At 38.4% G+C, this 60,948-nt stretch overlaps 2 protein-coding genes across 2 annotated transcripts; both read left to right on the top strand.

Annotated features, from left to right (window-relative positions):
* Positions 1-757: 757 nt before the first annotated feature.
* On the top strand, positions 758-10,523 carry LOC115923234 (synaptonemal complex protein 2-like). Its single transcript, XM_030983626.1, has 10 exons — positions 758-781; positions 1,284-1,439; positions 2,332-2,464; positions 3,633-3,733; positions 6,076-6,186; positions 6,736-6,824; positions 7,866-8,043; positions 8,763-8,812; positions 9,737-9,782; positions 10,512-10,523. Exons 1-10 carry the CDS (start codon positions 758-760, stop codon positions 10,521-10,523), a joined length of 900 nt encoding a protein of 299 aa, XP_030839486.1.
* A 150-nt stretch (positions 10,524-10,673) lies between these two features.
* Positions 10,674-27,876, top strand: LOC100888652 (G patch domain-containing protein 8). Its single transcript, XM_030983625.1, has 10 exons — positions 10,674-10,783; positions 11,415-11,478; positions 12,090-12,265; positions 14,965-15,135; positions 15,280-15,436; positions 17,646-18,944; positions 23,032-23,137; positions 24,089-24,168; positions 24,741-26,761; positions 27,787-27,876. The coding sequence occupies exons 1-10, from the start codon at positions 10,748-10,750 to the stop codon at positions 27,874-27,876; spliced, it is 4,200 nt and encodes a 1,399-aa protein (XP_030839485.1). The 5' UTR covers positions 10,674-10,747.
* Positions 27,877-60,948: the final 33,072 nt, after the last annotated feature.

Below are 60,948 nucleotides of genomic sequence, written 5' to 3'. Positions count from 1 at the left end.
ACACCCTACTAACAGATTTTCATGCACTTACAGTACAGTATATAGGGGAGGGCTGGTGAAATGCTCTAGCTACCGATACTTCCCTGCTTTCCAAAGATAATTAAGGACCTATTATCATATCAGTTTATATTTTATTTGTATTTTTTTTACCACTTCATAGGTGCTGATATTTGCACAACCCATTTCTGACTCGCCACCTCACTTTTGTAGCTCGATATACTAGAGGGCTCTTCAAAATGCCAGTTAGCACTACTTCATACAAGGCTGGAACAATGGTAAGTGGTCTATGCAGTGTTGATTTTCAGACATGTAACCGTATACAGTACATGACATTGTACTCTTTAGATGTTATGATTTGGTACTTCACCATGTCAGATGATAATAAACTAAATAAAGGCCTCTATCATTTATACTGAAACATTACATCTGCAAATTGTTATCACATTATTTTTACATAATTTATAAACCATTTACATTGATTTCAAAATTAACAATTTTGATGAAGAAACAAACGTTGAATAATAGCATGTGGTTGAAGAAAAAAATCAAAGGAAATTTAGAAATTTGCAGATGTTGAGGAAAAATTTAGATTTGCTTGTCCACATATCCATAATAAAAATCATGGTAAAAGCACATAGAATAGATGAATTAAATAATGAATATTAAAGGAAATCACTCTTTTATTCCTCATGTAATGCGTCAAATACACAAGCCAGATAATGACAATTTTCATATCATTCCAAATTTTACACTGTCCATGATTGCTGATGGGACAGTTCTGGCCAGTTACCAACTTTCTCTGGGACTTTTTTGTTAAGGATGATTTTTTGAAAGTGCATTTTTATTATTATTTCCATATACATGTACATGTATATGTACATTAACAAAATAATTATCTATTGTATTATGATTTTACAAATGTTGAAAATATTTCAATTTTTCTAACATGATATTTTTATTCACCTAATTAGGTAGAACTCTGTTCTAACTAACATATTCTACTGGAACCTGTTTCTAGTTCATTGTCATCTAATCAAAATTCTGTAGGTTTTTGTATAACAGCACATGTTGTCACAGTAAAACTTCATTGATATAAAGTGTATTAATAATAATAATAGTTGTGGAGTCTTTTATAGCGCTCATATCTGCACATTGCCACTCCTGGCGCATCATTATTATTACCCTGGCTTTAGCATGGCTGCCATTACAGTGCACAAGCATTTTTTGAAGTTCTTTTTATTTGAAGTAATGATTGTCCATGCACCCCTCCATTTTCTCACTAGCTGGAGGCAGCTGTGCTCTGCGACCAGCATGGTCTCTCCTACTTCAAACGCATCGAGAGCACGCTACAAGATCTGAAAGGGAGCAGCCAAGATCAACCCAGTGAACAGACATGCAGTGTGGAAATGATGAGGAAACTGATCACCACCATACAAGAAGTATGTATAGTTTGGTGTTATGATGTGTATTATATTAAATCCCAAAGCATTGGTGATCTGCTTATCGCTCTGGGCATTGTTTCACGATACTGTCATAAGTACAAGTTTGCCAACAACCCATTCAAATGCGTTTGGTGACAATTGCTCTGGGCATTGTTTCACGATACTTGCCAACAGCCTATTCAAATGCGTGTAAAGCATAATACACATGTTCAATGGGATGACGGAGAGCTTGTACTTTAATATGAGGGTGTCGTGAAACGATGCCCTAGGCTTTATTTCATCACAGATAGGGTTAGGGTTAGAGTTGTGTTTTATCTTAATTTTAGGGTTAGGAGATTAAGGAAGGTATAGTGTTTGGTCCATGTTGCATTGATGATCGCTAAATTGTGCTTCTTTTTAGTTGTAGTAACTGCCTTGCCAATATTTCTGGCGTGTTCTGGTAACAGTTTATGAACAAAGATAGTTGTGCTGATGATTTGCTGAAGAACGCCAGGTTTTATCTCTTTCGTTGTAGGGCAGGTCCAAGCTATTTGGATTGTGACGTACGGGACATTCAGAGACTTTAAACAAGAAATAACAACAGATGAAATTATTTATATGGCTATCTTTTGGTATGAGTCTGTAGCTAGTATGGGCTAGTTCATTTGTGGAAAGTTTTAGTTCTGACTAATTTTTTAATTAATTTTTAATGTAATTAATGTGCTTAATTAATTTCATCTGTTGTTATTTCTTGTTTAAAGTCTCTGAATGTCCTGTATGTCACAATCCAAATAGCTTGGACCTGCCCTTTAGCAACCAGAGGTTGTGGCAGAAGTAAATTATCTCAGATGGCTTTTTGAATCCTCAACTCTTTCTGAATAATGCTTTTGTTGCTTTCTATTTGTTGTAGCAACTGCCATGCCAGAGGTTCTGGCAGGTTGAAATCATGGTGTTGGTCATCAAACACATCGCAGTTTCTACACAGGAAGGGGAGTCAGACAATCTCTCTGTGCTCTTGGACAACGGACTCACTGAAATGCTAGGTAAATGTACAGATAAAAAAAGGAGATGTCATCTGTTTAGAGCTAGTAAGGGGTTAAAGGGAGATGTAGTCAGTTTCCATGTGCAGTAGGTCACTAGACTTTGTGTAAATTAATGGGTGTACAAGTCACGCACACAGCAACCCGTGGTCCCGTCAAGAAATACCCCCTAGTCCCTCAGAGATTCTTCTTGTGAGGTAATGTAAGATAATGATTTGATATGGAGAGATCGGTGGAAAATGTAGAGCATTAGGCCTAAAATAAAAACTTGTTGTATTGCCCTTTGCGACCGACCCAAAAATCTGAAAATCTACGGTCGGCATTTTAAAAAAGTTTTTTTTTAATTTAACCGTTTTTTAGATTTTCTTTTATTAATGAATAAAACATTTGTATTTTGTTTGTTTAAATGGGATATAAATGCATAAAATCAAACTATTCCAAAATTCTCACTCGTGCAAACCATGGATAATTATGAGGTGAAAAAGATATCAACTTGGAATGATTAAAATCTGAGAAATATTAGCCCAAAAATTCAAATCTGAAAAATATCGGCCCAAAGAGGGCAAAAAAAATAAAAAATTCTGACCGACCGACCCATGTTTTGGCACCCAAAGGGAAATACAACAAGTTTTTTTTTTTAGGCCTTATACATAAATCTTGTTGGTCATAAAACTGAATGCTAATCCTGGTGATTGACAACACCCATTATTGGGTAAACACACAAATGGTGTTGAATTCTCCTTGAGAGGTACAGCTGAACACAGAATTAATGTTTTTCCGGCTCTCGAGTCTCAACAGACCACAGGAAAAAAGAAGAGAAAACTTCTAAATAATAAAAAAAATACTGACTGTGATTAGATTTCATGTGTACCATTGGAAAGGAAAACATTCAGATTACAAGATCAAACATTGTATATAAACTTTACTAGTAATAGCCTTGTCTTGATTTCTTGTTTTACTACAGGTAAATAAATTATCTTTACTTCTGGTAAATACATGTTTTATACTCCTAGTAGCTATTAAATGGCTAAGACTTTTGTGACTGTTTAAATGCCTATTTTCTAAATTTCATTTTAATAGTGAAGAAAATCGAACTGGCACTTTCATTCAAAATATCTACTATAACTCTTAAAAGTGCAAGTTATTTTACAATGCACTGTTTTGGTTTCAGTGTTTGTGTTTGAAGAGACCAAGAGACATGTTTCCCAGAATGGAAGAGAAGCTCGTCCCGAAGCCGATCATTTGATGGAAGTCTTGTTCGAAACTATCAATGTGAGTATATCACTGGGGGGGGGGGTGTTTTACAAAGATCCTAAGTTGAAATTATCTCTAAGTTGGACTTAACAATTATGGAAAGCTTTTAACATATATGAATTTTTTTTTAAAAGTTATTTTAAAAGGCATAAAATGTTGATTCAAATTATTCATGATTTCTATTATCAAGGAGATTCCACATTCGTTATGTGGAATCTATAAAAAGTCTGAAATATTTAAATTTTCACTATTGACTATATTTTATTTTTAGGCTACAAATGGCTCTCCACAATTTTGAAGTCTAATTCAGAGTTAAGTTTGACTTAGGATCTTTGTGAAACACCCCCCCCCCCCCTGATCTACAGAGTATACACAGAGGCTCAGCTTCTTGTTATCATTATTTCTTTACTGCAACCAAAACTTGGGGTTGGCTTTCAAATAAAAATAAAAATGCAAACAGATAGATACCAGTGGTAGAAATAATGTACACAGTCAAAAAAAAAAATCAGGTCTAGCAGACCTGCCAACCAGTACGATTTAGTCGTACTTTGTATGATTTTTAGAAACAAATACGACAGTACGATTTTCCTCAATAAAATACGATTTTCAAAACAAAACAAACAAACTTTAAAAAAAAAAATTTAAACTTTTTATTTTTTATATTTTTTTAAAATTTAAAATTTTCTGTGTGTGTGTGCCATTTTCAATGGCAAAATGCCCATTCTGTCCTGTAAAGTATCCTTCAAGCATCTCACATCTGCAATTTGGGGATGTTCATTGGTTTATCGAACCAACAGTCGTGACGAAATCATGCATATTCAACCAATGATCCACTAAAAAAATTCTTCCTGTATGTATAGGAACTGTAAGACGCATTGATCCGCGTAACAGTCCGTGTTTATTTTTAAGAATACAACTTTTTCCGTAAAATACAACTTTTGGGATTAAAGAATACAGTTTTTGAACTCCAGAGGTTGACAGGTCTGGTCTAGTTAAATAAATGTATGAATAACAATGTGCTACAATCAAATTATTACACATTTTAATATAAATTGAAGTAAGCTCATGAGTACAATATTTAATAATGATTGTAGGTAACTTCAGAATTAAAAGGGTATGTGTATCTAAAAAATTGACCAGTTTATAACAAAATTGACAATAATAATAATGAATATTTAAAATATAAAACAAGCTAATATACTTGTACAGGGTAAAAAGCCCTTCCGACTCTTAACAGATTAAATGATCTTTTGATGGTAGTTTTGTTTGAAACTATCAATGTCAGTACTTGTTTCAAACAGTTTTAATAACTTTGGAATCGAATGGTAATGTAGTAATCAGTGTGAGTAAATGCTTTGATAAAGTGAGCTTTTTCAAAAGGTCCTTTCATTTTTAAGCTCAAAATATATTTGTATTAAACCCATCATAAATGCATGTTTAAATGATCATCTGATTAAGCCATCGTGTACTTACATGCATTTTTGATCTAGTGAGTTTATTCCATATTTCATCGCCAAGGCAACAAATACATAATACATTTCTACATTGGGTAGAAATGTATTATGTGAATAATTAATGAGCACAGAAAGAAAAGGGTTTTTAACTAGTCATCTCCACCACTACATCTGGAACACTAGACCATATGTTTTCAGAGAATAGGCCTGGGTACTAACATACATGTATGGAAATTTATGGATTTTTCTTTCCCAGGGACCTAGTGACATATAATTCCATAATTAACCTGTTATAAATGAATGAACTACAACTTGAAATCAGTCTGCATAATTTATTTCTTGCTATATTGGGCAAGCCTCATTCAAGTTTTCAGATTGTCAATAACAACTTTTCTTTAAAAGTATGCATACAATTTAAATATGTTATTAAGCCAGTCTTATGAGCCTGTGAGTTTTGATTTGTTCCATGTTCCTCTGTCAAACAACCAATCTACTTTCCTTTTTAAACACCACAAACAGAATTTTCAGCTAGGGCAACTGTATTGCAATGACCAGTTCTCACTACTATAGATTTTCACTCTGAACAGCTTTAAAAAAAAAAAACCTTTGGAAAAGTATCTTAAATGGAAGTTTTATCTTTCTCCAATGGATTTTACAACAAAATAATGTGAAATGCAATCATAGTTTTTAGTGCTTTTACATAATTATGTCAACAACATTTCATCATAGATTACAGTTCTGAAATATTTGTGTATATATAGTGCAGTGGTCATGTGTATATTTATTTATGACTTTTGTGATTGAACAAACATCCTATAAAAACAAAACAATCCTGCATGTACATGTATTTACTTCAGTGATCATATAGTTAATGTCAGCCCTCCCATCTTCATTTTGTTTTTATAGGATGTTGCTGAATACAGTGGAGCAGCAAGAAAATTAAAAGTGGAAGCCTTTTGTGCAAGATTGATCAAGCTTGTTATCAACAGTAAAATAATTTTCCATACAAGAATGGAGGTAAAGATTTCAACTGTATCGACAATTCGTGATTAATGATGAAAACCTGATCATTCTTTATGAGTGAAAAACCAAAAACTTTATTTTATTTAATAGTTTTACATACTTCATTAAGTTAGTCCTCATATATTTCACAGAAACTTAGTTCAATTCATTAATGCTCTGTATTACAGGTATTAATGCACAATTAATAAACCATGACAACCCTTTTAACACCTATATAAATAAATCATGCCCGGAAAAAATTAAATAATCTTGAAACCTGTGGTATCTATCCCATGATGAATGCAATGTAGTACAGTGTAGGTTATTTTTGTGGCATTTGTTGAAGAAATATGAATAGAATAATTTGATACAGTGAAATCTGTATATAAAGACCACTCAAAGGAGACAAGAAAATCAGTCTTTATGAGCAGGTGGTCTTTAAATGTAGCTTCCTTTAGTACAGATTTCAATTAGAAACTCTGCTCAAGGGAAACCAAAAAAAGTGGTCTTTATAGACAGGTGGTCACTAAAGCAAGGTTAACTGGTATTGATTCATATTCTTAGGCGGAGAGGACCTTGAACCTGTTGCTAGAAGGATGTGAAGATGAAGACTTGACCTGGGTCGGTGAAGATCCCGTCATAGCAAAGCTTATGTAAGGAAATATGAAAGCCCGGCTTGATAAAACCTGATTTAAATCGGTTTCGCAATTTTTTTCTTCCTGATTTTTTCCTGATTTTTCTTTTTCTTCCCGCTTTTATCCTGATTTTCCCTATTTTCCCCTTATTTTCTCTATTCTTCCCTATTTTCCCCTATTATTCCCAATTTTTTTTACTCAAGGGGGGCATGGTTGAAGGAAAAAAACAACTTTAAAAAAAAATTAAGTGCTCACTAACACCCCTGGATAACTCACTGTGGCATCAACAATGTTACAAGCTCATTCAATTATCATATCTATATCATATTCCATATCTAGTCTCTATTCAGAATTATTAACATTTTTTCAGAGCTTCCCAAATTGTGGAAAGATCACTTATTTTGACGGGTTATATTTCTTTGAAATGCTATGATGTAAGGATGCGATATCTCATCACCATGGCATTGGCAATGTTGAATGTTCCAAAAGAACTTGCCAAAACCTAACGGCATATATGCGTCTGGACTGTGTATTCTTAAATCTGTCACTGTATTAATACTGTAGTTTTGGATATTACCAAACAGTAAACCAGGTAAGTCAATTTAAAGTATAAGCAACTTCTGTGTCATTAATAATCACTTTTACTTTACAGCTCATTTTATATCTTTCAAAAATTTGTGAGGAGACATGAAATACATGACTGTTTTAATAAAATGAAGTTTTCCAGAACTTTTGAAAAGTCAAATAAATTCAGGCTTACCCGCAACACAATGTATGCACATTTTCCACTCCCTGGGGAGCATTCCAGCCATTCACCATTTTACAAGCGCCACTTGCTAATCCAACCACATTAACTTTTGCATTCTACTGGGTCCCATTTAACACCTGGGTGGAGAGTGGAAAATGTAGATCAATGTCTTGCCAAAGGACATTAGTGCCGCGGCGAGACTTGAACCGCGGACCTTGTGATCCAGTCCGGTGAGATGTCCACTCGATCACAACATATCATTCTTTGCCTTTTTCGACAACTCTTCTATGTTTACATCTCACTGTATATAGGCAGCATCTAGCTGAATTTCTACCAGTAGCGGGTGACTTTGAGATGCAGATTGCAGTCACAGAATCCTTGGCGAGAATGGTGACGAAAAGTGAACGCAAGAGAAGGTCTCCTGCATGGTTTCCTTCAGGGACCATCAGTGAAGCTTTTTTAGCCATCGATGACCAGCAGTTTGATTCAGTAAGATTCATTATTATCAATAGGTTGTTTTATCATATCTTTGATTTGTATCTATGCAAACTTAATGTAGCTCCTTCCTTTGAGCATATAAAAAAGTGCATCTGATTCTGTGTTCGCAAGACATCTATGAAGCCATGATGTATCCATGGGTGAGCTTATCATCTTTTGCAAAGTAAGAAACAGCGTTTCTATACATACATATCGAATCCCACTATGGTATACGAAAGTGATTTGTGGGATGTCGCGTTTATCAACTCGTCACAATTAAAAATAAAGGCCTTGTCTCTGCGCAACTGCTTTGCGCCATTTGACCCGTGAAGCAGAGCGTTGCTCGGAAGTCAACTAGGCCACCGCACATGGCGTGCGCTATTTCTCTGAACCAGACATTAGCCTGGGAAGGTCTGATATGTATGTGTGTTTCAAAACAGCTTTGCGTTTATCATCTCTCATTAAACGTTATTGTGGCTCATTCTCACATTCAAAACACAATTTTTTTCAGCGTTTCAATATACCCATATCTAAAGACGTTTGAAAACAGGCTTGCGTTTATCACTATGCAAATTTGCCTGAAACATGTTTGAAAACGCTGATTTTAAGCCAGAAAACGGATGTTAAACGCACCAAATGATCAACCCTTAGTTTATCATATCGAGCTAAAGATCCCTTGATTTCTGTATTTGAACTGCTTGTGACAATATTTTGTTTTTATTGTTTTATAGGACTGCCGCATATTTCTGAACCTCTTGAATAAAAGTTGCCCAGGTAGAAGGTGAGATTACAAATCATTCATTTTAAATAAATATATTAATGTTACAAAAATTAAACATATCGTCGCTGTTTTCACGAAGTGACGGGAGTGAAAACAAATTGCATTCACTTTGCGTGACGATTTTCCTCACTACCGTCACTTCGTGAAAACAAGGACGATATATTAGGTTTCATTGTATTTTATTGTTATCTCAATTTATAGTGAAATTGAATCATCTCAATTTATGGAACCCTTAACCATATAATTTGTGTTGAGTAATGCATTCTAAAGCTCTCATAAAGAGCAGTTTTATTGTACTGAGCAGGGGCGTGTATTATGAAGTCTTTTGATTGATTGTAAGGTTAATATTGAGCTTTAAAAGTCTATGGGTGGTATTCTCATAAGTTAAGCCGGGACTAAGTCCAGACTAAACAAGAATTTTAGTTCACACTTCTATGGAATGCTAGGTTTCATCTTCCTCCTTCAATATTCATGACAAAGATAATCTACCAAAGACTTTGTTGAAATTCAGTTCATACTCATATTATCTTTTTCTTCCCATTTCATTGCAAAATTAATTTTTGGACACTTTTCATTGAAGGATTAAAATAATCTGTACAGGGTAAATTAGTTTGCAACAGGCACTCCATAAAAGTGTGAACTAACTAAGTACGCGCTAACTTAGTACGCGCTACCGGAATACCACCCTATGGCTCATCGTTTATTGATCAAACCTACACGACCCAGATCTGTATGATTAAGAATAATTTATGTTATAGAGGGGGGGGGGGGGGGGGGGGCAGAGGGAATTATATAGCAATGCCTATCTTTTTCTTCAAATTATATGACACTTTTCAAGGCCAACACGCTTGTACGAATCTTAAATATTTTTGTCCTTCTGTATAAATTATTTTTTCCTTTCTTCATCATCTTCTCATTTTACAGTGTTTATTCTTACTCATGTAAGAAAGCTTTCTTGGGAGATTATGAGGTGAGTGAACTTTGCTCTTAACTTTCCCCAGGGAAAAAATAACAGTACAGGGGGGTGTTTCACAGAGATCCTAAGTTGAACTTATCTCTAAGTTGGATTTAAAAATTATGTAAAGCCGTTAGCATCTATGAAATAGTTTTATAAAAGTTATTATAAAAGGCAGAAAATGTTGATTCAAATCATTCATATTTTCTATTATCAAGGAGATTTCATATTCTTGATGTGGAATTTAAATAAGAAGTCTAAAATACTCAAATTTGTGCTTTGAATATATAGTATTTTAAGGCTACAAATGGCTCTCCATAATGTTTAAGTCCGACTTCGAGTTAAGTTCGACCTAGGATCTTTGTAAAACACCCCCCAGGGCCCTGTTACATAACACTTAGCAGTGATGTTAACTTCCATGGAAACATTGACTTGATTGGCTGTTGAATGTTGTATGGTAGTTATTATCGATTACAAAGTTACCATCAAGACAATGGTAAGTTTGTTTTATGCAACAGGAGTGGGGGGGGGGGGGGGTGGGGGGGGGGGAAGGGGCTTGTATCTTATAGACCAGACAAACGGGGTTTTTTTTGGAGAAAATGGAATTACATTACATGTGAATTGACAGTTGGTGTAATTTGATAAGATCAATCGCACAACCCATTACAATGGTTAACAGCTAGTTGATTATAATTTGACTTTGCAATTGATTAGTTTTTTATTCATGACAGTTGCTTTTGACAGTTTGGTTGGTGAAGTTTATTACATGCAGGTACTTTAAATAGTTATAAGTGGCAAAGCCATTTATTAAGCAATGATGAAAAAGTCTATTCAACTGATTGAGTAGAGTGGTATTATTTAAGATTAGGGAAGTAAATTTGATACCTTTATTTTGTATTGTATGATAGTTAAGGAACCCCAATGAAGATAAACTGAGTGAGTTCTGGGTAGACTTCAATGCAGTCAGTCAGTCTATCACCATGTATGTAGCTGATGAAGACACAGGATCAGAAGAGGTATGGATAAACGAAACGCTGTGATTCGAACAATTTTTCTTTTAAGAATGTCTAATTACATAAAATAGCAAGAAATCTTTCTAGAATCACGATCAAAGTCAGAATGAAAAGTCTTTGTACATTTTAAGATAGCTTTCTCCATGTACTCACTGATAATGTCTTGCAGCTCTCCTTGCTTCATTCATTTCTTTTTTAACCTTTCACCAAAAAATGCATTTAGACATTATTCTAAGAGGTATATGGTGCTATAATGTTCTATAACTATTAGCATGTGATGTACATGTAGATGTAGATGGCTTTAGTAGAAAACTAAAACCACATCTAAAGACAAATTTAATCCTAAATACGTTTTGTTCTGTTTTATTGTAAGCCTTTTCAAAGTATATTTGTCATTACATTGAGCATCATCAGAGTGATTATGTTGCGTATTATAGATTTCTGCTTTGTAATCAGTATTTTTGTTGTTGTTGATGTTGTTATCATTGTCATTGTTTTATTCTTTGTCGTCGTCAATATCATCATCCTTATCACTACTATTACCTTCACCTTCAGTTATGTGACATAATTTGATTGATCCTCCGCAGCATTCTGTGGTTTTTGTATATTTGAAAATCATCTGTTTTCTCTGTAGGAGGGTGGTTTGTGGGAAACGGTGACCTTCTCCAAAGATAAAGTCAAGGAGTACCTCGTAAATGGTAAGTCCCTGGGGGCTGTGAATGATTGCCTAATTTATGCGCTTTTTCTCCAGGATGAAGAATGTTGGATGTAAAGCTCTATAGTCTGTTGAGATCCAAAATGTGTTAACTCATACACTTTTCTACAGAATTGATGTAGTTCATGCTCTCACTGAATACATTAGCATCTGTGAAATGGACCTGTTGACCATTTATAGCAGTTTAAACTGCCTATAGATCTGGTAAAAACTGGACAATTTTATTAAAATCCCAAACTTTATTTATTGAAGATAGCAAGAGAAAGCATGTAAGGAATTCAAGCCAAGGCTGCTGCCTCAATACACAAGACAGTACAAGACGGAAAAATAATGGTACTCTTAATTATACATGTTCAGAAGAAAATGAAAACAAAACAAGATAAACATTCAATGGAAAGAATAAGAATGAAAGGAAAGAAAAATATACAATTTGCGGGATTCATGTGGTTTCAGTTTGAACAAAGTCTGCTGAGAGTCAAAAGGGCATTAACTTATCATGCTCTCTTTGCTTTCTGCAGACAAAATGCTTTATATGCATGCTTTTGTCCTGCAGTAAAACTTAACCTCATGTCTTTGACAATGCTTTGCATGCAGAAGATGAGAAAGGTCACATGAACCTTGTCATCAACCTAACGGAGCCTCCTTCATCAATCCTCGCTTCCTGTGGTAAGGACAGCAGAACGGCTACGATCGTATTCAAGCCCAGGACAGACCTGGCAGACGCCCTGGCTACCTCCATCGGACTGGAGAAAAACGCTGCTCCAGTCGAGGTAATTAAATGCTCTTTTTGTGACCTGGGGATACTACCTGTAGGCCGACTGGAAAATAAAACTTAATGATCTTTGTACTGCTTTTTGATATCTGCCAAATTCTATGAATTAACAAGTAATTAGTTTTATGTTTGGGGATAGTCTTCAAGGACGTTCCTAAGGATCTTATGGTTCTTTATTAGGATCATTTAATGAAACATTACTTCTTTTTTCAACCGTTCCAGTGCATTTCTGCAGGAAACAAAGCACTCCTAAAAAAGAAGTGACCCTGTTTTGATGCTTACAGGTGGTTCTAGCTTACATTTATGTTTTGGCTTTTCCTGAAAAGGTAGTGAACATGGTAGATATCGTGGCGCAAGCGCAGAACTTTGGAATGATGTTGTCATGTCGCAGTTCACTATGTCAACGTGACAATCGAAAATCCCATTAATTTCTTCTATATTTTAAATAAAAGTTTACCTGTTTATTTTGTTTTATCCTCTGTGAAGTTCAAGATCATGTCATGTTTGCTTTTTAGTAAAGTACTAGCTATAATGCTCTTGCCTTTATGAACCCACTCTAACCTTAAATACGAACAACCTGTTTTTTTTCCTTTCAATTTAGTTACAGTCCATTAGATTTGATGGATATGAATGTTTTAATCTACAGGTTATGAACACTTGGGCAGTATTGATGCTGGTAGATGAGATGTGCTACGTACTTTCAAATGTAATCTGATTTTGAGGTTATGGACAGGCATATGCTGTAGCGATCAATTCCTGGCAGTTGTTCCTTTTATTCTGTAACTTTTCATTTGTTATAAGTGCATGCCGATTTGGATAATCGCTTGATTGCCACAGAACAATAGGCACAGGTTAAAGATACACTTGAGTTCTGGTAAAAAAAGAAAATGAATTCTCACAGAATCTAACGAAACTTACACTGAATGTTCAAGATTACAAATAAATGTCATGTGCCAAACAATTTTGGAAGAAAATGTATACTGGCTGAGTAATGAGCATAGAAAGATAAGGAAATCAGGGTAGTACTAGCCCCGACACCATGTGTGTTGTCCCATATACATCTTTCTGTGTAAGTGATTGTTACTTTACCAAGACTCTGCCAAATTTATGATGATTTTGATGACTCCAGAACCTTGCATTACACACCATTACTTACATGCTATATCGTCCCTGTTTTCACGAAGTGACGGTAGTGAGGAAAATCGTAACGCAAAGTGAATGCAATTATTTTTCACTACCGTCACTTCGTGAAAACAAGGAATTAGGACGATATGATCAACTTTTCTGATCCATTCCACACCTTTTCTTTCACAATGCAATCGCATTACCAGAACTCAAGTTTATCTTTAACAGAAGAATCGCTTTGTACGACACAATATCTCTTCTAAATTACTCATTTGCAGTCGTGATTAGCTATGTAGCAATTTCGTTAACACAGTCTGGGGGGTGTTTCACAAAGATCCTAAATTCGAACTTAACGCGAAGTTGGAATTAACAATTATGGAAAGCCTTTAGCATCTATGAAAGTATATTGTATAAGCTATTTTAATAGGCATAAAATTTTGATCAAAATCATTTATATTTTCTATTATCAAGAAGATTTTATGTTCTTGATTAAACGTCTTAAAATATTAGAATTTTCACTTTTTAATATATATTTTTTTAAGGCTACAAACGGTTCTCCATAATTTTAAAGCCCAACTTCGAGTTAAGTTCAACTTAGGATCTTTGTGAAACACCCCCCCCCCCTGAATAGATAAGTTTTAAGTTTTTGAATGATCGATGAATGATATGATGATAATTGCCCCTTTTGCACCTAGAGGGTTAACTTGCCATATGAGTTTGTTTAGAACAGCGATAGTATATGGTCCGATAGAAAGAACACAAGTGAGCTTTATGGAAAGGTTGGGTCTGGAAGAAACTGATGGAAGTGGTTTTAAGAGAAATGGATTGAGATGGATGGGTCATGTGTTGAGAAGGGAAGATGATGAACCTGTGAAAAGAGCGTGGGATCTAGAAGGAAAGGAAGACCAAAGTCATCATGGAAAGTTATGGTGAAGAAAGAAAGCACTGAGGTTGGTCTGTTTAAATGAGAAGGATGCTTGAGATAAGAAAAAGTGGAGGGATTGAGTGTCATCATGGTGCAAATGTCAGTAACCCCTCGTTTAAAAAGAGAAAATGCTGACTTTGATAAATGATGATGATGATAATGATAATGAAAATAGGGGATATTTGCCCTTTTGCACATAAATGGTCAACTTGTGCAACACATTAGATATGACTGTAATTTATCTTTACAAACTTCACCATCATAATCATCTTGTAAGAGCTCAATGAGTCATATATGATGGCTGTGTAGATCAAGGAGTCGATAGCTTAAACTGTGAAGACCTCTTTAAATTATACATCTTACCAACCGTATCCTAAATCTTTGTAAGGTTTGGTTTTGATTGACGCTGTCTCTTTTTCACAGACACCATCATCGTCTCGTAGGAGCTCGGTGAGTATAGATCAATGTGTTGGTGACCCATGCTGGAAAAAATACTAGCTTGGGGCTGAGTGATATGCCCCAGTCCTTGCACAATGACTATGTTGATGTTGGAGTCAGTGATGTAGATTGTTCTTCTCTTCCAATTGTAAATCTTTATTTACTTTTTCAAGGTTTTAGCTTCACTGCATGTTGTTTCTCTTCCACAGACACCATCATCATCTCGTAGGAGCTCTGTGAGTAAAATCAATGTGTTGGTGAACCGAGCTAGAAACACTAGCTGGGGGCTGAGTAACATGCCACAGTCCTTCAACGACGGCTACGTAGACGGTGGAGCCAATCATGAAGCGCAACCAGAGAAGGCTGCAAGACCATCTGGGGTAAGAAGTGAAATAGAAAAATAATGACTTGACTTACTTTGACTTAAGCCGTCCATACCATCACTGGGATGTAACCAAACATGAAAAAATATCTGAATAATCTTTGCTTGCTAGATAATTAAAACATGAATATTTATTGTTCAGGATTCACATGCCAATGAGGCTAAGGCCACTCCGGTCAGACGGAAGATATCAATACCTCTGGTTGCCATGATAACACCTACCAGGACATCCCTCCATTCTTCAACTTCTGGGGTCTCCTCTGTAGACAGGACTCCTCAGAGCAAAGCAACAAAGCAAGGTAGGTCTATTTTGAACAGATGACACCCACTCCTCCACCCCCTTCTCCCCTCCTCCGCCTTCCCCTTCTCCTCCTCCTCCCCCTCCTCCCCCATCTCCTCCCCCATCTCCTCCCCCTCCTCCCCCTCCTCCTCCTCCCCCATCTCCTCCCCCTCCGCCTCCCCCTCCTCCCCTTCGCCTCCCCCTCCTCTCCCTCCCCCTCCTCCTCCTCCCCTTCACCACCTCCCTCTCCTTCCTCCTCCCCTTCTCCCCCTCCTCTCCCTCCTCCTCTCCTCCCCCTCCTTCTCCTCCTCCCCCTCCTCATCCTCCTCCCCTCATCCACCCTCTTTTCCTTCCTCTTCCCCTCCTCTTCCCCTTCTCCTCCCCCTCCACTTCCCCTTCTCCTCCCCCTCCACTTCCCCTTCTCCTCCCCCTCCACCCTCTTTCACCTCCTCTTCCCCCTCCTCTTCCCCCTCCCCTTCTTCCTTCCCTCTTCCTCTTCCTCTCCCTCCTTCTCCCCCTCCTCCTCCCCCTCTTTCTCCTCCTCTTCCCCCTCCCCTTCTTCCTTCCCTCTTCCTCTTCCTCTCCCTCCTTCTCCCCCTCCTCCTCCCCCTCTTTCTCCTCCTCCTCTTCCCCCTCCTCCTCTTCCCCTTCCTCCCCTTCCTCCTTCCCACCTCCCCCTCCTCTTTCCTTTCCATCCCATCCCACCTCTTTACATTCCCCCATCCCTAACCCTCCTCTCCTCTCTCGCCTCACCTCCCCTCTCCACTCTCTCTCCCCCCTTCAGAAAAATTCGCCCATGCACTGTAGGTTGATCTTCATATGACCCTTTTATGTCAAATGCTCTGTCCATATACAAATCATTGATACTGAATCTACCAGCACAATCTCTGATCATGGTTCAACTATAGATTAGAACCATTAAATATATTTTTAGAGTTATTGAAATCTACTAAATCTAATATATTTATCTGATACTTAATAATCTATTGTTGTTTGTCACAAATCTAAAATGAACAAGACAAATTGGGAAATGAGGGGTGAGTAAAAATAGACAGGGCATTATTATTATTTTATCGTTACCAAGAAGTCGTACTTGGCCTCTCATTGAACATTTTGAACAATGGATGACTAGCTCGAACTTTCAGAGGATAGAAAACAAAAATAATTTAAAGACCTCCACATGCTTGTTTATTTTACTGAGAGTATTTCATATGAACTTTTCAAAATGGATAAATATTAATTTATTGAATTTAATAGACTGGAAAGAACGAAACACCGTAGATTAATTAAAAATAGAAGAGTATTGAACATGCAAACATTTAAGAACAAACTTTCTTGGTAACTACCTTCTTTCATATTTCCATAAGAAATCGAAATTCATGGTTTTGTTTACTCCAAGAATTTTTTTTTGTTGTAAATTGGATTGCTATTTGACTTAAAGGGATCGTTTAACAATGTTAAATCTGAGATACACGGCCCTACGTGTTATCGGTGTCTGTGATATGGTGTAATATTGAAGCCCTAAAAAAATTGCGCTTGAAAATGATCAAGAAGTGCCTCAAAAAAGTAAATATCTTTGAGTGACCGGTTTTACCATACTCGTTTTCCCCATTAAACTGTAGTGTTATGAAAACCGTCAGGCGAACGGTTTTCAAAATTTGTAATTCCAATCATAAATATCTTGATAATCAGACGGGCGATCGGCTTGTAAAAGGCATGGGGTTCCTGACTGACCTAAAGGTTTATAATTATCATTGCATCATGAGCTAAATCCAGAATTTTGTTTCAGAATCTGAGACAAAGTTACCGGATCCCTTTAAAGGAAATTTCAAAGTCACAAGCAATAAACCCTTGTGCTTGTTACTTGTTACATTATTTATTTTTAACTTATGCTACGGTCACAAAGGTTCGTATGAACGATAATTTTGTACGAATCTCCGTTTTTCCATTGTCTTCCTGAATTTCCATTGTCTGAAAATCATTCGTACGGCGTTCGTAGCAGTTCGTAATGGCATTTGTGACCGAGGCTCAAAAGAGAAGAGTAAAGTATTGCAAAAGAATTGTGTATCAAAAATATTAAGCTCAGCTCTGTTATGAAGGTTAGAGGTCAGATCCAAGCGCTACTCATAAGAAGGATAACAAATAAAAAGTTTGGCACTGATAGTAAGGCAAGGTCATTGAATCCAACCACAGCTCACTCTTAAAACTCTTGTTTTCATCATGTACAGGTTTTGCGCAGCATAGGACACCAACAGGCCACCATGGCAGCACTAAGAAGGTGAAGACTCCCCTTCAGGTAACAGTCGCCGACAAACCCAGCACCTCTGGCACAGACTGCAATGTAGAGCACCCTAGGCCCTTATCAACAACTCCTGCCAAGGTTTCTGTTACAAGGAGCATCGTCATCTGCAACTCACCAGTGGTTCAGCGTGAGGGAGAAGGGGAATCCCCAAGACCTGTGCCTGACTCTCAGGAAGGTGCCGGAGCCGTTTCCCTTGGGATACTACAAGAAGGTGCCGTGCAGAAGAAGATGAGAAGAGGTAAGAGTGGTGTCACGACCGGAGAAGGAGATAGAGACTTGGAGGATCAGTCAAAGATCAGCTCTGCTGCAAAATCATCCAAAGAGAAGAAAGGGTTACAAAATAAGGATCTAGAAAAGGCTTCAAAAAAAGATGGGAAGACAGCTCAAGCTCAGTCCACGAGAAGCAGTAGAGAAGATTCCTGTGAGACAGTTGCCGTAGCAGCTCAAGACATCGCTGACATTCCAGATACCCAGTCCCAGAGCCTTGACAGTGAAGCAAGTCTAGAGAGTCACCAGTCTAAAGGTAGAAAGAAGGGTCGCAAAGCAGCCACCAATCCACCAAGTGAGGGATCGAAGAGGACAACACGTAGCTCCAGAGCTAGCCAGGCACATGGTGCGGACAAGGCTAGTGGTTTGTCTCAGCCATTGCAACCTGAAAGTAAATCTAGGCGTGGGAAGAAGTTCAAGCTCTACTCAGAGACTTCCTTACTGATGGACAGTTCTGAGAGTGAGGACATGAATGGCGGAAGCAAGACGGGAGGGAAGGGGACGAAAGCCAAAAGAGGGAGTGATAAAGCATCTGACACAGTCAGAGAGACAGAAGAACATGCGGTTACAACTTCAAAAGGGAAAGGAGCGCGCAGCAAGAAAGGGAAGAAGAAAGAGGAGAAAGAAGATCTTCAGGTTACAGAAGATCAGCGCTACAAGTCTGACAAGGAAGTAGAAAGTACTCAGATGAGGCCAAAGGGTGCTTCCAAGAAGGGCAGAAATGACATCACCGGACCGCTCATGATAGAGGACAACCTGTCGCAGGACTTTATTGTGCCAAAAGCGACGGTGAAGGGGAAGCCTACTCGTGGGGTCATTGACCTTACAGAAGATAAGATGACCTCTGGTGACTCGATGTATAACCCTGACCCACTTGAAGAGGAAGAGCATTTGACAGCTTGCCTACCACAGATTGACGAGAGGGCTGCTGCTAAGGCATTAGCAGCTGAAAATGCAGGTAGATACAAGATATGCATTTTTCATTTATTAGGTCGAGTAGTTTGTGTATCTAGTGACCCAAGACTTGTTCCAGCAGCAACTTCTCTGGGCTTTATGTCAAAAGTATTGGGTGAGGTAAGGGTTAGGATTACGTATCGTGTTAGGTCCAGGGTTGAAGTCAGGAATTTGGGGGTAATGCAGGAAATTACTGCAGAGCAGTTGTCGCTGGAGCATGTGTTATACAACCCTGTTTCTAGACACTTCACAAAAATGTAGCTGTCGCGTTTAATAGCTGTATGGGTTTTACAAAGATATGTATCGAATTAACAATAAACTTAGTGAATATTTGATACCGGTATTCATAAAATTCTCAACAGCCTTTTTAACGTTTCATTACAAAACTTACATGTAAAATTGTTTGATTTCCTCTTTGAATTTGAGCTGTTCATGATGGATAATCCACATAATCCAGACTCTCCATATTCAGGAACACATCTTATTGTTAATTGGTCCTCTACCTGTTTAGATAGTAAAATTCATAATCATAATTCTCTACTTACATGTTGCACAAATCTGCCTGAAAGAGGTACCCATCAGGTACCATCAATTTCTCGGTTTTTCTTTTAAGTGCTTTCTGCCCTGGGGCACTTCTCAAAATATATAACGGATAGCATATTATTTTATATCTTCTGAAGAGAAAAGATCCTCCTGAGTCAAACATTTTTGACAAATTGAAAATTTTATGTAGCCAATTTGAAAAGCCCATACCTATAGTAATTACAACAACAACAAAAATCACAAATCTTACATTTTTTGTCTGATTATGTTCAAAATTCACCAGTCTACATATCTGATTATTCTGCTTTCCTCTAGAGTAGTTTGCTATCAGAGTTGGATTTCCATTTAAATATAGAATTCAGAATTTAAGATATGACTGTTGACTACTTGATAGTAGTACATGTATATCAGAATCTTAATGGATTGAAAAGGGGATGGTTGCTATAACAAAGTCATTTCAGTATGCCATCTTTTTTTCTACAATAATAGCAGTAATAGCTGGGGAAAAAAAGGAAGTTTGAGAAGAACCTGATAGTTTAAAGTAACCAACCGAATTCCATGCATGATAAAACTTATTTGAAAATTCACATAATATTGCATATTGATTAACATAATCAACTACCCGGTCTTTCATCATACTTTATTATCCAATTATAAGATATCATTCACTTATAAATGGCATAATATCGTCCCTGTTTTCACGAAGTGACGGTAGTGAGGAAAATCGTCACGCAAAGTGAATGCAATTTTTTTTTCACTACCGTCACTTCGTGAAAACAGCGACGATATGATACCCGTACTTTTAGTAAAACGTATTCAAACTTTGATGTCTACATGTAAGAGAATTACATATCAGCACTTTCACATATTAAGTTGCATAATCTGATACCTGTTTGAAATTCATTCTTTGATGTTTAATAGACATAGCAGACACTCGTTGCATGTTAAGTAGCATTATCCGATACCCAGTTATGCAGTTGTACTTTGGCATCTCATAGAGAAAGCGGGTACCTAACCCCATGTTCAGCGGCCCGATGATGAATTCCTCTTTTGCTGTTTAAAGGGATCGTTTAACAATGTTAAATCTAAGATGCACGGCCCTACGTATTATCAGTGTCTGTGATATGTTGTTATATTGAAGCCCTAAAAAAATTGCGCTTCAAAATATCAAAAAGTGCCTCTAAAAAGTAAAAACCTGTGAGTGAACGGTTTTTACCATACTCGTTTTCCACAATAGACTGTAGTGTTATGAAAACCATTTGGCAAACACAAAATTTAATTTAGATTTTCAATCATAAAAATCCTGTTAATCAGACAGGCGATCAGCTTGTAAAAGTCATGGGATTCTTGACTGGCCTAAAAGTTTATAATTATCATTGCAGCATGAGCTAAATCAAGGATAAAAAAAAGAGGATCTAATACAAAGTTACCGGATCCCTTTAAGAGGGAATTCATGCACTGAGCGTGTGTAATTGCATTATTTGATACTCGTTAATGAATTTCTACCTTGCTATTTAAAACTTGGCTTTTATTTGGTGGCATAATTGATATCTTCTCAAGGTCTTGTAATGTAATTTGAGAGAGATTAAGACAACCTTCCTTCTTTTTCTAGGTCTTTGCGTTTTATGACCTTGAAATCTTTTTTGCATGTCTCAAAATAATTCACCTAACAAAATTTTTTCGAAACAGCAGTGACATAAGAAGGTGTTATATACCTCTCTTTAGTATGTTGAATAAATCTACCGGTAGTCATGATAATATCGAATATTTAGAAGCGCTAAAAACAATAAGTACCATAGTGCTTACAAATACAAATACATGTATATGAAGAGAGGTACCTAACCCCATGTTCAGCGGCCCGATGATGAATTCCTCTTTTGCTGTTTAAAGGGATCGTTTAACAATGTTAAATCTAAGATGCACGGCCCTACGTATTATCAGTGTCTGTGATATGTTGTTATATTGAAGCCCTAAAAAAATTGCGCTTCAAAATATCAAAAAGTGCCTCTAAAAAGTAAAAACCTGTGAGTGAACGGTTTTTACCATACTCGTTTTCCACAATAGACTGTAGTGTTATGAAAACCATTTGGCAAACACAAAATTTGATTTAGATTTTCAATCATAAAAATCCTGATAATCAGACAGGCGATCAGCTTGTAAAAGTCATGGGATTCTTGACTGACCTAAAAGTTTATAATTATCATTGCAGCATGAGCTAAATCAAGGATAAAAAAAAAGGATCTAATACAAAGTTACCGGATCCCTTTAAGAGAGAATTCATGCACTGAGCGTGTGTAATTGCATTATTTGATACTCGTTAATGAATTCCTACCTTGCTATTTAAAACTTGGCTTTTATTTGGTGGCATAATTGATATCTTCTCAAGGTCTTTTAATGTAATTTGAGAGAGATTAAGACAACCTTCCTTCTTTTTCTAGGTCTTTGCGTTTTATGACCCTGAAATCTTTTTTGCATGTCTCAAAATAATTCACCTAACAAAATTTTTTCGAAACAGCAGTGACATAAGAAGGTGTTATATACCTCTCTTTAGTATGTTGAATAAATCTACCGGTAGTCATGATAATATCGAATATTTAGAAGCGCTAAAAACAATAAGTACCATAGTGCTTACAAATACAAATACATGTATATGAAGAGAGGACAAAAAATGTACAGTCTCACATGAAGTAGATCACGTAGATCACTGGGGAAAGAGGTAAGTTTTGAAGGATCTTTTGAAGGTGGCAAGACAGGTAATATGGAAAGAGGGATGCTGTTTCAAGTCTTTGATGCAGCTACTGCAAGAACGTTTTTCAGCTGTTGAAAGTCTAGATTTGGAAATGATAAGTCTACATGTGTCCGTTGCTCCTTAAGTACGGGTGAAGTATGAGTTCTAGACCCTAGGCCAAAGTTTCAAGTTTCCTTCTTTCTATAGCACACAAAACAGTTTATAGACAGACTTAGAGCTCGGACAGCATGGTGACATGTCTTAAAATCAATGAATCTACGAAATACTCCATAAATTGAGGAGATGATAATTACAATTACGGACTACATGGTTTACATGAGAGGTCAATTCGAACATAGTATCAATGCTACACCAAGATATGTAATTTTAGGGGAGACAGGAATTAATTGACCATTTTACATTAAGCCATACATCTGATATGTATTGCAGATGACGACCAGAAGAACAAAAGGCCAAGAACTCAGTTTTGGTACTATTCAGTCATCTGATTGGTCGAAATTGGAGTCGTGATTTGAGCCATGCCCGCCTAACGGTCAATAGTTAAGGAGAAAGATGCCCGCCCCGCCGCGCCTCAGGGTCGTATCAGGATGTACATTGTAAGGTCCCATTGAGCCAATAGAAACGGTCATGCCTCTCATAGCAGTCAATATATCTACATGTATACCGTGGTCTAGTGGAAGTGTTACTAGACTGTGGATCACATGGTTAGCGATTCAAGTCCTGCCGCTGCACTAATGTCCTTTGGCAAGACATCAATCTACATTTGCCACTCTCCACTTTTACTATTTGATTATTTCAGAGTACTGTGTCCCCAGCTCAGCTCCAGAAGAAAGATGTGCCTCTTCTCAAGACAGAGACGAGATTATACCAGACTCTCAGCCAAAGAAAAACTCCTTCAGAAGAAGGTATTTTTTAATCATTTAACCCCTTGAATACAACCTTAAGATAGAGTTTAGTATCAGGCCTTGACTTGTATACAATTTGCGATTAGCTGAAACGATTGTAAATTAAAATATATTACAACCCTGTACTCAAGGACTTGTGATCAGTTCAGATCAATAGCTGCTCTTTGTAAGACAGGGCCCAGGATTATGTGATTTCTTTATGAAGGAAAATACAAAGAAGATACCAGGAGGAGATTATACCAGACTCTCAGCCAAAGGAATAATACTTTAGAAGAAGGTATTTCTTTAAATTTATCCCTTGAATACAATTGTAAGGTAGAGTTTAGTACTGGGCCCTGTGCTGTAATGTTTGTGAGCAGCTCAAACGATTGGGAATTAAAATAAATTGCAACTCAGTATTCAAGAGTTAGGACTTTGCAAGTTTGATCTTGATTGGAGGACTTATGATCAATACAGATCAATTGCTGCCCTTCGTAAGACAGGACACGGCCCAGGATTGTATGATTGCATTGTGAAAGAAATTTAAAGGCTGTCTGTATTAGTTTGGCTAGGAGGGATAAGACTACCCAGGGTGGTCACTGACAGGTGGCTATCTCATCAACTCAGCTCTCAATTAACATAGAAAAAGAGGATCATGGGGGACCAATGGTCACCGATTAGGCATTGTTTTCTATATAGAGGAAGGAAGAAGCTAAAATTAGTACAGTGGGGCTTTAAAGAAGTTACCAGCAAAGGTTGATTATGTAGTATATTAGAATTGAAATATGTTTCAATGTTTTGGAATGTTTGTGATTAATCACAAACTGATTCAATATTGCTGAAATTACATGCAAGTTCTTGCATTCCTCTTTAAATTATACAGGTTAAATGAATGAAGAAGTGTTGTTTGTATGCCATCGGATGCCAGCATGCCTATTATATTCATGAGTCTGCATTATCTTTACTTTACAGTGGCAGATTCCCAAGTCCTTTGCTGAGTGATATCACAGAGGAAAGTACAATGAGTAAAGGTAGCAGTGGGCCCAAACTTGGTATGTACAGGAAGAGGGTTATCCATACTGTTGTGAGGGGGAGAGGGGTGGGGGTAATATAATCTAAAAATATGACCTAGCAACATAACAACAACAACAACAGCAATAGCAACACAACACAGTTACCTCATCTTCCGGGTGCATTTTGGTAGTACATTTGAAAGAGGAGGGGGAGGGTGCACATTTTTCTTTTGTGTATTTAATTATGCCACAGGTCAGTTGTGCCCCAATCTACCTGTCATACACAGTGAAACCGGATAAGCAACTACCTGTATAGAAAGACCTTCCTGTTGATAAAGACCCCATTTTCTGTTTCCCTTGAATAATTTGTTTCTCTGAAATGTGTTTGAAAGGAACCTGTAGATAAAGACAACCTGCTTTTTAGAAAGAACATGTTTCTCATCTGCCTTGACCAGATACACAGGTTTCTCTATGAAAGCACATCGAGGTTTTTATTTGACAATTCCATTAAAAACATGCTCTGGCACATCATGAAACATACTTGATAGTTTAATAAACGTTTATTGCATGCTAATCTTTTCTTGCTTTTATTTTTCCCTTTTGCAATACAGGAAAACGCTTTCAATCTCCTCACACTTCCAGTCAGTCAGAAGATGCCTCTGAGCCCATCGTCATAAAGAGTAGAACCAAGCCGGAGACTGCCAAAGCAGATTCTACCTCCATGAATCAAGACGAGAAAGACCCCTATGACTTTGTAGATTCCTCTACTGTCAGTAGTTTACCAGTTGCCTCGAGGAATACTCCTCCAAAGGGTGGTGGAGGTGATGCAGATAGTGCAAAAGCGGCGAAAAAGCAGGGTGGAAAGGCAGCTGGAGCCAAAAAGGGAAAAAGTGGACATCCTGTGACTGCTTGCCAAGATGTGGGAGTTGGAGAGAGCAGCCAGGATGATTTTGCGATCCACAGTCACACGTTTGGATTCAAGAACAAGGGGAACAGTAAGAGTCAAAGCAGGGATCAAGGTAAAAGCCAGCGATCCGCCAAGGGCCTGAAGACGTCACCAGAGTCGGACCATCGCCAGGAAACTACTGGGGCTGAGGATGATGATCTAATGGCACTTGAGAAACCTCGCCAGTCGTCCAGGAGAAAGATGAAAGGAAAACTGGACAGTGATGATGCGTACGTTCGGCGTGTTCAGAGAGAAACAAAGGAGCTTGCAGAGTTTGCTAGTCGGATGCAGGACCAGGAAGAGGAGTTTCCTGACATCGAGGTCGCAAGAGATGTAGCCCGTGTGACTGAAGCTTATGAGGACACCAATATCTCTACCTTTGTGAAGTCTGTCATGAAGAGCCTCCCTAAGCATAGGAAAAATAAGGATATCCTCAAAAATGCCACCCATGGAGAAGGAAAGATCTTTGACCGATTGGACAAGGGTCAGGATGGTGAGGTAGATGTAGAGGCAACCCATGCAGAAAAGGAAGATCTAGAGGATGCTGAAGAACACACTCATCATCGCAGCAGGCGAAGCTCCTCAGACTCTAGAAATAGAAGTTTGAAGTCCATGTCAAGAAGTCGGGATGCTGAAATAGGAGATGAACAGGAAACTTCAAAGCCTTTAAAGAAGAAAGTAACTTCTCATGCTAATGCCTCAAGAGGAGAAGTACTGAAAGTAGCCGAGGACAAGTCTTCAGGAAAGTCCACCAGAAGAGCTAGTAGGGAATCTATTAAAGGTGATGAGAGCCTTACTGAAGGAGAGATAAGCGTGGACGACATGGTCAGTGCACACATGGAAAGCATCTTAGGGAACAGGTCAGGTAGCGTAAAGGAGAGTGCTTCAAGAAAAGCTGATGGGGATAGAGTCAAAGAGAGAAGAATGGTTTCACATATGGACGAGCTTGAAGTGAATGATGAGGTTCTGAGGCGTGCAGAGGACAGCATCTCTAGACGGAGTAAGATGATTGTGGCATTAGAGCACAGCAGTGTTGACCTGAGTGACACTGAACAAGATAAGGAAGTAGAGAAGATACAGAGAAAGAGATCTGTAGAAAGGGAGGTGTCCCACACATCCGATGGTGCAGGCAAAAGGGCCAAGCGATCATCAATGTCTTCCATCCCAGGAGATCAGGCTCCTCGTGCTCCCACGACCAAGGTTCAGTCTTCGACAGGTCACAAAGAAAGGCAATCAAAAGACAATCAACCCAGATTGGACCAATCAGATGATGGAGACGTGTATGATTATGAACCTGACCTGGAAAGGATTCAAGCATCCAAAAAAAAGACCAGGCGAGATAAATCTGAACAGCAGAAGGACAGTTTCACCCAGAAAAGCAAGACCATGAAACCAAAGACCACTATTGATGATACCCCTATGTATTCTGCCAAGAACAGAAGAAGCATGAAGGACAGTGTAGACCTAGAAGAGGCACGGTCAGGAAGGGTCAAACCCAAGACAGTGATCACCGCACTTGACGAGACGAAAAGGTCAGCAGCGAAGGTGTCCAAGGACAGCAGGAGACACTTTGGATCTCAGATTGAGGAGTCGGATTCAGAAGAGATCATGGAAACGGAAACCACCACCTCTCCTGACGACACCTCTACCGTTGTATCAGTGGCGAGTTTCAGCAACATGTGCAAGGTTTGTGATCTTAATCTTTAATCATCAAATTTATGATCGTTTTGTCTATGTAAATCAAGATGTACATTAAACTTAATAGCGCACGTTTTTCCTTTCGCTTGATGCGTCTGTTTCAAGCTTGGAATCAAATTTGATCTGAAAAATGAGAATGAGTACATGATATTTAAGTATTTACACATGGACTGTTCTTCAGTGCATTTTACCCCTTTAAACTCTTGTAGCAAGTTTGTTTGTAGACAGAACCAGGGTTAGAATAAAAAAAATCCTCATAACTATCTTTAGTAGATGTGGAGTTAGCAAAAATACAATGTATGTATAGTATGTAGCTATTAATATTTTTATTGCACGATATGACAGAAACAATTTCATTTGATAAATTGGGACCTAATACATTTAGAGCAGTTTTTTAATACTCCCCATACACGTACATGCCGAACATTTAAAACAAAGTATACATGTGCCTTATGTAATTGTGTGGTTGAAACATAATATACGTTCTTGGTATTTCATTCATTATGCTTTTAATATTTATATCTGATGGACCATTTGTATTCAGACACTTCTTGTAAACAAATATTAATAAAATATGAAGATTTACTGCATGTTCTTTACATGAAAAGTCAAAAGATCTATTGTAGATGTGAACTTAGTACATACATGTACGTGTTACTTGTACTTGGAATTTTTGAATTTTTGTGCAATATTGACTTTGTTTGACCTGAAAGCTTGCCTTGGGCTTGGATGACTAGTAATAGCCTATTTTTTTTCCAGTGAATTTCATTCACAAATGTAGTTCACAGGATGCTAAAAAGTAATACAAAATTTTGATTAAATTTGATACATTGAAAAATGAGTTTATCAAAAGCGTAGTTTGTGTCATTTATATATAAATTATTATTATTATTATTATTATTTTTTTTTTTTTTTGGGGGGGGGGTTAAAGTTATGCATACAACTACATGTATATGTACAAAAAAAAGTTCGGAGAAAGAGACAGGAAATGTTTGTGTGATTCTTTTTTCCAGGACTTGTTAAAATCATCTGGCAAAGGGATTGCTGCAGGCCGTAAAAGGCGAAACGTACAGACAGTAGATTACAGAGAGTCAGAAGAGTGAGAAACTTTGCCTTTCTTTGAACCTTATTCTTACCTTCGCAAGTTGTTTACATCCATTGTATTTGTAAATATGGGGAATGATTAGCCAGCCCACACATTTACATATGCAATAAATTTGTCATTATTATTATTTCATGTATTTTCTTTGTTATTTTGTTGAAATATACTATGCATTGTTGAATTCACATCCATTCACATACATTCTCTTGTCTATTGTAGGAGATATTTTAAGGCGGAATTGATCGCATGTTCTTATGACAACAATAATGTTTTTTGTTAGTGATGTTAAGTTAAAGGTTTTAAGCCAAACCACAAAATGTGGAATTAGTGTCCTGAAAGGCTTATACTGTGTCTCGCCAGTAATAGTCCCTGTACTACTTGCTTCCCTTTCACCATTCATTTTGATAGCTCCTATAGTGGCTCTGACGATCGTCTTGACCTTCAAACACCTGGTAGATCTACAACAAAGACAGCATGTGAGGTATGTAGGTGCACATGTACATTGTGCAATTCAGTGAATAAGCAACAATTCGTAGATATGATCTGCACATGGGCAGACAAGCCAATTTTAATATTAGTATGCATATGATCCTTTGGGACCTTAGTGGGGTTAATATGGGTGTGTGATATTCTTTCAGAACTACTATAATGGCTACATTTATATTGCACAAATGTACATGTACCCTCCCAGGGGATGCTTAAGGTCCTTCCTGAAAATACTACCATTATGCTGGCTTTGGCCAAACTGTTACAAGCTACTAAAAATATACATGGAATAACTTCCTACCCACTTACTACCCCATGGTTGAGACAGGGAAATTTCGATTAAAATCTTGCCAAAGATCTAATAGCCATAGCTGAGCATGAGATAATTATATGATGTATATACTATCACTATACTATATACGTTTCGTAACAGGTTTTCAAATGACGGATTTAAAATTGTATTATTATTCTGCCACTTTTTGGTAATCTATGTATATATATTTTTTCAAGTCAATATATTAACATGTTAAAAAAAAATTTGTCATTATTTTGAGGGATCCACATTTTACAAGCCCTGCTTTTCAGTGGATCCCTCCATTTTCACAGGTTTATCTTAAAAAACTTTTTAAAAAACCCATTACACTGGATATTTATGAATACTTTCTACTTCATATTAAACTTTAAACCATGTAAAATGTATTATATCATTGAATGTTGAATTGTATATGTGATTTCTTGTCAAAATTACTGTTCTGTTGGAAAAATAAAAATAAAACTGAAGCAGAAACTGGAACTGAATATCTATCACACTGATTCATCTCAGAAACCAACTAGAGACATCTATGAGTACCGAGAGGAAACGAGCTCCTGCTGCACAGCATCCTTCATCGAAGATGCCATCAGTGAACGTAGCTGGCTGGCCGACAGACCCAAACAGAAGGTGTCCACCTACTCCAAGTCAAGGCGGGAAGTCTTCGGCCTCACCAAGCTCACACAGAACCTGGACACTGTGAAGAAACCCAGACAGAAGCCCCAAGTCAAGGTACTAGTAAACGGATATATGCCAGTCTTGTCAATAGCAATGAATGTTAAGCCATTGCCCGATAGAACCGGGCACCACTTCTATAGAGCCAAAGGGGAAAGGTAGTTCAAATCAATTTCATTCAACTTTAATTTATTGTCCAAAATTGGAAATTTGTTTTGCTTACATTTTACAAACGTACAATGTGAGGAAAACAAATTTCCAATATTGGACAATAAACTGTTCAGTATTCAACGGGCAAATTTCCATAAAGAGGGTGGCGGGGGTTGGGAGGAGATGGATTATTTGAAATATTACATATTGGGTCATAATTAGTGTAACTAGAACAAAGACAGATTAGACAAAGATCACAATTAACCTCCACACTTAATAAGCCTAGACACCAGAGCTAATTTTGTGTGTGTCTTATCCAATTAATCAAAATATGAGTTACAGTGGATGTAAGCACAGATGGAAAAACAAGATTGATCAATTGTAGTGGTACAAAATGTTATAGAGGAAACAATACATCTTGTTGGATGACCAGAAGCTAGAGGAATCTTGACTAAAAGGTTCGATGCCAGCCTATTTCTTGATGTCAACCTGGCCTTTGTGTTTTCCTGTTGATGATTTCAACATACTGTAATGCCAATGCTCCTAAGGAAAGAAAATCTCTTGAGCACTGTTGATAAGACATGGGACTGTTGTGACTTATAAAAAGAAATGGCCACTGTAATACTGTATTAAAAAGAGGATTGAGTCTGCATTTGGTTGGAGGACTTCTAATCAATCCAGATCAATCGCCAGTCTTTATAAGATATGGCCCTGGTCTGCATTTAAACGTGGCCTAAAGTCTTTGATTTATTGTTGATGAATGCCGCAGAATGCCAATGCTCCAAAGAAAAGGAAATCCGTGAGTTCTAAAGAGGCGGAAGAAGAGGAACTCCCTCTGTATTACTATGCAGAAGAGGAACAGGAGGCTAAGAAAGCAAAGAAACAGACCAAGAGAGGGACCCAAGGGAAAGAACATGATGACGTTGATAGAGTGCCTTCCCGCCATGAACCATTGTCCAAAAAGGTAATACAGAACATGGTCACTATGTAATACCTCTGTCACCCCATTGAGACCGACTGAATAAACACATTATTACATTACTCTAAATTACCATAAATTGATTAACTTGAAGTTGGCGTCGAACCTGTTTTGCGGTTAGGATGATGGGTTCTTGGGTAGCTCCTGTATATGCCTCTGTCGAATGCTCATGATGCTTGCTCTAAAATTGCATATTGTATTAAGGGAGTGATTTTATTAGGGATGCGTACGCCATATAATAACAAATCCATGTTTGTTTTTATGCCTCCGCCACCGAAGGTGGTGCCGGAGGCATCATGTTTTCGGGTTGTCCGTCCGTACGTCCGTCCCGTTTGACCGTTATCACAATATCTCAAGAACCATTTAAGATTTAAACTTAAGACTCGGGAATAGTATTTATCACCATAGGAAGACGATCTGATTAGATTTTGGAGTACGTAGGTCAAAGGTCACAGGTCACAGAGGTCAACTTATGAAATTCCTTGTATTGAGTTTGTTAGCGCGATTTCTCAAGAACCATTTGAGATTTAAACTTCAAACTTAAGGATAGTATGTATCACCATAGGAAGACGATCTGATTAGATTTTGGAGCACGTATGTCAAAGGTCAAGGGTCACAGAGGTCAACTTATGAAATTCCATACATTGAGATTGTTATCATGATATCTCAAGAACCACTGGAGATTTAAACTTCAAACTTAGTGATAGTGTGTATCACTATAGGAAAACAATCTAATTACATTTTGGAGCTCGTAGGTCAAAGGTCAAGGGTCATAGAGGTCAACTTATGAAATTCCATACATTGAGATTGTTATCATGATATCTCAAGAACCACTGGAGATGTAAAAACTTCAAACTTAAGGATAGTATGTATCACCATAGGAAGACGATCTGATTAGATTTTGGAGCACGTAGGTCAAAGGTCAAGGGTCACAGAGGTCAACTTATGAAATTCCATACATTGAGATTGTTATCATAATATCTCAAGAACCACTGGAGATTTAAACTTCAAACTTAATGATAGTGTGTATCACCATAGGAAGACAATCTGATTAGATTTTGGAGCACGTAGGTCAAAGGTCAAGGGTCACAGAGGTCAACTTATTAAATTCCATACATTGAGATCGTTATCGCGATATCTCAAGAACCACTGGAGAATTTTCACTTCAAACTTAATGATAGTATGTATCACCATATCATAATATCTCAAGAACCACTGGAGATTTAAACTTCAAACTTAATGATAGTGTGTATCACCATAGGAAGACAATCTGATTAGATTTTGGAGCACGTAGGTCAAAGGTCAAGGGTCACAGAGGTCAACTTATGAAATTCCATACATTGAGATTGTTATCATGGTATCTCAAGAACCACTGGAGATTTAAACTCCAAACTTGTTTAAATTGCTCTATGGTGGAGGCGTCATTTTCGACTGCGCGCAGTCAAAATTCCATCTAGTTTTTAGTAGGTTAGTTTCCCCACAATGAATGTCCATACATGCCATTAGATGGATCTTGACCCCGATATCCCTTTGAAAGGGGCGTAGGGGCTAATATTGTGATAATTTGAATAAACACCAATTTCAGGCCGAAATGGCAAGGGCCGGGGGGGTTCAGCATTTTGGAGGAAAATATATATTTTTTTTAATAGGTTAGTTTCCCCACAACGAATGTCCATACATGCCATTAGATGGATCCTGACCCCCATATCCCTTTGAAAGGGGCGTAGTGGCAAATATTGTAAAAATTTGAATTATCACAACTTTCGTGCCGAAATTGTAAGGGCCGGGGTGGTTCAGCATTTTGGAGGAAAATATTTTTCTTTTTAATAGGTTAGTTTCCCCACAACGAATGTCCATACATGCCATTAGATGGATCCTGACCCCCATATCCCTTTGAAAGGGGCGTAGGGGCAAATATTGTAAAAAATTGAATTATCACAACTTTCGTGCCGAAATTGTAAGGGCCGGGGTGGTTCAGCATTTTGGAGGAAAATATTATATTTTTTGAATAGGCTAGTTTCCCCACAATGAATGTACATACATGCCATTAGATGGATCCTGACCCCCATATCCCTTTCGAAGGGGCGTAGCGGCAAATATTGTAAACATTTGAATTATCACAACTTTCAGGTCGAAATTAGAAGGTCCGGGGTGGTTCAGCATTTTGGAGGAAAATATTTTTTTTTTTTAATAGGCTAGTTCCCCACAATGAATCTCCATACATGCCATTAGATGGATCCTGACCCCCATATCCCTTTGAAAGGGGCGAAGGGGCAAATATTGTAAAAATTTGAATTATCACAACTTTCGTGCCGAAATTGTAAGGGCCGGGGTGGTTCAGCATTTTGGAGGAAAAATATATTTTTTTTTTAATAGGCTAGTTTCCCCACAATGAATGTACATACATGCCATTAGATGGATCCTGACCCCCATATCCCTTTGGAAGGGGCGTAGGGGCAAATATTGTAAAAATTTGAATTATCACAACTTTCGGGTCGAAATTAGAAGGTCCGGGGTGGTTCAGCATTTTGGAGGAAAATATATATTTTTTTTAATAGGTTAGTTTCCCCACAATGAATGTACATACATGCCATTAGATGGATTCTGACCCCCATATCCCTTTGAAAGGGGCGTAGGGGCAAATATTGTAAAAATTTGAATTATCACAACTTTCGTGCCGAAATGGTAAGGGCCGGGGTGGTTCAGCATTTTGGAGGAAAATATTATATTTTTTGAATAGGCTAGTTTCCCCACAATGAATGAACAACCATGCCATTAGATGGATCCTGACCCCCATATCCCTTTGAAAGGGGCGTAGGGGCAAATATTGTGATAATTTGAATAAACACCAATTTCGTGCCGAAATTGTAAGGGCCGGAGTGGTTCAGCAATTTGAAGGAAAATATTTTTTTTTTTAATAGGCTAGTTTCCCCACAATGAATGTACATACATGCCATTACATGGATCCTGACCCCCATATCCCTTTGAAAGGGGCGTAGGGGCAAATATTGTAAAAATTTGAATTATCACAACTTTCGGGCCGAAATTAGAAGGTCCGGGTGGCTCAGCATTTTGGAGGAAAATATTTATATTTTTTAATAGGTTAGTTTTCCCACAATGAATGTCCATACATGCCATTAGATGGATCTTGACCCCGATATCCCTTTGAAAGGGGCGTAGGGGCAAATATTGTGATAATTTGAATAAACACCAATTTCAGGCCAAAATGGTAAGGGCCGGGGTGGTTCAGCATTTTCGAGGAAAATATTATATTTTTTGAATAGGCTAGTTTCCCCACAATGAATGTACATACATGCCATTAGATGGATCCTGACCCCCATATCCCTTTGGAAGGGGCGTAGGGGCAAATGTTGTAAAAATTTGAATTATCACAACTTTTGGGCCGAAATTAGAAGGTCCGGGGTGGTTCAGCATTTTGGAGGAAAATATATATTTTTTTTAATAGGTTATTTTCCCCACAACGAATGTCCATACATGCCATTAGATGGATCCTGACCCCCATATCCCTTTGAAAGGGGCGTAGTGGCAAATATTGTAAAAATTTGAATTATCACAACTTTCGGGCCGAAATTGTAAGGGCCGGGATGGTTCAGCATTTTGAAGGAAAAAATTATATTTTTTGATTAGGCTAGTTTCCCCACAATGAATGTACATACATGCCATTAAATGGATCCTGACCCCCATATCCCTTTGGAAGGGGCGTAGGGGCAAATATTGTGAAAATTTGAATTATCACAACTTTCGGGCCGAAATTAGAAGGGCCGGGGTGGTTCAGCATTTTGGAGGAAAATATTTTTCTTTTTTAATAGGTTAGTTTCCCCACAATCAATGTCCATACATGCCATTAGATGGATCCTGACCCCCACATCCCTTTGAAAGGGGCGTAGTGGCAAATATTGTAAAAATTTTAATTATCACAACTTTCAAGCCGAAATTATAAGGGCCGGGGTGGTTCAGCATTTTGAAGGAAAAAATTATCTTTTTTGATTAGGCTAGTTTCCCCACAATGAATGTACATACATGCCATTAGATGGATCCTGACCCCCATATCCCTTTGAAAGGGGCATAGGGGCAAATATTGTGATAATTTGAATAAACACCAATTTCAGGCCGAAATGGTAAGGGCCGGGGTGGTTCAGCATTTTGGAGGAAAATATTTTTTTTCTTTAATAGGCTAGTTTCCCCACAATGAATGCACATACATGCCATTAGATGGATCCTGACCCCCATATCCCTTTGAAAGGGGCGTAGGGGCAAATATTGTAAAAATTTGAATTATCACAACTTTCGGGCCGAAATTAGAAGGTCCGGGGTGGTTCAGCATTTTTGAGGAAAATATTTTTTTTTTTTTAATAGGTTAGTTTCCCCACAATGAATGCACATACAATACCGCCCAGAAGTTATTGGGCATGCCGGATCGTGTTTCACGATAGGAGGTTAGCGTGATTGTAGACGGGTTTTATCGTGTTTTTATCGTGAGAAACATCGTGATTTGTATTCATCTCTATCATGATTTTTTTCCTCAACTTGATCAAATCGCTAAATCCCCGATGCATATCGTGATATTTCCTTTATATCACGATAGAACTGCGCACAGCATGCTGTATTTATACGCTTGCTGAGCCTGCGCATCCTCAAACATACCGATGCGCGCTTGCCACTGACGTCACAATCACTTGATTATTACATCACAAAAGCGTGAATGAATGCTCTTTTCATTCCATGCATAAATACACGAGACAATGTGCTACGGGGAATGTTTGGGATTGCGCATGCGGAGAGAAAAGTTATCCGATGAGAGAAGTGCAGAAACCAAGAACCAGGTGTCTAATTGGCCTTTCCCACGATACGACATCTTTTTTTTATTTGAGGGGGGAGGAATGTTTGGGATAGCTCATATCATGGCAGAGGAGATCCGAGAGTATATCAAGAGTTAGACCGAAAGCTTCAGTCTCTAATATCGACGGCTATTCCGCTTATGTTTAATCCGAGAAAGACTTGTCGTTAACATTATTTGTTGTGCAGCCATCTTGATTTGAGTTAATGAATGCTCTTTTTTCCACGGACGTCCGATACCTACATGTGCGTACGAGTCAGCACGGCTTGACCCGGTGATATTTTGATATTCATAAACGCGTGATCTAATTCGCCTAAATTTCGCCATTGCAATTACTTGATTAAAATTGTAAGAATTTTAAGAAATATACATAGTTTCTTATGTCCGATTTATTGATCGGAAAATTAGATCTAAATAAGGAAAAACGGGAAGAAAAAAAAGGCTACCCCCCCCCCCCCCGTCGTGCGAGCCGTAAGGGTCACCGTCTGTGTATGATCATGAGGAATGTTGACAAATGTAAGATTTATCAAAGAGTAATGACCCATATCAGACGGTTATTTCTGTCTAATCGAGAGTATTCATCATTACATGTACATATCAGATCTAATATGTGGGTAGAATCTTAGAATTTATGGATAAATGCGGCTGTTATTTCTAGAAGAATTATGTGTATGTTGTGAGATTTTCAGGAAGGCGTAAATAATTAAGGGAAGAGGAGAGAAGAGGCGAGAAGAGGCGGAGGGGTACCGTTACCGTTAGCGTGACAGGGACAGAAAAGAAAGAGGGAAGGGAGTGAAGAGTGAAATATATCAGACAAAGATAATTAAGAGAGATAGAGAATTGAAAATTAACAGAATAAATAAAGGATCCGTAACTCCAAATAATAAAAAAAATATTATTATTTTATTCATTCATAATACCAATCGGTTGACCCTGTCCCTACACATTACAAATTTTGCCACAGACCGCAAACGCCATTTTCATAAACCAGTATTATCAAAAACAAAAGCAACGCGATCTCGATCAGCCAATGTACCTCGTGGTCCACAAAGTAGTTGAAATTTGAAATGTAGTGCGCGCGCTCAGGGATTCCCGGAATTGGAAAACCCCTCGATCTCGATCTCCATTTTATGACATTCAGTTTGCATGCAAGCTAAATACATGTACACATACCTGGGTTGGCAAGCTCCCGTAATCAAAATTGGAGTAATACATAAGGAAATAACAAAGAAATACACGAGGATTGAGGACAAAATATAAAATGATAGAAAGAAATCTAAGAAAAACATAAAGTATTAAAACACATTTACGAAGGAATAAACCAGAAGAATGATTAATAATGATAATAATAATAAATAATAACGGCTTAACAAAGATCTACATATGGTAAGAAATAAGGATAAACAACAAAAAAATGATTGATCGAATTGATAGCGAGAAAAACAAGGAATTAAACAAAGGGGGGGTGATTGTGCAAGGGGGTAATTCTCCTTGAACCGTAAGGAACAAGCGAAGGGAATACATACACATATTTATATTTCGAGAAAAGGTAAAACAAAGAAATAAAAAAACAGAAAAGATGATGTGGTAAAGATTTAAAAAAATGCACGCGCTTATAGTTTTCTCTCGAAGGTTCAATCATCACTACTATGATCACGTGATCTTACGGCGCGAACATGATCTGTTTATACTAACTTCTGAGATAACCACATGCTGCCAGACACCTTGACTCCAAACCCATTGTTTAGAAACACTTGAAACACAATATGAAATGTACGTAAGCTCTCTTGTCATTTAAACATTCAATTCATTGGCGAAAAAATTAGAATTTCCGATTGATGAAGTTCTCTGCTTGTTTCGTCTGTCTATTTGATTTGATTTTTAGATTTACTCTTCTTCCTTTTCCCCTCCTTCCTTTTCTTTTCTTTTCTTCTCCCCTCCACACCCCCCCCCCCCTGCGTCGCCAATGATACGAGTTTGCTTTTAAAATTATCATTTATTTTATATCCGATTGCGAAGCAGCAAACCATAAATGAATTGAATGCAACATCAGGCAAATTAATTATAAATATTATTAGCGCGAATAAACGTTAGAGGGACTAGAACAGGAGCTATTATTGTAAAAATGTCCACAAAAATAAAACACAACTTCGCGAATGATAGTGATACGGGTCTGCTTTTAAAAATAAAATCTATATCATATTCTAATGCGAAGCAGCAAACCATGAATGAATCTAAAAGGTTGAAAGGTTTGTTTTAATTCTTAATCTTAAATTGACTAACTATCTCTTAACAAATAATTGCGAATGTTAATCAAAGCCAAAGGCTGGACATACGAGAACATAATGAAATGCATCATCTTGTACTTTGAGATCACATATGGAACACAATTCTACAATTTCTAGAGGCTGACTTTAGTGACGGTCAGGTGCAGACGGCAGGGCAGCTTACTATTGCCACATCGATATTTATAAAGAGATGTTCTATCACTGAAATCCAACTTAAACATATATTCTTCCAAACCGATTTCCTGTTTAAAAATTCTGTAATTGAAACATGAACTTCATGAACTTCATGATCATCGTTCCAGTTTTGCAAATCAATGTCATTTAATCTACGATCCAACTTTTTTCTTCCTTTCCAACATCCTATTTTTTAACATCGCCATCGTACAAAGTAATTATAAATGATAAAAAGAAAAAGAGGTGTGAATGACCTAGTTTTCAATCTTCGGTTAAAAATGTCATTGAATGTTATCTTTGTTATTTACGATGTGTCAGCCGAGGGGAGCCAGCTCTCAACGCATGTGGCAGACATAATCCTACTGTTTATTTCTCAAAAGTAAATGTACGTAAATGTCTCCCTTAGTATGATTTCGCTAGCCTGCGCTCCCATCAAACATTTTTCTTTCTCTCTCTCTCTCTCTCTCTCTATTACGTGTAGTCCCCCCCCCCCCCTCGTGAAGATACTAGTGGGATTTCCTCTCGTCTCTCTTGCTCTCCAAATACGTAGGTCCATGCTCTCACCCTCTTCGTTGTCACATTTCTCCACCCATGAACGTTTTCGTCTAGTGTCGATGAATAAGGAGTGGAAGTAGAAAGGTGTACGGAAAATAGACTAACGTATTGGTGTCTTGCCTACTTATATTTAGTCAACCCTGTTAAGTAGATAATTATCCATTTTATTTGTTTTTTTCCCCATCCTGACCTCGATCATAACTCCTTTCCTTCTCGAATAATATCTTCATCTATATCCAGCTCAACACTACCTCCCTCTCAATTATCTCTCTCTCTCCTACATGTTTTCCTGTTAATTCAACTCTGGTCTAATCCACACTCCGAAGACAGTTACAGTAATTGATCCATGCCATTTTTACAGATTTTATTATTTATCAATCATCCAATGCCGTCGACTAAAAATGTTTATTTACGCGTGTTTTGGTAACCTTGGTTACTAGTCCACCTGGCAACTTTTATGCGTGACCAGTAGGCAAGAATGTCCATGATTGGACGTTTTCTTTTTTAGGGGTGGAGACCCTTCTTACGGCAGTCTTGTCAGTGATACTGATAGGGCAAATGAAAGAATCTGATCGCGTGCGTGTTTTCTGAAGCGACGATCTTGGGAATATTTTTATTTTATTTGGTGGAGGTTGAATTGAATTGAATTGAATTTATTCACCACTTTCATGGTTGTGGAATGAGATACGCATATCTGGAGTAGGCGAACAGAAAATATGGCAGTGAAAATGAAAGGTATTGTGCTCACAATTATAATTTCAATGAATGCAAATCATGCAAGTTTTTGCAACTTGAATATAGTTAGATCTACTCGTTGCTTCACCGCATCAGTACCCGATGCTTATCCGCGCCCAGTGTCAGTGATTTAGCGACGGCTTTTACTAGTATTTAACTGTGTGTAATGTTTACTCGTGAATACTTTCTATTGTGACGTAAACAAAGACACATACGGAACTGCGCGTACAAATTATCAAGACTTAGCGCGCGCGATGAGCAAGACATGCGCTTGCAGAGGACATGACTTGACTAGTTGCAAATACGCGCACCATGAAACACGATAGACTATCGGGGGATTAGGCGGGTTACGCGCATCCCCCGATAGAGGAAACCATTCACTAGTGTGCAAATTATCGTGATTTTTATCGTGATTCTATCAGTATTTCATCGATATTTTATCGTGATTTTATCGTGAAATACCCATCGGGGAAAACCCGCCCCGCAAAAACATGCCCAATAACTTCTGGGCGGTATTGTACATGCCATTAGATGGATCTTGACCCCCATATCCCTTTGAAAGGGGCGTAGGGGCAAATATTGTGATAAATTGAATAAACACCAATTTCAGGCTGAAATGGTAAGGGCCGGGGTGGTTCAGCATTTTGGAGGAAAATATTATATTTTTTGAATAGGCTAGTTTCCCCACAATGAATGTACATACATGCCATCAGATGGATCCTGACCCCCATATCCCTTTGAAAGGGGCGTAGGGGCAAATATTGTAAAAATTTGAATTATCACAACTTTCGGGCCGAAATTAGAAGGTCCGGGGTGGTTCAGCATTTTGGAGGAAAATATATATTTTTTGATGAGGCTAGTTTCCCCACAATGAATGTACATACATGCCATCAGATGGATCCTGACCCCCATATCCCTTTCGAAGGGGCGTAGGGGCAAATATTGTAAAAATTTGAATTATCACAACTTTCAGGCCGAAATTAGAAGGTCCGGGGTGGTTCAGCATTTTGGAGGAAAATATATATTTTTTTTAATAGGTTAGTTTCCCCACAATGAATGTACACATGCCATTAGATGGATTCTGACCCCCATATCCCTTTGAAAGGGGCGTAGGGGCAAATATTGTAAAAATTTGAATTATCACATTTTTCTTGCCGAAATGGTAAGGGCCGGGGTGGTTCAGCATTTTGGAGGAAAATATTATATTTTTTGAATAGGCTAGTTTCCCCACAATGAATGTACATACATGCCATTACATGGATCCTGACCCCCATATCCCTTTGAAAGGGGCGTAGGGGCAAATATTGTAAAAATTTGAATTATCACAACTTTCGGGCCGAAATTAGAAGGTCCGGGGTGGCTCAGCATTTTGGAGGAAAATATATATTTTTTTTAATAGGTTAGTTTTCCCACAATAATGTCCATACATGCCATTAGATGGATCTTGACCCCGATATCCCTTTGAAAGGGGCGTAGTGGCAAATATTGTAAAAATTTGAATTATCACAACTTTCGGGCCGAAATTGTAAGGGCCGGGATGGTTCAGCATTTTGAAGGAAAAAATTATATTTTTTGATTAGGCTAGTTTCCCCACAATGAATGTACATACATGCCATTAAATGGATCCTGACCCCCATATCCCTTTGGAAGGGGCGTAGGGGCAAATATTGTGAAAATTTGAATTATCACAACTTTCGGGCCGAAATTAGAAGGGCCGGGGTGGTTCAGCATTTTGGAGGAAAATATTTTTCTTTTTTAATAGGTTAGTTTCCCCACAATCAATGTCCATACATGCCATTAGATGGATCCTGACCCCCCATCCCTTTGAAAGGGGCGTAGTGGCAAATATTGTAAAAATTTTAATTATCACAACTTTCAAGCCGAAATTAAAGGGCCGGGGTGGTTCAGCATTTTGAAGGAAAAAATTATCTTTTTTGATTAGGCTAGTTTCCCCACAATGAATGTACATACATGCCATTAGATGGATCCTGACCCCCATATCCCTTTGAAAGGGGCATAGGGGCAAATATTGTGATAATTTGAATAAACACCAATTTCAGGCCGAAATGGTAAGGGCCGGGGTGGTTCAGCATTTTGGAGGAAAATATTTTTTTCTTTAATAGGCTAGTTTCCCCACAATGAATGCACATACATGCCATTAGATGGATCCTGACCCCCATATCCCTTTCGAAGGGGCGTAGGGGCAAATATTGTAAACATTTGAATTATCACAACTTTCAGGTCGAAATTAGAAGGTCCGGGGTGGTTCAGCATTTTGGAGGAAAATATATATTTTTTTTAATAGGCTAGTTTCCCCACAATGAATGTCCATACATGCCATTAGATGGATCCTGACCCCCATATCCCTTTGAAAGGGGCGAAGGGGCAAATATTGTAAAAATTTGAATTATCACAACTTTCGTGCCGAAATTGTAAGGGCCGGGGTGGTTCAGCATTTTGGAGGAAATATATATTTTTTTTTAATAGGCTAGTTTCCCCACAATGAATGTACATACATGCCATTAGATGGATCCTGACCCCCATATCCCTTTGAAAGGGGCATAGGGGCAAATATTGTGATAATTTGAATAAACACCAATTTCAGGCCGAAATGGTAAGGGCCGGGGTGGTTCAGCATTTTGGAGGAAAATATTTTTTTTTTTAATAGGCTAGTTTCCCCACAATGAATGTACATACATGCCATTAGATGGATCCTGACCCCCATATCCCTTTGAAAGGGGCGTAGGGGCAAATATTGTAAAAATTTGAATTATCACAACTTTCAGTCCGAAATTAGAAGGTCCGGGTTGGTTCAGCATTTTTGAGGAAAATATATTTTTTTTAATAGGTTAGTTTCCCCACAATGAATGTCCATACATGCCATTAGATGGATCCTGACTCCCATATCCCTTTGAAAGGGGCGTAGTGGCAAATATTGTAAAAATTTTAATTATCACAACTTTCGGGCCGAAATTGTAAAGGCCGGGGTGGTTCAGCATTTTGAAGGAAAAAATTATATTTTTTGATTAGGCTAGTTTCCCCACAATGAATGTACATACATGCCATTAGATGGATCCTGACCCCCATATCCCTTTGAAAGGGGCGTAGGGGCAAATATTGTAAAAAATTGAATTATCACAACTTTCGTGCCGAAATTGTAAGGGCCGGGGTGGTTCAGCATTTTGGGGAAAATATTATATTTTTTGAATAGGCTAGTTTCCCCACAATGAATGTACATACATGCCATTAGATGGATCCTGACCCCCATATCCCTTTGAAGGGGCGTAGGGGCAAATATTGTAAACATTTGAATTATCACAACTTTCAGGTCGAAATTAGAAGGTCCGGGGTGGTTCAGCATTTTGGAGGAAAAATATTTTTTTTTTAATAGGCTAGTTTCCCCACAATGAATGTCCATACATGCCATTAGATGGATCCTGACCCCCATATCCCTTTGAAAGGGGCGAAGGGGCAAATATTGTAAAAATTTGAATTATCACAACTTTCGTGCCGAAATTGTAAGGGCCGGGGTGGTTCAGCATTTTGGAGGAAAATATATTTTTTTTTAATAGGCTAGTTTCCCCACAATGAATGTACATACATGCCATTAGATGGATCCTGACCCCCATATCCCTTTGGAAGGGGCGTAGGGGCAAATATTGTAAAAATTTGAATTATCACAACTTTCGGGTCGAAATTAGAAGGTCCGGGGTGGTTCAGCATTTTGGAGGAAAATATATATTTTTTTTAATAGGTTAGTTTCCCCACAATGAATGTACATACATGCCATTAGATGGATCTGACCCCCATATCCCTTTGAAAGGGGCGTAGGGGCATATATTGTAAAAATTTGAATTATCACAACTTTCGTGCCGAAATGGTAAGGGCCGGGGTGGTTCAGCATTTTGGAGGAAAATATTATATTTTTTGAATAGGCTAGTTTCCCCACAATGAATGAACAACCATGCCATTAGATGGATCCTGACCCCCATATCCCTTTGAAAGGGGCGTAGGGGCAAATATTGTGATAATTTGAATAAACACCAATTTCGTGCCGAAATTGTAAGGGCTGGAGTGGTTCAGCATTTTGAAGGAAAATATATTTTTTGTTAATAGGCTAGTTTCCCCACAATGAATGTACATACATGCCATTACATGGATCCTGACCCCCATATCCCTTTGAAAGGGGCGTAGGGGAAAATATTGTAAAAATTTGAATTATCACAACTTTCGGGCCGAAATTAGAAGGTCCGGGGTGGTTCAGCATTTTGGAGGAAAATATATATTTTTTTTTAATAGGTTAGTTTTCCCACAATGAATGTCCATACATGCCATTAGATGGATCTGACCCCGATATCCCTTTGAAAGGGGCGTAGGGGCAAATATTGTGATAATTTGAATAAACACCAATTTCAGGCCAAAATGGTAAGGGCCGGGGTGGTTCAGCATTTTCGAGGAAAATATTATATTTTTTGAATAGGCTAGTTTCCCCACAATCAATGTACATACATGCCATTAGATGGATCCTGACCCCCATATCCCTTTGGAAGGGGCGTAGGGGCAAATATTGTGAAAATTTGAATTATCACAACTTTCGGGCCGAAATTAAAGGGCCGGGGTGGTTCAGCATTTTGGAGGAAAATATTTTCTTTTTTAATAGGTTAGTTTCCCCACAATCAATGTCCATACATGCCATTAGATGGATCCTGACCCCCACATCCCTTTGAAAGGGGCGTAGGGGCAAATATTGTAAAAATTTAATTATCACAACTTTCAAGCCGAAATTATAAGGGCCGGGGTGGTTCAGCATTTTGAAGGAAAAAATTATCTTTTTTGATTAGGCTAGTTTCCCCACAATGAATGTACATACATGCCATTAGATGGATCCTGACCCCCATATCCCTTTGAAAGGGGCATAGGGGCAAATATTGTGATAATTTGAATAAACACCAATTTCAGGCCGAAATGGTAAGGGCCGGGGTGGTTCAGCATTTTGGAGGAAAATATTTTTTTCTTTAATAGGCTAGTTTCCCCACAATGAATGCACATACATGCCATTAGATGGATCCTGACCCCCATATCCCTTTGAAAGGGGCGTAGGGGCAAATATTGTAAAAATTTGAATTATCACAACTTTCGGGCCGAAATTAGAAGGTCCGGGGTGGTTCAGCATTTTTGAGGAAAATATTTTTTTTTTTTAATAGGTTAGTTTCCCCACAATGAATGTCCATACATGCCATTAGATGGATCTTGACCCCCATATCCCTTTGAAAGGGGCGTAGGGGCAAATATTGTGATAAATTGAATAAACACCAATTTCAGGCTGAAATGGTAAGGGCCGGGGTGGTTCAGCATTTTGGAGGAAAATATTATATTTTTTGATGAGGCTAGTTTCCCCACAATGAATGTACATACATGCCATTAGATGGATCCTGACCCCCATATCCCTTTGAAAGGGGCGTAGTGGCAAATATTGTAAAAATTTAATTATCACAACTTTCGGGCCGAAATTGTAAAGGCCGGGGTGGTTCAGCATTTTGAAGGAAAAAATTATATTTTTTGATTAGGCTAGTTTCCCCACAATGAATGTACATACATGCCATTAGATGGATCCTGACCCCCATATCCCTTTGAAAGGGGCGTAGGGGCAAATATTGTAAAAAATTGAATTATCACAACTTTCGTGCCGAAATTGTAAGGGCCGGGGTGGTTCAGCATTTTGGAGGAAAATATTATATTTTTTGAATAGGCTAGTTTCCCCACAATGAATGTACATACATGCCATTAGATGGATCCTGACCCCCATATCCCTTTCGAAGGGGCGTAGGGGCAAATATTGTAAAAATTTGAATTATCACAACTTTCAGGTCGAAATTAGAAGGTCCGGGGTGGTTCAGCATTTTGGAGGAAAATATATATTTTTTTTAATAGGCTAGTTTCCCCACAATGAATGTCCATACATGCCATTAGATGGATCCTGACCCCCATATCCCTTTGAAAGGGGCGAAGGGGCAAATATTGTAAAAATTTGAATTATCACAACTTTCGTGCCGAAATTGTAAGGGCCGGGGTGGTTCAGCATTTTGGAGGAAAATATATATTTTTTTTTAATAGGCTAGTTTCCCCACAATGAATGTACATACATGCCATTAGATGGATCCTGACCCCCATATCCCTTTGGAAGGGGCGTAGGGGCAAATATTGTAAAAATTTGAATTATCACAACTTTCGGGCCGAAATTAGAAGGTCCGGGGTGGTTCAGCATTTTGGAGGAAAATATTTTTTTTTTAATAGGCTAGTTTCCCCACAATGAATGTACATACATGCCATTAGATGGATCCTGACCCCCATATCCCTTTGAAAGGGGCGTAGGGGCAAATATTGTAAAAATTTGAATTATCACATTTTCGTGCCGAAATTAGAAGGGCCGGGGTGGTTCAGGATTTTGGAGGAAAATATATATTTTTTTTAATAGGCTAGTTTCCCCACAATGAATGTCCATACATGCCATTAGATGGATCTTGACCCCATATCCCTTTGAAAGGGGCGTAGGGGCAAATATTGTGATAATTTGAATAAACACCAATTTCAGGCCAAAATGGTAAGGGCCGGGGTGGTTCAGCATTTTGGAGGAAAATATTTTTTTTTTAATAGGCTAGTTTCCCCACAATGAATGTACATACATGCCATAAGATGGATCCTGACCCCCATATCCCTTTGAAAGGGGCGTAGGGGCAAATATTGTGATAATTTGAATAAACACCAATTTCAGGCCAAAATGGTAAGGGGGTGGTTCAGCATTTTGGAGGAAAATATATATTTTTTTAATAGGCTAGTTTCCCACAATAAATGTACATACATGCCATTAGATGGATCTTGACCCCGATATCCCTTTGAAAGGGGCGTATGGGCAAATATTGTGATAATTTGAATAAACACCAATTTCAGGCCAAAATGGTAAGGGCCGGGGTGGTTCAGCATTTTGGAGGAAAATATATATTTTTTTAATAGGCTAGTTTCCCCACAATAAATGTACATACATGCCATTAGATGGATCTTGACCCCCATATCCCTTTGAAAGGGGCGTAGTGGCAAATATTGTGATAATTTGAATAAACACCAATTTCAGGCCGAAATGGTAAGGGCCGGGGTGGTTCAGCATTTTGGAGGAAAATATTATATTTTTTGAATAGGCTAGTTTCCCCACAATGAATGTACATACATGCCATTAGATGGATCTTGACCCCCATATCCCTTTGAAAGGGGCGTAGGGGCAAAATTGTAAAAATTTGAATTATCACAACTTTCGTGCCGAAATTGTAAGGGCCGGGGGGTTCAGCATTTTCGAGGAAAATATTTATTTTTTGAATAGGCTAGTTTCCCCACAATGAATGTACATACATGCCATTAGATGGATCCTGACCCCCATATCCCTTTGGAAGGGGCGTAGGGGCAAATATTGTAAAAATTTGAATTATCACAACTTTCGGGCCGAAATTAGAAGGTCCGGGGTGGTTCAGCATTTTGGAGGAAAATATATATTTTTTTTAATAGGTTAGTTTCCCACAATGAATGTCCATACATGCCATTAGATGGATCTGACCCCGATATCCCTTTGAAAGGGGCGTAGGGGCAAATATTGTGATAATTTGAATAAACACCAATTTCAGGCCAAAATGGTAAGGGCCGGGGTGGTTCAGCATTTTCGAGGAAAATATTATATTTTTTGAATAGGCTAGTTTCCCCACAATGAATGTACATACATGCCATTAAATGGATCCTGACCCCCATATCCCTTTCGAAGGGGCGTAGGGGCAAATATTGTAAAAATTTGAATTATCACAACTTTCGGGCCGAAATTAGAAGGTCCGGGGTGTCTCGGCATTTTGGAGGAAAATATATATTTTTTTTGAATAGGCTAGTCTCCCCACAATGAATGTCCATACATGCCATTAGATGGATCTTGACCCCGATATCCCTTTGAAAGGGGCGTAGGGGCAAATATTGTGATAATTTGAATAAACACCAATTTCAGGCCAAAATGGTAAGGGCCGGGGTGGTTCAGCATTTTGGAGGAAAATATATATTTTTTTTTAAAGGCTAGTTTCCCCACAATGAATGTACATACATGCCATTAGATGGATCCTGACCCCCATATCCCTTTGAAAGGGGCGTAGGGGCAAATATTGTAAAAATTTGAATTATCACAACTTTCGGGCCGAAATTGTAAGGGCCGGGGTGGTTCAGCATTTTGAAGGAAAAAATTATATTTTTGATTAGGCTAGTTTCCCCACAATGAATGTACATACATGCCATTAATGGATCCTGACCCCCATATCCCTTCGAAGGGGCGTAGGGGGAAATATTGTGAAAATTTGAATTATCACAACTTTCGGGCCGAAATTAGAAGGGCCGGGGTGGTTCAGCATTTTGGAGGAAAATATTTTTCTTTTTTAATAGGTTAGTTTCCCCACAATCAATGTCCATACATGCCATTAGATGGATCCTGACCCCATATCCCTTTGAAAGGGGCGTAGTGGCAAATATTGTAAAAATTTTAATTATCACAACTTTCGGGCCGAAATTAGAAGGTCCGGGGTGGTTCAGCATTTTGGAGGAAAATATATATTTTTTTTAATAGGTTAGTTTCCCCACAATGAATGTCCATACATGCCATTAGATGGATCTTGACCCCGATATCCCTTTGAAAGGGGCGTAGGGGCAAATATTGTGATAATTTGAATAAACACCAATTTCAGGCCGAAATGGTAAGGGCCGGGGTGGTTCAGCATTTTGGAGGAAAATATTTTTTTTTTTAATAGGCTAGTTTCCCCACAATTATACATGCCATTAGATGGATCCTGACCCCCATATCCCTTTGAAAGGGGCGTAGGGGCAAATATTGTAAAAATTTGAATTATCACAACTTTCGAGCCGAAATTAGAAGGTCCGGGGTGGTTCAGCATTTTGGAGGAAAATATATATTTTTTTTAATAGGTTAGTTTCCCCACAATGAATGTCCATACATGCCATTAGATGGATCCTGACCCCATATCCCTTTGAAAGGGGCGTAGTGGCAAATATTGTAAAAATTTTAATTATCACAACTTTCGGGCCGAAATTGTAAAGGCCGGGGTGGTTCAGCATTTTGAAGGAAAAAATTATATTTTTTGATTAGGCTAGTTTCCCCACAATGAATGTACATACATGCCATTAGATGGATCCTGACCCCCATATCCCTTTGAAAGGGGCGTAGGGGCAAATATTGTGATAATTTGAATAAACACCAATTTCAGGCCGAAATGGTAAGGGCCGGGGTGGTTCAGCATTTTGGAGGAAAATATATATTTTTTTTAATAGTCTAGTTTCCCCACAATGAATGTACATACATGCCATTAGATGGATCCTGACCCCCATATCCCTTTGAAAGGGGCGAGGGGCAAATATTGTAAAAATTTGAATTATCACAACTTTCGTGCCGAAATTGTAAGGGCCGGGGTGGTTCAGCATTTTGGAGGAAAATATTTTTTTTTTTTAATAGGCTAGTTTCCCCACAATGAATGTACATACATGCCATTAGATGGATCCTGACCCCCATATCCCTTTGAAAGGGGCATAGGGGCAAATATTGTAAAAATTTGAATTATCACAACTTTCGGGCCGAAATTAGAAGGTCCGGGGTGGTTCAGCATTTGGAGGAAAATATATATTTTTTTAATAGGCTAGTTTCCCACAATGAATGTACTACATGCCATTAGATGGATCTTGACCCCCATATCCCTTTGAAAGGGGCGTAGGGGCAAATATTGTAAAAATTTGAATTATCACAACTTTCGTGCCGAAATTAGAAGGGCCGGGGTGGTTCAGCATTTTGGAGGAAAATATATATTTTTTTTAATAGGCTAGTTTCCCCACAATCAATGTAAATACATGCCATTAGATGGATCCTGACCCCCATATCCCTTTGAAAGGGGCATAGGGGCAAATATTGTAAAAATTTGAATTATCACAACTTTCGGGCCGAAATTAGAAGGTCCGGGGTGGTCTCAGCATTTTGGAGGAAAATATATATTTTTGAATAGGCTAGTTTCCCCACAATGAATGTCCATACATGCCATTAGATGGATCTTGACCCCGATATCCCTTTGAAAGGGGCGTAGGGGCAAATATTGTGATAATTTGAATAAACACCAATTTCAGGCCAAAATGGTAAGGGCCGGGGTGCTTCAGCATTTTGGAGGAAAATATTTTTCTTTTAATAGGCTAGTTTCCCCACAATGAATGTACGTACATGCCATAAGATGGATCCTGACCCCCATATCCCTTTGAAAGGGGCGTAGGGGCAAATATTGTGATAATTTGAATAAACACCAATTTCAGGCCAAAATGGTAAGGGGGGGTGGTTCAGCATTTTGGAGGAAAATATATATTTTTTTAATAGGCTAGTTTTCCACAATAAATGTACATACATGTACATGCCATTGATGGATCTGACCCCCATATCCCTTTGAAAGGGGCGTAGGTGCAAATATTGTGATAATTTGAATAAACACCAATTTCAGGCCAAAATGGTAAGGGCCGGGGTGGTTCAGCATTTTGGAGGAAAATATATATTTTTTTTAATAGGCTAGTTTCCCCACAATAAATGTACATACATGCCATTAGATGGATCTTGACCCCATATCCCTTTGAAAGGGGCGTAGTGGCAAATATTGTGATAATTTGAATAAACACCAATTCAGCCGAAATGGTAAGGGCCGGGGTGGTTCAGCATTTTGGAGGAAAATATTATATTTTTGAATAGGCTAGTTTCCCCACAATGAATGTACATACATGCCATTAGATGGATCTTGACCCCCATATCCCTTTGAAAGGGGGTAGTAGGGCAAAAATTGTAAAAATTTGAATTATCACAACTTTCGTGCCGAAATTGTAAGGGCCGGGGTGCTTCAGCATTTTGGAGGAAAATATTATATTTTTTTGAATAGGCTAGTTTCCCCACAATGAATGTACATACATGCCATTAGATGGATCCTGACCCCCATATCCCTTTGAAAGGGGCGTAGGGGCAAATATTGTAAAATTTGAATTATCACATTTTTCGGGCCGAAATTAGAAGGTCCGGGGTGGTTCAGCATTTTGGAGGAAAATATATATTTTTTTTAATAGGTTAGTTTCTCCACAATGAATGTACCTACATGCCATTAGATGGATCTTGACCCCCATATCCCTTTGAAAGGGGCGAAGGGGCAAATATTGTAAAAATTTGAATTATCACAACTTTCGTGCCGAAATAGAAGGGCGGGGTGGTTCAGCATTTTGGAGGAAATATATATTTTTTTAATAGGCTAGTTTCCCACAATGAATGTACATACATGCCATTAGATGGATTCTGACCCCCATATCCCTTTGAAAGGGGCATAGGGGCAAATATTGTAAAAATTTGAATTATCACAACTTTCGGGCCGAAATTAGAAGGTCCGGGGTGTTCAGCATTTTGGAGGAAATATATATTTTTTTTGAATAGGCTAGTTTCCCCCAATGAATGTCCATACATGCCATTAGATGGATCTGACCCCCATATCCCTTTGAAAGGGGCGTAGGGGCAAATATTGTGATAATTTGAAATAAACACCAATTTCAGGCCAAAATGGTAAGGGCCGGGGTGGTTCAGCATTTTGGAGGAAATATATTTTTTTTTAATAGGCTAGTTTCCCCACAATGAATGTACATACATGCCATTAGATGGATCCTGACCCCCATATCCCTTTGAAAGGGGCGTAGGGGCAATATTGTGATAATTTGAATAAACACCAATTTCAGGCCAAAATGGTAAGGGGGTGGTTCAGCATTTTGGAGGAAATATATATTTTTTTTAATAGGCTAGTTTCTCACAACAATGTACATACATACATGCCATTAGATGGATCTTGACCCCGATATCCCTTTGAAAGGGGCGTAGGTGCAAATATTGTGATAATTTGAATAAACACAATTTCAGGCCAAAATGGTAAGGGCCGGGGTGGTTCAGCATTTTGGAGGAAAATATATATTTTTTTTAATAGGCTAGTTTCCCCACAATGAATGTACATACATGCCATTAGATGGATCTTGACCCCCATATCCCTTTGAAAGGGGCGTAGTGGCAAATATTGTGATAAATTTGAATAAACACCAATTTCAGGCCGAAATGGTAAGGGCCGGGGTGGTTCAGCATTTTGGAGGAAAATATTATATTTTTTGAATAGGCTAGTTTCCCCACAATGAATGTACATACATGCCATTAGATGGATCTTGACCCCCATATCCCTTTGAAAGGGGCGTAGGGGCAAATATTGTAAAAATTTGAATTATCACAAACTTTCGTGCCGAAATTGTAAGGGCCGGGGGTGTTCAGCATTTTGGAGGAAAAATATTATTTTTTTAATAGGCTAGTTTCCCCACAATGAATGTACATACATGCCATTAGATGGATCCTGACCCCCATATCCCTTTGGAAGGGGCGTAGGGGCAAATATTGTAAAAATTTGAATTATCACAACTTTTGGCCGAAATTAGAAGGTCCGGGTGGTTCAGCATTTTGGAGGAAAAAATATATTTTTTTTAATAGGTTAGTTTCCCCACAATGAATGTCCATACATGCCATTAGATGGATCCTGACCCCCATATCCCTTTGAAAGGGGCGTAGGGCAAATATTGTAAAAATTTGAATTATCACAACTTTCGGGCCGAAATTAGAAGGTCCGGGGTGGTTCAGCATTTTGGAGGAAAATATATATTTTTTTTAATAGGTTAGTTTCCCCACAATGAATGTCCATACATGCCATTAGATGGATCCTGACCCCCATATCCCTTTGAAAGGGGCATAGTGGCAAATATTGTAAAAATTTAATTATCACAACTTTCGGGCCGAAATTAAAGGGCCGGGGTGGTTTCAGCATTTTGAAGGAAAAAATTATATTTTTGATTAGGCTAGTTTCCCCACAATGAATGTACATACATGCCATTAGATGGATCCTGACCCCCATATCCCTTTGAAAGGGGCGTAGGGGCAAATATTGTGAAATTTGAATAAACACAAATTTCAGCCGAAATGGTAAGGGCCGGGGTGGTTCAGGATTTGGAGGAAAATATATATTTTTTTTAATAGGCTAGTTTCCCCACAATGAATGTACATACATGCCATTAGATGGATCCTGACCCCATATCCCTTTGAAAGGGGCATAGTGGCAAATATTGTAAAAATTTTAATTATCACAACTTTCGGGCCGAAATTGTAAGGGTCCGGGGTGGTTCAGCATTTTGGAGGAAAATATATATATTTTTTTAATAGGTTAGTTTCCCCACAATGAATGTCCATACATGCCATTAGATGGATCCTGACCCCCATATCCCTTTGAAAGGGGCATAGTGGCAAATATTGTAAAAATTTTAATTATCACAACTTTCGGGCCGAAATTTAAAGGGCCGGGGTGGTTCAGCATTTTGAAGGAAAAAAATTATATTTTTTGATTAGGCTAGTTTCCCCACAATGAATGTACATACATGCCATTAGATGGATCCTGACCCCCATATCCCTTTGAAAGGGGCGTAGGGGCAAATATTGTGATAATTTGAATAAACACCAATTTCAGGCCGAAATGGTAAGGGCCGGGGTGGTTCAGCATTTTGGAGGAAAAAATATATATTTTTTAATAGGCTAGTTTCCCCACAATGAATGTACATACATGCCATTAGATGGATCCTGACCCCCATATCCCTTTGAAAGGGGCGTAGGGGCAAATATTGTAAAAATTTGAATTATCACAACTTTCGGGCCGAAATTAGAAGGTCCGGGGTGGCTCAGCATTTTGGAGGAAAATATTTTTTTTTTTAATAGGTTAGTTTCCCCACAATGAATGTACATACATGCCATTAGATGGATCCTGACCCCCATATCCCTTTGAAAGGGGCGTAGGGGCAAATATTGTAAAATTTGAATTATCACAACTTTCGGGCCGAAATCAGAAGGTCCGGGGTGGCTCAGCATTTTGGAGGAAAAATATATTTTTATGCCTCCGCCACCGAAGGTGGTGGTGCGGAGGCCATCATGTTTTCGGGTTGTCCGTCCGTAGTCGTCCGTCCGTCCGACGTCCGTCCGTCCGTCCGTCCGTACGTCCGTCCCGTTGACCGTTATCACAATATCTCAAGAACCATTTAAGATTTAAACTTAAGACTCGGGAATAGTATTTATCACCATAGGAAGACGATCTGATTAGATTTTGGAGTACGTAGGTCAAAGGTCACAGGTCACAGAGGTCAACTTATGAAATTCCGTATTGAGTTTGTTAGCGCGATATCTCAAGAACCATTTGAGATTTAAACTTCAAACTTAAGGATAGTATGTATCACCATAGGAAGACGATCTGATTAGATTTGGAGCACGTATGTCAAAGGTCAAGGGTCACAGAGGTCAACTTATGAAATTCCATACATGAGATTGTTATCATGATATCTCAAGAACCACTGGAGATTTAAACTTCAAACTTAGTGATAGTGTGTATCACTATAGGAAAACAATCTGATTAGATTTTGGAGCACGTATGTCAAAGGTCAAGGGTCACAGAGGTCAACTTATGAAATTCCATACATTGAGATTGTTATCATGATATCTCAAGAACCACTGGAGTTTAAACTTCAAACTTAGTGATAGTGTGTATCACTATAGGAAAACAATCTGATTAGATTTGGAGCACGTAGGTCAAAGGTCAAGGGTCACAGAGGTCAACTTATGAAATTCCATACATTGAGATTGTTATCATGATATCTCAAGAACCACTGGAGATGTAAAAACTTCAAACTTAATGATAGTGTGTATCAACATAGGAAGACAATCTGATTAGATTTGGAGCACGTAGGTCAAAGGTCAAAGGCCACAGCGACATTATGAATGCAAAAACAGCTTGTGATCGCGTTATCTCAAGAACCGATGAGGATTCATGCCAAAATTAGGTCATGTTTGTTACTGCAGAAGCCAATGAACTGATAGATTCTGGTTTAGAAGGTCAAAGGTCAAAGGTCATGGGCCCATTATGTATGCAAAAATAGCTTGTGAACGCATTCTCATTTAGAACTGACAGGGATTACATTTAACTCAGAACATCTTGCGAGCAATGAACTGAGTAGATTTTATGGTCATGAGGTCAAAGATCAAAGGGTCATATATGTATATGAGAAATTGCTTGTAATCACAATATCTGAGAACTGTCAATGGATTACCATTGAACGTGAATTCAATTTTTTTTTTAGTTTTGGTTGTAAAATTGCTCTATAAACGGAGGCATCATTTTCGACTGCGCGCAGTCGAATTCCATCTAGTTTTTTAATAGGTTAGTTTCCCCACAATGAATGTCCATACATGCCATTAGATGGATCTGACCCCCATATCCCTTTGAAAGGGGCGTAGTGGCAAATATTGTAAAAATTTTAATTATCACAACTTTCGGGCCGAAATTGAAAGGGCCGGGGGTGGTTCAGCATTTTGAAGGAAAAAATTATATTTTTGATTAGGCTAGTTTCCCCCAATGAATGTACATACATGCCATTAGATGGATCCTGACCCCCATATCCCTTTGAAAGGGGCGTAGGGGCAAATATTGTGATAATTTGAATAAACACAATTTCAGGCCAAAAGTAAAGGGCCGGGGTGGTTAAGCATTTTGGAGGAAAATATATATTTTTTTTAATAGGCTAGTTTCCCCACAATGAATGTCCATACATGCCATTAGATGGATCCTGACCCCCATATCCCTTTGAAAGGGGCGTAGGGGCAAATATTGTGATAATTTGAAAAAAACCAATTTCAGGCCGAAATGGTAAGGGCCGGGGTGGTTCAGCATTTTGGAGGAAAATATTATATTTTTTTGATTAGGCTAGTTCCCCACAATGAATGTCCATACATGCCATTAGATGGATCCTGACCCCCATATCCCTTTGAAAGGGGCATAGTGGCAAATATTGTAAAAATTTGAATTATCACAACTTTCGGGCCGAAATTGAAAGGGCGGGGTGGTTCAGCATTTTGAAGGAAAAAATTATATTTTTGATTAGGCTAGTTTCCCCACAATGAATGTACATACATGCCATTAGATGGATCTTGACCCCCATATCCCTTTGAAAGGGGCGTAGGGGCAAATATTGTGATAATTTGAATATAAACACAATTTCAGGCCGAAATTGGTAAGGGCCGGGGTGGTTCAGCATTTTGGAGGAAAATATATATTTTTTTTAATAGGCTAGTTTCCCCACAATGAATGTACATACATGCCATTAGATGGATCCTGACCCCCATATCCCTTTGAAAGGGCGTAGGGGCAAATATTGTGATAATTTTAATATCACAACCAATTTCAGGCCGAAATGGTAAGGGCCGGGGTGGTTCAGCATTTTGAGGAAAATATTATATTTTTTGATTAGGCTAGTTCCCCACAATGAATGTACATACATGCCATTAGATGGATCCTGACCCCCATATCCCTTTGAAAGGGGCGTAGGGGCAAATATTGTAAAATTTGAATTATCACAACTTTCGGGCCAAAAATTAGAAGGTCCGGGGTGGTTCAGCATTTTGGAGGAAAATATATATTTTTTTAATAGGCTAGTTTCCCCACAATGAATGTACATACATGCCATTAGATGGATCCTGACCCCCATATCCCTTTGAAAGGGGCATAGTGGCAAATATTGTAAAAATTTTAATTATCACAACTTTCGGGCCGAAATTTAAAGGGCCGGGGTGGTTCAGCATTTTGAAGGAAAAATATGTTTTTTGTAATAGGTAGTTTCCCCACAATGAATGTACATACATGCCATTAGATGGATCCTGACCCCCATATCCCTTTGAAAGGGGCGTAGGGGCAAATATTGTGATAATTTGAATAAACACCAATTTCAGGCCGAAATGGTAAGGGCCGGGATGGTTCAGCATTTTGGAGGAAAATATTATATTTTTTGATAGGCTAGTTTCCCCACAATGAATGTACATACATGCCATTAGATGGATCCTGACCCCCATATCCCTTTGAAAGGGGCGTAGGGGCAAATATTGTGATAATTTGAATAAACACCAATTTCAGGCCGAAATGGTAAGGGCCGGGGTGGTTCAGCATTTTGGAGGAAAATAATATTTTTTGATTAGGCTAGTTTCCCCACAATGAATGTCCATACATGCCATTAGATGGATCCTGACCCCCATATCCCTTTGAAAGGGGCATAGGGGCAAATATTGTAAAAATTTAATTATCACAACTTTCGGGCCGAAATTGAAAGGGCCGGGGTGGTTCAGCATTTTGAAGGAAAAAATTATATTTTTTGATTAGGCTAGTTTCCCCACAATGAATGTACATACATGCCATTAGATGGATCCTGACCCCATATCCCTTTGAAAGGGGCGTAGGGGCAAATATTGTGATAATTTGAATAAACACCAATTTCAGGCCGAAATGGTAAGGGCCGGGGTGGTTAAGGATTTTTGAGGAAAATATATATTTTTTAATAGGCTAGTTTCCCCACAATGAATGTACATACATGCCATTAGATGGATCCTGACCCCCATATCCCTTTGAAAGGGGCGTAGGGGCAAATATTGTGATAATTTTAATAAACAACCAATTTCAGGCCGAAATGGTAAGGGCCGGGGTGGTTCAGCATTTTGGAGGAAAATATTATATTTTTTTGATTAGGCTAGTTTCCCCACAATGAATGTACATACATGCCATTAGATGGATCTGACCCCATATCCCTTTAAGGGGCGTAGGGGCAAATATTGTAAAATTTGAATTATCACAACTTTCGGGCCAAAATTAGAAGGTCCGGGGTGGCTCAGCATTTGGAGGAAAATATATATTTTTTTTAATAGGTTAGTTTCCCACAATGAATGTCCATACATGCCATTAGATGGATCCTGACCCCCATATCCTTTTGAAAGGGGCATTAGTGGCAAATATTGTAAAAATTGAATTATCACAACTTTCGGGCCGAAATTTAAAGGGCCGGGGTGGTTCAGAATTTGAAGGAAAAAAATTATGTTTTGATAGGCTAGTTTCCCCACAATGAATGTACATACATGCCATTAGATGGATCCTGACCCCATATCCTTTGAAAGGGGCGTAGGGGCAAATATTGTGATAATTTGAATAAACACCAATTTCAGGCCGAAATGGTAAGGGCCGGGATGGTTCAGCATTTTGGAGGAAAAATTATATTTTTTGATTAGGCTAGTTTCCCCACAATGAATGTACATACATGCCATTAGATGGATCCTGACCCCCATATCCCTTTGAAAGGGGCGTAGGGGCAAATATTGTTAAAATTTGAATTATCACAACTTTCGGGCCGAAAATTAGAAGGTCCGGGGTGGCTCAGCATTTTGGAGGAAAATATTTTTTCTCTTTAATAGGCTAGTTTCCCCACAATGAATGTACATACATGCCATAAGATGGATCCTGACCCCATATCCCTTTGAAAGGGGCGTAGGGGCAAATATTGTGATAATTTGAATAAACACCAATTTCAGGCCAAAATGGTAAGGGGGGGTGGTTCAGCATTTTGGAGGAAAATATATATTTTTTTTAATAGGCTAGTTTCTCCACAATAAATGTACATACATGCCATTCGATGGATCCTGACCCCCGATATCCCTTTGAAAGGGGCGTATGGGCAAATATTGTGATAATTTGAATAAACACCAATTTCAGGCCAAAATGGTAAGGGCCGGGGTGGTTCAGCATTTTGGAGGAAAATATATATTTTTTTTATAGGCTAGTTTCCCCACAATAAATGTACATACATGCCATTAGATGGATCTTGACCCCCAATCCCTTTGAAAGGGGCGTAGTGGCAAATATTGTGATAACTTGAATAAACACCAATTTCAGGCCGAAATGGTAAGGGCCGGGGTGGTTCAGCATTTTGGAGGAAAATATATATTTTTTGAATAGGCTAGTTTCCCCACAATGAATGTACATACATGCCATTAGATGGATCTTGACCCCATATCCCTTTGAAAGGGGCGTAGGGGCAAAAATTGTAAAAATTTGAATTATCACAACTTTCGTGCCGAAATTGTAAGGGCCGGGGTGCTCAGCATTTTCGAGGAAAATATATATTTTTTGAATAGGCTAGTTTCCCCACAATCAATGTACATACATGCCATTAGATGGATCCTGACCCCCATATCCCTTTGGAAGGGGCGTAGGGGCAAATGTTGTAAAAATTTGAATTATCACAACTTTTGGGCCGAAATTAGAAGGTCCGGGGTGGTTCAGCATTTTGAAGGAAAATATTTTTTTTTTTAATAGGCTAGTTCCCCACAATGAATGTACATACATGCCATTACATGGATCCTGACCCCCATATCCCTTTGAAAGGGGCGTAGGGGCAAATATTGTAAAAATTTGAATTATCACAACTTTCGGGCCGAAATTAGAAGGTCCGGGGTGGTTCAGCATTTTGGAGGAAAATATATATTTTTTTAATAGGTTAATTTTCCCACAATGAATGTCCATACATGCCATTAGATGGATCTGACCCCCATATCCCTTTGAAAGGGGCGTAGGGGCAAATATTGTGATAATTTGAATAAACACCAATTTCAGGCCAAAATGGTAAGGGCCGGGGTGGTTCAGCATTTTCGAGGAAAATATTATATTTTTGAATAGGCTAGTTTCCACAATGAATGTACATACATGCCATTAGATGGATCCTGACCCCCCATATCCCTTTGAAGGGGCGTAGGGGCAAATATTGTAAAAAATTTGAATTATCACAACTTTCGGGCCGAAATTAGAAGGTCCGGGGTGTCTCAGCATTTTGGAGGAAAATATATTTTTTTTGAATAGGCTAGTTCTCCCCACAATGAATGTCCATACATGCCATTAGATGGATCTTGACCCGATATCCCTTTGAAAGGGGCGTAGGGGCAAATATTTGTGATAATTTGAATAAACACCAATTTCAGGCCGAAATGGTAAGGGCCGGGGTGGTTCAGCATTTTGGAGGAAAATATATATTTTTTTTTAAAGGCTAGTTTCCCCACAATGAATGTACATACATGCCATTAGATGGATCCTGACCCCCATATCCCTTTGAAAGGGGCGTAGGGGCAAATATTGTAAAAATTTGAATTATCACAACTTTCGGGCCGAAATGTAAGGGCCGGGGTGGTTCAGCATTTTGAAGAAAAAATTATATTTTTTGATTAGGCTAGTTTCCCCACAATGAATGTACATACATGCCATTAATGGATCCTGACCCCCATATCCCTTTGAAAGGGGCGTAGGGGGAAATATTGTGAAAATTTGAATTATCACACAATTCGGGCCGAAATTAAGGGCCGGGGTGGTTCAGCATTTTGGAGGAAAATATTTTCTTTTTAATAGGCTAGTTTCCCCACAATCAATGTCCATACATGCCATTAGATGGATCCTGACCCCCACATCCCTTTGAAAGGGGCGTAGTGGCAAATATTGTAAAAATTTAATTATCACAACTTTCGGGCCGAAAATTAGAAGGTCCGGGGTGGTTCAGCATTTTGGAGGAAAATATATATTTTTTTTAATAGGTTAGTTTCCCACAATGAATGTCCATACATGCCATTAGATGGATCCTGACCCCGATATCCCTTTGAAAGGGGCATAGGGGCAAATATTGTGATAATTTGAAAAACACCAATTTCAGCCGAAATGGTAAGGGCCGGGGGGGTTCAGCATTTTGGAGGAAAATATTTTTTTTTTAATAGGCTAGTTTCCCCACAATTATACATGCCATTATGGATCCTGACCCCCATATCCCTTTGAAAGGGGCGTAGGGGCAAATATTGTAAAAATTTGAATTATCACAACTTTCGAGCCGAAATTAGAAGGTCCGGGGTGGATCAGCATTTTGGAGGAAAATATATATTTTTTTAATAGGTTAGTTTCCCCACAATGAATGTCCATACATGCCATTAGATGGATCCTGACTCCATATCCCTTTGAAAGGGGCGTAGTGGCAAATATTGTAAAAATTTAATTATCACAACTTTCGGGCCGAAATTGTAAAGGCCGGGGTGGTTCAGCATTTTGAAGGAAAAAAATTATATTTTTTGATAGGCTAGTTTCCCCACAATGAATGTACATACATGCCATTAGATGGATCCTGACCCCCATATCCCTTTGAAAGGGGCGTAGGGGCAAATATTGTGATAATTTGAATAAACACCAATTTCAGGCCGAAATGGTAAGGGCCGGGGTGGTTCAGCATTTGGAGGAAAATATTATATTTTTTTTAATAGTCTAGTTTCCCCACAATGAATGTACATACATGCCATTAGATGGATCCTGACCCCCATATCCCTTTGAAAGGGGCGAAGGGGCAAATATTGTAAAAATTTGAATTATCACAACTTTCGTGCCGAAATTGTAAGGGCCGGGGTGGTTCAGCATTTTGGAGGAAAAATTTTTTTCTTTAATAGGCTAGTTCCCGCAATGAATGTACATACATGCCATTAGATGGATCCTGACCCCATATCCTTTGAAAGGGGCATAGGGGCAAAATTGTAAAAAATTTGAATTATTACAACTTTCGGGCCGAAATTAGAAGGTCCGGGGTGGTTCAGCATTTGGAGGAAAATATATATTTTTTAATAGGCTAGTTTCTCCACAATGAATGTACTACATGCCATTAGATGGATCTTGACCCCATATCCCTTTGAAAAGGGGCGAAGGGGCAAATATTGTAAAAATTTGAATTATCACAACTTTCGGCCGAAATTAGAAGGGGCGGGGTGGTTTTCAGGATTTTGGAGGAAAATATATATTTTTTTAATAGGCTAGTTTCCCCACAAT

Source organism: Strongylocentrotus purpuratus, unplaced genomic scaffold (genome assembly GCF_000002235.5).
Source record: "Strongylocentrotus purpuratus isolate Spur 01 unplaced genomic scaffold, Spur_5.0 spur5_scaffold_13, whole genome shotgun sequence".
NCBI lineage: Eukaryota > Metazoa > Echinodermata > Echinoidea > Camarodonta > Strongylocentrotidae > Strongylocentrotus > Strongylocentrotus purpuratus.
This window is presented reverse-complemented; position numbering and strand designations above follow the sequence as displayed.

Coding starts and splice junctions, on each gene's coding strand:
- LOC115923234 (XM_030983626.1), top strand. CDS start 758: ATGATTGCTGATGGGACAGTTCTG. Junction 3,734..6,075: donor TCTTGTTCGAAACTATCAAT/GTGAGTATATCA, acceptor TTGTTTTTATAG/GATGTTGCTGAATACAGTGG. Junction 6,825..7,865: donor CCCGTCATAGCAAAGCTTAT/GTAAGGAAATAT, acceptor CACTGTATATAG/GCAGCATCTAGCTGAATTTC.
- LOC100888652 (XM_030983625.1), top strand. CDS start 10,748: ATGTATGTAGCTGATGAAGACACAGGATCAGAAGAG. Junction 10,784..11,414: donor AAGACACAGGATCAGAAGAG/GTATGGATAAAC, acceptor TTTTCTCTGTAG/GAGGGTGGTTTGTGGGAAAC. Junction 26,762..27,786: donor GTTTCAGCAACATGTGCAAG/GTTTGTGATCTT, acceptor TCTTTTTTCCAG/GACTTGTTAAAATCATCTGG.